The sequence below is a fragment of the Rhododendron vialii genome, chromosome 10a (assembly GCF_030253575.1).
Source record: "Rhododendron vialii isolate Sample 1 chromosome 10a, ASM3025357v1".
In the NCBI taxonomy this organism is placed as follows: Eukaryota; Viridiplantae; Streptophyta; class Magnoliopsida; order Ericales; family Ericaceae; genus Rhododendron; species Rhododendron vialii.
This window is the reverse complement of record NC_080566.1, coordinates 30,459,150-30,531,238: the sequence shown is the minus strand read 5'-3', so window position 1 is coordinate 30,531,238 and position 72,089 is coordinate 30,459,150. Positions and strand designations below refer to the sequence as shown.

General features: G+C 39.8%; 2 protein-coding genes across 2 annotated transcripts; one reads left to right on the top strand and one right to left on the bottom strand.

Annotated features, from left to right (window-relative positions):
• Positions 1-21,315: 21,315 nt before the first annotated feature.
• On the top strand, positions 21,316-22,008 carry LOC131303274 (uncharacterized). The gene is made up of 2 exons (XM_058330068.1): positions 21,316-21,647; positions 21,733-22,008. The coding sequence occupies exons 1-2, from the start codon at positions 21,336-21,338 to the stop codon at positions 21,817-21,819; spliced, it is 399 nt and encodes a 132-aa protein (XP_058186051.1). The 5' UTR covers positions 21,316-21,335; the 3' UTR covers positions 21,820-22,008.
• Positions 22,009-28,651: 6,643 nt separating this feature from the next.
• On the bottom strand, positions 28,652-31,573 carry LOC131303273 (protein ALP1-like). Its single transcript, XM_058330067.1, has 4 exons — positions 31,334-31,573; positions 29,667-30,189; positions 29,340-29,565; positions 28,652-29,254 (listed from the first exon to the last, which is right to left on the bottom strand). The coding sequence occupies exons 2-4, from the start codon at positions 30,186-30,188 to the stop codon at positions 28,773-28,775; spliced, it is 1,230 nt and encodes a 409-aa protein (XP_058186050.1). The 5' UTR covers position 30,189; positions 31,334-31,573; the 3' UTR covers positions 28,652-28,772.
• Between the last annotated feature and the right edge of the window lie 40,516 nt (positions 31,574-72,089).

Here is a 72,089-nt window from a genome sequence, read left to right as displayed (position 1 = left end):
ATGACGGTCTGGTATATTTACATGGACTGGAGAGTAGTTGTATGCTAAGAAAATACAATTCCACATTGTTTCGGTATGGAATAAGTGATAACATATATAATGCTAGAGCATCTTCATCTAATAATTTAAGCTTTGGTGTTGGATATAAACTATTATAAAGTTTCAACAATAAGAGACAAATATGTATAAGAGATAACTTATTCACGAAACTCCGTGAGTAAATTATTACGGAGCTCAATTTCGGTCGTTCAAAAGTGTATTGGACGATTCAGATTAAAAATACTAACCTATTACTGCTAACAGATAATCTAATCCTAGTTATTATAGTTTGTTTTTACTTCGAACCGTTTAAAACACTTTTGGACAGTCGAGATTGAGCGTTTCCGTGAATAACTCATTCATGACTCCTCTGTAAATCAGTTATTCTATAAATAGATTCATATTCCTATGACTAAAACTTTAACTAGTAGACAAATTTTATTCTTCCGTAAGAATTGATAGAATGAAAACGCGCGAAAAAGTAAAAGAGGCCCAATTCCAAAACACCTTTTTAAAAAATAAGTATTTATTTCACATTTTCAAACTCAAAAATAATGTAAATGAAAAATAAATTTTCAATTTTTTTTGCACCGTATAAAGATCTCAATGAGATCTATCAAAAAATATCCATATTGATATGAAAATTATTTACGTAAGCACATAATTTTTAAGCTTAAAATTACTTTTTAAAAAAATAATTACTTATTTCCCTTTAGGTAACGGGCTGATTGGGAAACTCGGAGGAGAAGACCATCACTATCCCCACTGGTTTGTGGCACGAAATTGATAGATGTTTGAAAATGCAAAGAATTAAAGAAATGTCTTGACTGGTAAAAGTCTTGAACCGATGAAATCGATTACGAGGCTTCTTGTCTACATCCAGATTAATGGAGCGAAGCTTCATTTGGCAACCTCTTAGGGCAGGTCGTACGAGAAAAATTTCTTGTGAATCGTTTAGTCCTAGTCAGGGACGGAACCATAATTCCGTAAATGCGGGGGTCGAACTATGAACAAGATTTTTAAACTTCAAGGTTCGGAAATCTAATAGTAGTTTGTTTGGTTTAGGTTTTGAGTGAGATGTTTTAGGTAGTAAAAGCGGAGAGAGATAGAAAGAGGAGTAATTGAAGGAAAAACTTATAAGAGACCATGACGCAGAGAGAGAAATTGGGTTTTGGGGGCCAAAACGAACACATTTTTAAAGGATTTAGGAGTTCTTAACCAAAAAAAAATTACTAATTTATATTAAAATTAAGAAAAAAACAAACCGAAACAACGCGAGGTCATGGCCCCCACACCTAGAGCCATCTCTAGTCCCAGCATGGATGGTATTCCCTTGATACAATTTCATAGACATTTATATTGAGATAAATAGGTTAAATGGGTTTGTGATCCAGTATTGTAACTCTATTGTTTTTTCGCAATATATATGTGCTCTAAAATTATACCAAACGATATTTGATCAACGTAGTTTTTGACGTGATTAATGAATCTAAAAAGTGTACGATTTCGATCATCGAAGTGGCTCAGAGTGGGCTCAAAAGTGGGCCAACAAGACAGTCTAGTACATTTACATGGACCATAGAGAAGCCGTATGCTAAGAAAATACAATTCCACATTGTTTCGGAATGGAATAAGTGATAGTAACATATGTCAAGACATCTTCACCTAATAATTTAAGCTTTCGGGTTGGATATAAATTATTATAAAGTTTCAACAATAAGAGATGAATATGCATAAATAGATTCATACTCCTACGACTAAACTTCAATTAATTAGACAAATTTTATTATCCGCAAGAATTGAAAGAATGATAACGCGCGAAAAAGTAAAAGGCAATGACTAGGAAAGTCCAAGGAGGAGACCATCTCTATCACCACTGGTTAATTTGTGGTACGAAATTGATGTGAGAAAATGCAAAGAAGTGTCTTGACTGGTAAAAGTCTTGACCCAATGAAATCGATCATGAGGCTTCTTGTCTACATTCAGGATTAATGGAGCGAAGCTTCATCTGGCAACCTCTTAGGATCGGGCCGCATGAGAGAAATTCTTACGAATTATTTAGTCCCAACCAGGAATGGAACCAGAATTCTGTAAATGCGGAGGCCGAACTACGAACAAGATTTTCAAACTTCAAAGTTCGGAAATCTAATAGTAGTTTGTTTGGTTTAGGTTTTGAGTGAGGTGTTTTATGTAGAAAAAGTGGAGAGAGATAGAAAGAGGAGTAAGATAAATAATTGAAAGAAAAACTTATGAGAGACCATGACTCAGAGAGAGAAATTGGGTTTTGGTGCCCAAAAGGAACACATTTTTAAAGGATTTAGGTGTTCTTAAAAAAAAAAAAACTAATACTATTTATATTAAAATTAAAAACAAAAAAAAACCAAACCGAAACAACGCGGGGGTCATGGCCCCCATACGCCCACACCTAGAGCCATCTCTGGTCTCAGAGTGGATGGTATTCCTTTGATCACACATTCACATGGGAGATCAGAAGATCAAGAATGTTAGAAGTGCGTGTAAGCTAGCCCGAACACCCTTGCTTGTTGAAAAAAAAGAAAGAAAGAGGAAGCTTCGATAAGTATAATCATGGCCAACATTATAGTGGTGGCTCGTGAATTATATATACTAATACTATAACATGTAATTGAAGACTGACTTGTGCATTCATATGATTAGTTGCTTTTTTGTTTTCTGGCAATGTTTTGTCTTTTTTAACACGAAAGGGTAAAAGAGTAATTCCATTTACCACCTCGTGGCATTGTTTAGTCGTACTTTCTTATAAAAATCTAAAGATTGAGGATAGATTCAGTTTTTCGTTATGGAGTTCATGGGTTCCTTTTTTTTCTTCCTCTGAAGCTCTATCTATCGAGCATTTTACTAGCCTACTGTGCCGATTTCATGTTTTGTTTTTTTACAACTAATAATTACATTTCGTCATTGCAGATCACAAAAATTACATATTGTGACGCAATTAGGAAGATATTTTCACTATAGTATTGTTTGATAAAACTGAAACTAAAAGCTGAAAAAAAGATGTACTGAAAGTTGAATGCTGAATTTTTTAAATTGAAAAATTGTTTGATAATGATATTAAGCACTGAATTAAAAAATTATGAATAAATTTTAGTTCCATTAGTTATAGTGTTTCTTGTAGGGAGGTATTTCCAAACAAGCTCAATTAGTATCCAAACACGTGATACGTGGGACCATGGGATAAGTGAAGACAGATCACTCCGCCAATGAGAATGGTGGTCGGCAATAAAGATAGGTGACATGAGAAGTCACTAGAGGAAACAATCTGTTCGGCAATGAGATGGCCGAACAGAGGAAGAACACATGAGAATGCTACCTTAAGAGATAAGGCGGTGGGGATATTTGATAAGCAACCAAGATTGTATAATCTTGGTGATTAAAGTCCTCTAATTCGTAGCGTTTGAGTCTTTAAGTTATCGTTTTTATTTAATATTGCACGTAAGGTTGTTTTTGTTAGTTTCAGGTAAAACGTGGAAGCACCCAAGTATCCAAGGCTGCATGGCGGCTCTCCACCAAGTCCCGACGGTTGTTTAATTGAGTGGCGAAAGGTGCTCGGGTCGTTGGAAGGCCGTTCGGACTAACTGCAAACCAAAAACAGAAATCTGGAGACCCAGTACCGGTACTAGGAGCCAGTACCGGTACCCACTTGCCAGAGTTGTGATTTATCAGCCATTTGAAGACCCAGTACCGGTATTGGGAGTTGGCCAGTACCGGTACTGCTTGGGAAATTACTACATTTTTGTTCTCATTTTTCAACTTTCCTTTTATGGAATACTTGCTAATTTTGGCAAGTTTTTGGAGATATTTTGTGATATGTTTGGAGAGAGAAACCCTTGTGTTTATAAGCCATCCTCTCCTTCATAATTTCAAACACCTTTTATGCTTTAGTCTTATATTTCCTAGAGAAGAAACTCCATTGTTGCTTTTCAAGCTTTTAAGTTGATTTCCTTCAAGAACACATGTAAGTTTCAGTTGTTTATTAAATTCCCAAGTATTAAAGTTGTAGCTACGGTTTGGATCCTTAGTAATATCAAGTCAGTTTTCGTTTTTATCGATTAAATCTAATGTCTCAATTTTCTAGCATGTTTTCATCTTTCTAGTATGGTTGAGTAGTCACTTAGGCTTGGTCATGGGGTGATATCCTTCTCATGGCTTAGTTGTTTTAATGGTTTTTCTATGACTTGATCATGATTTTAGTAAGGAAATGGCTTAATCTCTAATTTTCGGCCAAACCAAAGGGCTAATACCTTCTTTGATTGTGTGTTGCCCGAAGTTTTAACCTTCGGTTTGCACACGGGGCTTGGGGTTTTTAACGCTCCCGGCATTTGAGTTAAATGTCTTCTAAACGAGATTAAGTCATTTTCGAGCTAATACCATGATGCTCGGCTTTTAACGTTGAGTGCTTCGGGTTAAGATTGTCTACGTCTTGGCTTGGAGTAGTTAGAAAGAAACGGTTAAATCGGCTAAGTCATCGGGCATTTTTAGCCCCTAGACCTTGCCGCTTGTTTTAGCTAAGTTCAAACCTCTTTTCTAGTCTTTTTACAATAGTTTTCCACTTTCTAAACAAAACTGACAGTTGGCCATCTTAAACGCCGAAAACCTTACATAAAGCCTACAATCCGAACAAGCTAAATTCGATCTCCCTGTGGTACGATCTCGGACTTACCGAGTTATTCTACAAACGACGAGAGGCCTTACGCTTCAGGCTAAACATCCAAGAGTATCTATCTTTAAGTCGTAAACAATATTCCAGAAAGTTCCAGTACAATTGTACTCTAAAAAGGATTAGGATCCCGTGAATAAAGGATCTATGTGAATCTCCTAATGAAGGAAAGGTGATCGGCCCACCATGTAAACGAGTCCTAAAAGGACTAAGGAATAAATCGGTAAGGGAACGGGAATTCGGATTATCCTGAGTTTTGTATACGAGATAGGAAACCTAGGTAACAAGGACGCTTGGCCAGTAAGCAAACGCATATCTATAAATACAAGGTAAACCTAGAGGCAAAGGGTACGCAATACGTTGCAATCACATTATTTTCCTACTGATAATTAGGGCTTTCTCCGATACGTGACACTAATTTAGGCATCGGAGGGCCTGTGCTGACGAGAGGCATAGGTGCGCTTACCCCTATCTGTTTTGCAGATGAGAGTTTTGGCAAGAAGCTAGGGTTCCGGCTAAACGGCACGAGTAGTTGTTGCATTCAAAGTGCTATTATAAGTACCATCAGTTTTTGTTCACCTACAATTGGCATCGTCTGTGGAAAACGAAAGAGTTCCCTTTGAAAAACGACCATGGTGGGAGAAGACCCAACGACACCACTCAACCGAAAGAACTTGCTGGATGGAGGGGTAGATAAATTCCCGCCATGTGCTCCGAGAAAGCCCAAAGTAGGACACGGGAGGAAGACAACAAGCAAGGGGAACCCTCTGACCATCCCCGATAGTTCTAAGAATAAAGAAGGAAGGACGGCTACGGGGTCCACACAGAGGGAAAAATCTCGCCGTGGGGAGGAGTTTGTTGCACACTCAAAAAGTGTGCACAACGATGATGATATCCTCTATAAAAAGAGACAAAAAATCGAGGAGTTCGCTCATTTGATCAAGAGACGAGAATGCGAAATTCGAGAGATAAAGCAGATCCGAGAAAATCCCGAAGATTCTGGACTTTCACGAAGAACCCGAAGATTCTAGACTTTCACGAAGAAACTCTAAAGAAGATAGAGTACTGGTAGAATACAAGATGGCTCATTCACGAAGAAGAAGGAGCGCAGAAGTAGAAGTCATACTCCAAAGTAGAAAAGAGCTTCTTCGCGAAAACGGAGAAGCAGAAGTAGAAGCCGTACTCTAGACCAGCGAAGGGCTTCTTCATAAAAAAAGAAGGAGCAGGAGCCAGAGCCCCACCCTCGAGGAAGGGAGGGACTAGGAAGCACCAAAGGGATAAGTATGATAAACCTGACTCCGATTGGGAGAAGAACGGAGCTCACAATACCAGAAGATGAGAGGACGAGACCGTGATTGCACCATAAGTAGCATGGAATGCCCTCAGCAACATAGTTGCCTCTCTCTTCGCAAGAAGTTTGGAGGAAGCAAGGTTGCCGAGTAGGGTGAAACACGGTGCGTTCGTTCTATATGAAACAATTGTGGATCCCGTAGCTCACGTCCAACATTATCAGCAAGCTATGTTCATGCACGATGGGGACAATGCCATCATATGCAAGATGTTCCCATCGAGTCTGGGGAAGGTAGCTTTGTCTTGGTTCCATAAGCTGGGCCGCGCTCCATACGACGATGGAGGTAATTAGCCGAAGAATTCACTGCTTGATTCCTGACGAGCAGAAGAGCACCAAAAACCTTTGAGAGCCTCTCCGCAATGAAGCAGAGAGAGAATGAGCCAATCAGGGACTACGCAAAGTAGTACTGGAAGACTTTCAACGAGATTGAAAGTTACAGTAAGGAGTATGCAATAGCAACGTTCAAATCCGGATTGCCTGTTCGGGGAGAGTTGCGACGGTCATTAAATATGAGTCCGGTGGACAAGTTAGCAAAATTGATGGAGTGAATCGAACAACATGCCAGAATGGAGGATGATATACTCCGAGATGATGGAAAAGTTGTAGCCGAATAGGCAAAAGGGCCCGCGAGGAAGGCGGATAAACCAAAGCCCAAGACCTACAGGGAGAGGAAAGAATACGGACAAACTAAGAAAGAGCCGTACAAGGAGAGGCAAAGCTCCTGACCCCAAGTCTTTCTTTTCAGTAACCACGATTTGGAAAGAACCAATATATAGAGTTCTTTATCAAATAAGAATCGCCCCTACTTCAAGTGGCCCCCAAGATTGGAGGGAGACAAGGATGCTAAGCGAGCTATGAGTTAGCACTGTAGCTACCATAAAGATTGGGGTCACGTGAAAGAAGATTGTGAAATGTTCAAAAGGCACCTTGAGTATCTGATGGCACAAGAATACCTTAAAGAGTTCATCTAGGGAGGAACCAAAGAGAATGAGAGGACAATGGAGTTGGATTACGAACAAAATCCAAAAGGTGTAATCTATATGATACATGTATTGGCCACACCTTATACGAGAAATGAGGTGAGACTGCTCCAGAGGCAAGTCAAGCACGACCAACATGTTATGCATCTAGGAAAGAAAAAAGGACGTGAAGGCGAAGTATGGGGCGAGGGCATAGTCTTCACGGATGAGGACCTATGAGGAGTTCAGGTGCCGCACAATGACGCTTTGGTCATAACCCTACGAATTGAGGAGTATGACATTGAGAGAATCTTGGTGGACTCGAAAAGTTGCACAGAGGTGCTGTACTACAAAGCATTCAAGAAGTTGGGACTGACTCAGGCATATCTGGTACAATCAATAACCCCTCTGGTCGGGTTTAGTGCAAGAGCAGTGTGGCCGCTAGGAAAAGTAACACTACCGGTTCGGGTAGGGTCAGTTGTACTACGAACCGATTTTTTGGTAATGGACATACCATCCTCTTATAATGCGATTATATGGAGGACATAGTTGCACAAGATGAGGGTAGTGTCTTCCATTTACCACCAGATGGTTAAGTTCACAAGGTCCAATGGGATTGAAAAGATTAGAAGCAACCAGAAGGTGGCGCAACAGTGTTTGATTTTCATAATCAAGAAGGGCCCTTGGGTCTAAGCTGTGGAGGTTCTAGATCAGCAGACCATCAAAGATGTCAGAGGAAACCCAGCCGAGAACATGGTTGAAGGTTTAAAAAAAGTATAGATCAACGAGACTGATCCAATTAGGTATTTTCTGATTGGCAAAACACTGGAAAAGGATGAGGAAGTCGAGCTGGTAGGGTTTTTGAAGGAGCACGTAGATGTGTTCGCATGGGTACGCAAGGAAATGCTCGGGGTGAACGCAAACGTGATTTGTCACCACTTGAATGTGGATCCCCAACATAAACCCGTAATTCAGAAAAAGAGAAGATCGGTCGTACAGCACGCGGACGCTGTCATCGAGAAGGTCAATCGTTTACTAGAGGCTAAGGCTATATGCAAAGTTTATTACTTGGAGTAGTTGTCCAACATAGTAGTTTTGAAAAAGATGAATGAAAAGTGGCGTGTTTGCGTAGACTTCACGGACTTGAACAAGGCATGTCCTAAAGACAGTTTCTCTCTCCTAAGAATAGATCAATTGGTTGATGCGACTGCAGGGTATGAAAGGATGAGCTTCTTTGACGCATATCGAGGATATCATCAGATTGCTATGTTTGGCCCCGACCAGAAGAAGACCTCGTTTATCACGCCAAGAGGGCTATACTACAGCGTTATGCCCTTTGGACTCAGGAATGCCGAAGCAACGTATCAGAGGAGGTATACATAGATGATATGGTGGTGAAAGCAAAAGGAAGTAAAGCCACATCACCAACTTGAAAGAAGCTTTCGAGATACTGCAAAACTACAAATTAAAACTCAACGCCTAGAAGTGCACGTTTAAGGTCAGTTTTGGGAAATTCCTAGGTCACCTTGTGACAATAAGAGGGATAGAGGTGAACCCTGATCAAATAGTAGCCTTGCAGAGGTCGCGGAGTCCCAGGACGACGAAGGAGGTCCAAAGGCTAACTGGGATGGCAGCAGCTCTCGATAGGTTCATCAGCCGGTCAAGTGATAAGTGCAGACCCTTTTTTCAGTTGCTAAAAAAGAGGGAAGGATATGAGTGGGGAGCAGAATGTGAGTAGCCATTCCAAGACCTAAAGGAGTACTTGGCTACGGCGCCGCTTCTGTCAACTCCAGAGCCAGGTGAGTCTTTGATTTTGTACTTTGCGATTTTTGAACATGCAGTGAGTGCAGTGTTGCTAAGGAATAAGTGATCCGAACAAATCCCTGTGTACTACGTAAGCAAAACGTTGTTGGATGCAGAAACGAGATATCTGCCCCTCGAGAAGCTAGTTTTGGCTTTGAAGACAACGACAAGAAAACTGTCGCACAACTTCCAAAGCTACAGGATAGTGGTTTACACAGAGTTTCTATTGAGGTCACTGCTACGAAAGGCAAATTTCTCGAGACGAGTATCGACATGGTCGATGGAATTCAATGAATATGACATTGACTATTAGCCGCACACCACGATCAAAAGGCAAGTGTTGGCGGACTTTGTTGCAGAGTTCACCTTGGCTATAGCTCCCCTGCCTCCTACGAGAAATGAACAGGCATAAAGATTCTCTCCAGGGAAAATGAATCACCAGCCGAGCAAGACCCTCTGTAATGGAAATTGTTTGTGGATGGTTCAGCGTGTAATACTTAATCGAAGATTGGAGTTGTGCTCTTCCCTCCCAAAGGGGTAATGCTGGAGCTATCTATTTCACTGGGCTTCAGTGCATCAAACAATGTGGCAGAGTATGAAGCATTCTTGGCAGGCCTAAGGAGTGCAAAGACTTTGAAAGTGAAGAGGATAAGGGTATATTATGATTCACAGCTTGTGGTGAATCAACTGTCCGGGGAATACGAAGCCCGGAATGAAAAGATGACAGCTTACGTGTAGGCTGCCAAGGACCTGCTTGATACTTTCGAGAAGGTTTATGTTGAGCAGATAAGTTCTGGGCAGAATGCCCATACAGACTTGCAGGCTTGGTTGGCTGCAGCTGTTCCAACCGAGTTCAAGAGACAGGTGGCGGTAGACTACCTAAGTGAGCCTAGCATTGGAAGAAGTGTAGAGTTGGTCTTGGATGTGAACCAATGATCAAGTTGGATGGATCCAATTGTGGAGTTCCTACGAGATGCGACACTCCCCCATGACAAAAAGGAGGCTCATAAGATAAAGACAAAATCAGCACAATTTTGGCTATCCCCTGAGGGGAAGTTGTTCAGAAAGTCCTTTACGGGTCCTTATTTGCTTTGTGTGCATCCTGAGATGGTGCATAAATTCCTCCACGAGATTCACGAGGGAACATGTGGAAGTCATTCCGGGGGAAGATCTATAGCCCACCGAGCAATAACCCAAGGTTATTGGTGGCCGCACATGCAAGAAGATGCAAAAGTGTATGTGAAAATTTGCAAAAAGTGTTAGAAGTTTTCACCTATGATCCGAACACCAACCGAAGACCTAGTGCCATTAACAAGCCCTTGGCCATTTGCGCAGTGGGGATTAGACATCGTGGGTCCACTCCACAAGGCAACTAGGAACCGAAAATTCCTGTTGGTTGCAACGAACTATTTCACGAAATAGATTGAGGCAGAGCCATTGACCAAAATTACGGAACCTATGGTGGAAAGATTTGTCTAGAAAAGTATTATCACAAGGTTTGGGGTCCCCTATTCATTGATCACTGATAACGAGGCACAGTTCCAAAAAAAATTCAAAGCTTTTTGTTTCCAATATGGGATAAGAAACTATTATTCTACCCTAGCCTACCTTCAGAGTAATGAGCAAGCAGAAGTATCTAACAAGACTATTCTTAACGTGATCAAGAAGAGGTTAGACAAGAAGAAGGGCAAGTGGCCCGACGAGTTACCACTGGTCCTATGAGCGCACCAAACAATGACTAGGAGGTCTACGGGAGAGACCCCTTATTCATTAGCATATGGGACAAAGGTTGTTATACCACTTGAGGTTGGTTTGTCGACAAATAGAACCACTTTGGTTGAAAGTGGGGGCAATGACAGGGCTCTGGAGATTGAGTTGGATTTTGTCGAGAAACGAAGAGAGCGGGCCTTGGTACATTTGGCCTCTTATTAGGAGCAGCTCATGAAGAACTACAATAAACATGTTCATTCACGAGAGTTTAGTGTTGGAGACCTGGTGCTACGAAAGGTGCTCGGCAGCACCAATGAGACGAATGAGGGTAAGTTGGGGGCCAATTGGGAAGGCCGGTATCAAGTAACTAAGACTGTGGGCATAGGGGCTTATCGGTTGGCGGACTTGGACGGGAACCCGATGCCAAGGCCTCGGAATGTCCACAATTTGAGGAAGTTCGTTGTTTAAAAGACTTCAATTTATCCTCTTTCTATTTTAGGATGCATACCGTGATTGTGTGGGAGTTATGAATATAATTCCCTTATTTTTTTTTATATATTTTGTAGTTGCAAGGGGTACGTGTAACGCCCCCTTGAGTTCCGAATTATGAATACAATTCTGCTTTGGCAATGGACTATGAATTTTTCAAAATTTTTGTTTTTTTTTTTCTCCACGGTTCTTTGTGTAAGTACGAATACGGAGCTAGAAACTCGTGTGCTCTTTCTCCCTTCGTATTGGAAAGCAGAGAATAGGCACATATACCCTGGCGCGTATGAACAAACGCAAATTTGTAAAGTATGAGAAACTTATGTGCATATGAATACATACACGAACTCTCTAAGTCCGAAACACTTAGGGGCGTATGAGTAAACGCAAGCATACGAAACACTTAGATACACAGTGCATATGAATACATGTACAGTTTTTACTAAGTATGAAACACTTAATTTTACTAAAAGTCACCATGTATTTGTGTTGACGATGGGGGTGGAATGTGGAGTGATGATGGAAGTGGTGGTGGTGGTGGTGGTTGTGATGGCGACAGAGTGATTGTGGTGGAGTAATGGTGGTAGTACTAGTGATGGTGGTGGTAGTGTAGTGATGATGGTGGAGCTAGCGGCGGGAGCAAAGTGTTTGTGGTAGTGATAGTGGTGGCGGTGGTGGCGATGGAGTGGTTACGATGGTGGTAGTGGCAGTCGTAGCAGCGGCGATGGCTAAGTGTTTGTGGTGGAGGTGGAGTACTGGTGTTGGTAGTGGGGCAGTAGTGGTGTAGTGATGGTAGTGGTGCACTGATAATGGTAATGGTGGCAGTAGTGGCGACGATAGTGGTGGCAGCGGAGTGTTTATGGTAACGGTGCTTCGTCGGAGATGGAGGGTTGGTTTAATGGTGGCTATTTGTTTTGGCGGCGGTAGTGCTTTTGGTTTCGGGTTGAGGGCGTTTAGGTTAGGGTTAAGGTTTGTTTTATTGTTATTTTTTTTATTTAGTTTTGCAGGTGTGGTTTGCTAGTAGTTTGGTGGGGCGGCACTCTGGTGTAGTGCATCTGGTAGCAGTTGGGGTGGTTTTGGTGGCAACAGGTAATGGCGATGGTGGGGCTTAGGAGTTGTGGTAATTGGACTAGTGGTGTTTTGCTGGTGAAGGGTGGTGTTGGTGGTTGTGGGTGGGTCGTGGTGGGGCGGCCTGTTGTGAGGTGGTCGGGCCGTTCTTCGAGGTAGCAACAGAGGCTTGTTTCCCTAGCTTCGGGGACGGTGGTGGTAGCAGCCCGTCTCACTCTAGGTGGCAGCGTTTGGTGGTGGGTAGGGTTTCTATTTAGGCTGGCCCATATTGTATATGGGTTGGTCTTCGGCTAGGCCTATGTTGTCTATGGGTTATGCCTTTTAGTTTTTGGGTTAGGGTTTCGGTGCTTTGGGCTTTATTGTTGTATTTGGGTTTTGGATTTTTTGCGGGCTTTATTGTTATATTTATATCTATTTAGACCCCTTTGGTAATCTAGGCTTGGCCCTTTGGGTACTCTGTTGGTTTTTTGCCAACTTGAGTTTTGCTTTGTAATCCTTTTTTCTTATCAATAAAATTTTGCTTCTCTATTCAAAAAAAAGGAGTGTTAGTTGTAATGGTAGTGGTGGTGGTGGTAGTAGTGATGGTAGCGGTGGCAATGATAGTGGTGGTCGTATGAAGGACTCATAAATTCAGTCAAAACTACTTAATTTTTATCAACAGTTTGGCCTACATTTTAAGATGCACTTAATCTTTCAATAATGTAAAATATAGTTGTTAAACCTACTTAATCACTTATTACTTAATTCATTCAGTTTTAAGTGTTGCATTTGGTTTATCAAACAACCCCTATATCCACCTAAAATGGTACAATTGAAAATCGAACACACAAAAACGAGAGAACCTAATATATGTGTGATTCGGATTTGAGCATACATTCACGATGGAAAATAAGAAATAAATTTTTCTACGTGCATAATAAGATTAACAATACTTAGGGTATGTTTGATTCGATGAAATGGAATTGACAATGAAATGGAATTGAGGTTGGGATGGAATTGGAGGAAATGAGATTGAAATATCCATTCTCATTCTTAAGTTTGGTGTGGCAATAACTAATCTTGGAGTGACACTAATAATTTTGGTGTGGCAATGAAATGAAATAGCAATTGCTTTGTTTTTTTTGTGAAATGACAATTCATTTATTAAGGTGAATAGTAATCCTATTTGAAATGATCATTCCATCATTTAATAGTGAACCAAATATGGGAATAAGTATATTATTGGCATGACCATTTCATTCCAACTTTGATTCCATCAAACCAAACATACCCTTAGGCTCAATGTGGAGGTCAGTGAGTCGACACGTGAACTACCTCTGGGTGACAAATGGCAGTACTTCAATATGGTGGAGAAACGTGTCACAATTGGGTGTCATGACAAATGAACCCTGTGACTGTCAAAGGTCGCGATACGAACAAATTTGTTTCGGATAAAGGAGTACGTTTACAGGAAGAGACGCGAAGCTCAACAAAGGACTGGCACCATCCCTGCCCCCGCCCTGACAAGGCCTATTATGCACATATGAAATATATACATTGGCTTAGACACTGAGATGCATGTCTGGTCCAGTCAAATGAGAGGACCCGAGGGCCTCTCAAGATAAATATATTTCAAGAACATATCAAATAACATTCAATCAATATGATTTTCGACAAGTTTGATTTTCTCGACATGGTCTAAAAATTAGTTGGATTTTGATTATCAAAGTGAACCCAAAGACGAGCTGAACAAGACCGTCTCTAATCCCACCCGGGGAGGATCCAATTTCTTAAGTAATTGTGAACTAAAGCAAAACACATAGCACCTCACATTCTATGTGTGCATTGATATTCAAACAAATGAACTCTCCAACCAACTAGGACTAACTCAGTTGGCTAAGACTATTTTGCATTTCACTAGAAGGTCGGGAGTTCGAGTCATACCAGCTGCATGCGTGTGGATGATTTTTTCCTATGTAGTTGTTGGAATTATTTCCCCCCCTAATGGGATTTATATTGGGGATATGATTTTGGCACTCCACTTTTAGCCAGTGGCACTCTACTTTTTATTTTGTAATCTAACACGATCAAAACACAAACTGGAGTGTCAGTGGCTAAAAGTTGAGTGCCAAAATCAATTTTGCTTTATAGTATTGGATTGGGTTGGATTTATAGTGATTGTAGTCCATTTGATGGACTTATATTTACCTTGTTGAGTTGTTGAGGTTGGTTATTTTGTAAACGAGACACACTTAATATAATGTCTCGTGATTTATACTTTGTAAGTCATGAATACATAATATAATAATATCTCTTGGGTCAATCAAAAAAAAGAGTCCTGTTACACACACAACAATCTGTGTACAGATTGTGCATAGATTTCGTTGTGGGTCCACCACGGGTCCTACACAAATCATCCGAGCCGTTCATTAAATGTAAAACATTTTTTCAAGGGTCCCCGTAAAAAATAAGCTCAATCCAATACCTATAGGTACTTCATCCAACCATCTAACTTTTCATTCAGATTTCCGAATAATGAAAAGTTATATGATTGGATTGAGCACCTATAGGTATCGGATTGAGATTATTTTTTACGGGAACCCTTGAAAAAATGTTTTACATTTAATAAACGGCTCGGATGATTTGTGTGGGATCCGTGATGGGTCCCATAATAAAATCTGTGTACAATCTGTGCACAAATTATATGTATGTGTAGACTTTCTGAAAAAAAAAAAAAAAAAACAGAAGAAAAACAATCAACTCCTCGGCTACCTGAAAAGGCGCAAGTTTTCTGTCAAGAAGGTTCTACTGGATCGAAATCCCACTGAACAATGTGATTGATGAATGACTTGACTTGTACACCTCGAAACAAAAGAATGGCTTGACTTGTAGACCAACTTCTTCTATTCGAACAATCTATCTATTCTAATATATAAAGAAATAACACTTTTTTGGTGTTTTCCTTTAATCATGTAATTTTTTTTTTCAAAAATGTCCTTAAAAAAAATCAACACAATACAAAACAGTTATCTATAAGGATATATTAGATATTTTAACACAAAAAAAAAAAAATCCAAAAACAGTTACTGAATTTCACCTTTAGTCTTTGTTTGCAATTGTCATTGCCTTTTATTATTTTACATTAATACTCATCATTCTTGCTGTTACATACATAGACAATCTCTTTGAATAACTATTTTTGCTTTGTCTGTCACAGAAGGATTTAATTAACAGATTAAAATTAGCAAAACAAAAGAAAAAAATCTAACCAGGGTGTGTTTTTTTATTTTTTACTGCTTTTGCTTTATCTATTCTAAAATATAATCGAAAAGTATCACTTTGGTGTCTCCTTCTCCCTTTTTTTTCCCACCTTCTCCCTTTTTAAAAAAAAATAATAATAATAAGTACTGGATTAGGCAGAATATTTGATACTCTGGAGTGCAAATTTTGATTATTAGGTTGATTGTTGCAAATTTAAAAAGAAAAAGCGACCAAGATGACGGAGGTTTACATAGTTGTCGTGAAAATTGGTGAAGAGGTGAGGCAAGATAAAATAGGCTGATGTGCTTAGGGTTTGGGGACTGGTTTGGGTGGGCCGGCCCAGGTTTGGGTCGGGATTGGGTGTTCCGGGCTTTTCGTTGTTTATTTTGGATTTGGGTGGGGCTTTATTGATATTTTCATTGTGGACCCTGTAGACCCTCGGGTGTTTTCGGGCTTTTGCCCTTGTAATGTTCATCCAACTTTCTTGTTGGATTCCCTTCCCTATTCCCCGTTTTTTAATAAATTTCATCTTTGCCGATCAAAAAAGAAGAAGATAAAATAGGCTGACTTGCACATATTTATCATGCTAATTTACTATATGCATGTTAACTTCATATGGGTTTGTATGAGTTGGGTTCTGTTTGTGGGTACCAAATACACTTAATTTACTTTCTAAATATTTCTTTATTTTTTTTGGAAGGACATAACATACTAGAGGCCGGGCACACGCGATGTGTGTGCAAGTTGAAATTTTTTGTCAAAATATGCACAATACCTTCCTGTTTTTTGGTTGATCGAATTTTCACAAATTTTTATCAAAATTCAACTTGCACAAGCGTCGCGTGTGCCTTGGCTTCTAGTATTAATTAAAGGATTGACAACAAACCTTAAGTCAATTCCATGATTCGAAAGGTTTTTGAGAGCTTAACGGTTTCCTCCAAAAAGTTTATTTATAGTTTAAGGACTTCAATGATTGTTTCCGCTAAATGAATTTTTAGTTAAGGTATGAGATGAAAATTCATGTTCCCTCCCCCCCCAATCGATAGCCTTTGTTATTATTGATTACTGCAATGTAGAAACATCAGAGATAGCCTCTCTACATACCCAGTTCGAAAAATTGTCTTCTCAAGTCGTCGATAACTTCAAAGAAAAGGCATATTTGGTTATAGTCTTAACCACCCTATTACATTCATGAGGAACAAAAATAAACGAAACAGAATTAAAAAAACTAAGTAAACGCATTATGTCTGTGATAATCACCGGCCGCCAAACTGGCACTTGAAGTTTTCACCTCTTGAAGCATTTGGACAACATTCTTTGCATGTTTAGTTCGTTTAGATAGAGAAAATAGAGAAAACTGGCCCTCTACCCTTCTTCTTTTTTTTTTTTGGGTACCAGTCGGCATTTTGATGCATTTTTAACCTATTAAATCATGTGCAAAGATTTTTATATTGCAAGATTTTTTTGTACCAGTCGGCATTTTGACACAATAGCTGTAAATGCACCGGGACAGTGGTATTTATTTGGACTTCAATCACCACATATATCATATGGGCTGTCTAATGTGGCAGATAGGTGGGTTTTATGTTTATTTTTCAGATTTGGTTTCGGATTTTTTTTGTGGTTTTAAACAGAAATGATCCTCATCATATAATCCAAACTTATTTACTTCTTCTATGTTTTTCTCAAAATCTTTTGACCATATATTTTGCTTATTTGGGACTTAATTAATATTTGTTTTTAATTGTCTCAGATTTTTTTTTTTTTACATATCGTACTTAAAGAAAACTTCCTCAAAATAATAAGCGAAATATATTAGCAGCTGACAATTTTGACTACGTACTCTCTTTCGGACAATCTTCAAACTTTTGGCATATTTGTTCGACAATCTTCAAACATTTGAAGTGTCACTGATGGGGGCAGTTGACATATTTGTTCGACAATTAAACTCCAACTTTTGACATTTATCCGTTTTAGTAGCGCAGTTATTGACATCACACACTATAATTAATAATATTGACTTTCGCTAAAAAAAAAAAAAAAAAGCTTTGACCCTATTGACGTTGTACCAGTGGGGACTGGGAACTCTTCTAACTTTTGCCATCGTCAGGTATGGTACTCTCTTCTCTATTTTTGATATAGGTCTTGCTGGGCTGACAATAAACACACTAAGAGACAAGAAAAATACGTATTTCTGTGCACTTTTTACATATTTTAATACACATTCACACACCTACTATCGTCAGCTCATTGGGCTGATTTTAGAATTTTCCTTTTGATAATCTAGGGTATCTCGGATATGTCTTACACATATATCAATTAATTTTGAGGGATCAATTTAATCGTCCACTAGTGGGAGGCTAACTAGGACCGGAGCAAAATCCCGTGTGGACGGGCCCTATAAGAGTAGATAGTACTTATAAAGTTTCGAACTTGAAACAAATGATGGAGCACTGAAGCAAACCTCTAAGCCTCACAACCAATCCCGTGGGGTCTCATTTCGTCCTTTTTTGTTCGTGTCTTTATAAAAGCTGTGCATTATTTAAAAAGAAAATTGTATTTTTTTTGAACATTTTTAAATTTTTTTATACATCAATTGAAAAGATATAATTGAGCTCTTTTAATTGGTGCACAAAACTTCAAAAGATGAACCACAAGAGTATACTCTTCTTTTTCCAAAAAAAATAGACTTGTTATAAAAAAGGGTCAAACATGTAGGGGATTAATAAGTGAAGCAATCATACAGACACCACTTTAAAACACAACAGTGTTTAGAGTTGTTGGATGCACCTGGATTCAAATACATCCAACAGTTCTGGACACATGTTTTAAAATTGTGTTCCTAGAATTAGAGATTTGTAACAATATAGGTGTTTTCCTTCCGACACTCACTCACGAAATAGTATTTTCTCCTAAACTCTCAAAAGTATTTTGAAGTATGCTTATGAATATATTTCAAAAAAACTATGAGCAGAGACAATTCGCAGAGAACCACGCAAAGACAAATGCGTTTGGCCCCATTTCGGGTCCCAAAATAATCTAGAAAAATATCCATAAATTTTTGAATATTATTTTATGGGGCCCTGTAAAAAATCAGCTTCAGTGGATATCGGTAAGTATTACTTTTTGATACGTAAGGGCGAACTGAGCAGTTTCGCCCCTACGAATCAAAAAATAATACTTACCGATATCTATTGGAGCTGATTTTTTACAGGGCCCCATAAAATAATATTCAAAAATTTATGAATATTTTTTTAGATTTTTTTGGGACCCAAAATGGGGCCAAACGTGTTTGTATCTGCGTGGTTCTCTGCAAATTGTCTCTGTTTGCAGAGCTCTTCAAGATACTGATCAAAAGTGTTCTGAATTTTCAAAAGGGGCAGAACGTAGTGAACATGGACGCCTATTTATAGGTCTTGAGGGATATGAAGGATAGCTATGGTTGTTTGACATCTTTTTGTCATTCAAAAAACTCATCGTCTCCAACTGATGCGTCAACTCTTTTCACATCGGTAGTCTATTTGGGTAGTAACTTGGGTTTAAATATTTTGGGTATTGGAGTTGGGCTCCAACAAGTCAGTTGGACTAGTAGTCAGTCTACACACGTGGTGTTAAAACGTCACTTTCATTTCATGTCAAAATTAATTTGTGAAGTTTCATATGAATTAATTGCCAATAAGAATTTGTCCTTTTTTGACGGTTTGATTTGAAAAATACACGGAGCCCGTTAATGGCATTGGATTTGACATCAAGGTTGGTTATGCGGTTCATTTTGATTACAGGAAACCATATACTATTGGGATAATATATATATATATATATATATAGTCATTTTCAAATGAAAAAGTTTTTATTTTAATTAAAATATTGATCTTTCTATTTCTTCCATTTTTCATTCGAATTTCGATGATCTAAGCCGCTCAATGTGTTCAGAACGTGATTTTAAGAGTAATCGCAAGGAATCAACAAAAAAAATGACCGGGAAGAGTTTCATCCGAACAGTTTTTATTTGAATCATTTGATAAAAAACAAACAAAAACTGCTCGGATGAAGCCTTTTCAGTCATTATTTTTTACCGATTTTTCGTAAGTACCCTTAAAATCACGTCATGAACACATTGAACGGCTTGGATCATCGAAATTCTATTAGAAATGGGAGATCCTTATTTTATTAAGTTAAGATGGTCCTTAAGAAAAGAAAAAATATATATATATATATATAGTTTCACCCATTTTGCACATTCAAATACATTTCTGTGTGGAAAATGGTATGGAACTAGAATGATTAATCCTTGTGTCCAATTAGTATAAGTCAATTCCCTTCACCGGATTTGACATATCAACTGTACCTTGGCATGAGAGATGAGAATTGTGGATTCTTCCACCAACTTCAACTATCGCCTAATATGAATCCTATCGAGTCGTTATTGTTGTAATCTGAACCGTTTATATTGTAAGATTCGCATAGTAGTATTTCTATGCAAAACATCAACTTGATTAGACATTGATAGGTGTATCAAATTTTGAACTTCCGTTTATAAAAAGAACGGTCTGATTCTGTATATATAATTATAAAGATAAACCGTCCATTTTACAAAACGGAATTCAATTTTTGATATACCTATCGATATTGATGCCCAATCAAGTTTATTTTTGTGTGGATACACTACTATGTGGGACCTACAAGGTGGACGGTTCGGATCAACAATAAACACATGGTATGACTCAAAAAGGCGGTGGTGGAAAACCCCAGTTTTCCACCACCGACGAAAAGAACTTAATCTCGAGTGAGTTATGGCTTAGGACAGGATTATTAATCCCGTGGGCGCCCTAGTATGAAAATTTTCGTACATGCAGAGAATTTAGGAAGGATCAAACCCATAAGTGTTAGGCTTTGAATACAAGTCAACCATCCCTTGTGTTAGAAAAACTATAGAAGTTCAAAGTAAAGGACATAGTATACAGGGCTCGATTGGATGCGGTATTAGGTTTGGAGGTATTATATAAGAAGGGGGGATTAGATAGTAGGGGGTATTGGTTAATAAGGGATGGCCCGCATTAATGTGATATTTATGGAGGGGGGATTAAATAGTGATTGGTTTGGATGGAGTATTAGAAAGGGGGGATAAAATAGTACGTGGTTTGGATATAGGATAAAAAGGGGGTATTAGGAAGGGTGGATAATGTAAAAAGCTGTCAAATGACTTTTTTACCCTTGTGCAGTCTCATACTTAATTATGTATTACGTTATATGTATAATTACAAATATAATTAATCTTTCAAACTTTAATCCATAATATATATTTTTACTAAAAAATGTAATAATTTAATAATATTATAAAATAAAAAGTCAGTTTTAATTTGATAAAAATCGTTTTTTGCAAATAAAAATTCTGTTTATTTTTTTTGTTGCAAAAATACATTGTTTGGTAGTTGAAAAAGTGTGCAACAATTTTGTTAGGTGAATTTGCATGTGGCCAACATATTTTTTTGGTGAAAATGTGCCTAACTAATATAATAAGAATTATATAAAATAAATAAAATATTTACATTTCGTTTTTAAGTGCTTTATTATATTTATGAGAAATATTTTTATACTTGACGAAATTTTAAAATGTTAAAATACGTACCAATTATTTGGATAAAATAAAATAAGTTTTCTATAAAATGTTTGAACTGGTTATTTGTTGAAAATGTTGAATAAAAATAGTTAATAATGTTTAAAGTACGAAATTTTTTCTTTTTTTTAAAATGTGTAATAGAACCGAAATTTTATGCATTTTTTAAAAAACCAAAATTTATAAAAATGAATGGGGAGTAGATGGTGGTTGGAAACATGTGGGTGTTAGTTGAATTCATGTGAGTAGTAGGTTCAACAAATTAATTATATCAAAGTTTCTATAAATAGCACTCATTTTCCATATCTCATCTCACATCTCATATTCATTTCCTAATTTCGTAAATTTATTTTGTTCATCATTTCAATGGCACGCCGGGCTTGGAGCGAGGAGGAGGAGGATGCATTGTTAACAAACCTTACGAGCCTTGTAGATCAGGGGGTTTGGCGAACCGACAACGGAGGGTTTCGCCCTTCCTACTTGGGAGTTCTTAAAAATGAGATGCGAGTTTCTTTCCCTCAAGCAGGTATAAACGAAATTCATATTGAAGGAAGGATCAAGAAATGGAAGAGTGATTATCGTATTCTAGACGCTATGCTTAGGCGTCCTGGGTTCGGGTGGAATCCAAATGAAAACAAGCTAGTGGTGGCAAATGAAATTTGGAATGAATTTGTCCAAGTAAGTACTTTTCAATGTTTTTTCAATTTTGTATAAAGTATTGGTCTGTAAATTTTGTTAATGTTTTCCTAACTTTTATATGTAGGATCAACGACATCTGAGACATTTACGGGACAGGCAATTTCCCCATTTTAATCGATGGGCCTATTGCTTTGTTTCCGAGGAGAACTAGAAGTTCGAAGTTTAAGGCGGCCATTGGAAGAATAAATTGAAGTTATGATAATAAATGTGTTGACGAATAAATCAATGGGCTTCCTAATATGTTTTATGTATGGATGTGAGAGGGTGTACTTCTGTTGGGGCTCTGTATTGTACTATTGTTTTGAAGTGAAATTTTGAACCATCAAATAATTTATATCTTTCATACGTTAGTTATGAGAACAAAATATCCAAAAAACAATATGCCAACGTGATTGATGAAATAAAACATACAACTTACGAAATTTTTACAACTTATACAGTGTTCCCAACCTAATTTGTCCAAATTCTTGAAATAAAACTTACAACTTTACTCCGAATTGAACAGATGTGCCAATAAAATACAACTTACGAAACCTAACAAAAATATTACAACAAAGTATGTTGTTAGACTAGGTTGGTATTGAACTTCCAAAGCACTTGTGGATGTCGAAGCACCGTCATTTGATTGATGTTTGGTTCGGGCCAACTCCATGTCTTGAATTAGCCGGTATCTTTCCTCATGAAAATGCTAACAATGCTTCTTCCGCTTCATCTTGTACCTTTTCTTCAAGTTTCCCGCGTATCCATTGACTTGTAGTTCCGCGGTCGTCCAACTTGTATATATACCCGGTTTACGGCCAATGAAAACCACCCAAAACTTATCTTTGTCTTGACTTCTCATTGCAAATCTAGTTGGATACAACAATAACTATATTTATTGTCAAACAATATGTAGAGTATGCTTACAAATAAATATGGCTCAGATATATTCGACCGGCATTGTGCACTACTTGGCTACAAATTATGTTGCCGAACGGTGATTGAACTGTTGGCCCTCATAACTTGTCTCGCCAAGATAAGTGACTCACCTCAAATTGTCTCGTTTTATATCATCATGGCCAACATATAAGTTACAAATTGACAACAAAACAGCCTAAAAACAGCATCTGGTATTGAAAAATACATTGTTTGAGTTCACAAACTGCAGGTTTTCATGCACTGTCCAAAAACTACAGTGTCCCAAAAATGCTACTGCAGGAACCACAACTGGAACACAGGCAGCCACATGCTGCAGCAGCAAGAGTTTGGACACAGCAAACAACCACAAAAAACTGTAGAAACAGCCAGCAGTCAAAGGCTCGTTTAGATGCTTCACTGTGAATAGGTGGGTCAGAAAAGTTTCGTCATAGCCATATGTTAAAAACCAGCCCACGAAAACAATGCAGAACAGAAACCTGAAAACTGGATTGGCATGCTCAACACTTAAACACAACATCCCACACTCCATACTGGCCAGCATTACCTATGCCAAAGCATGACAATACACAGGCCCCACATTCACACACCAGCAGTCTCAAAATCAGTCTAAAAAACAGCTGACATACCAAAAATAACAGTCTCAAATACCAAAACAGAAACTGAACAGAAACTCAACTACAGAATACAGTACCCAGACACACCATACAGAAACATAACTGGAGAACCAGATCCTATGAAGCACGGATACTCCAAAACTAGTCACGTACGAGTATCGGATACGCGAGGGATACGGATACACGTCTGATAAGCACCCGAGAATGTAATGTAGGGTGCGCTAGTATCTAGTTTTAGTCAAATTTAATTACTTTTTAGTTATTATTAACGTGTTTGCTCGTATAGTGCTTTGGTTATGTTTTGTAGATAAATCGCCAAATAAAGGAATCTTTGAGGCCTAAGGCATGTCAAGGTGGAAACAGCCCGAGCAGAAGTTGTTTCGCCCGAGCAGAAGTTGTTTCGCCCGAGCAGAAGTTGTTTCGCCCGAGCAGAAGTTGTTTCGCCTGAGCAGAACCAGAGATGCCCAAGGCAGAAGCTGATTCGCCCGAGCAAAACAAGACTCGCCCGAGCAAAACAATACAGCCAAGGCAGAGGCAGGCAGCCAAGCGCCGAGTTAATGACCTCGGCATCGATGGGGTGCTTATCAGCGCCCGATACGGCCCGATACGTATCGGATACGGCAAATAAGTATCCTGCATTTAAATTAAATATTTTTTATTTCGGATACGTTTCGGATACGCGAGGGATACGTGGGGGATACGGCAGGATACGTTTAGGATACGGCGGGGGTTAAAATGAAATTTTTAAAAGAATCATAGAATGTTCAATGTTCCGTATCGTGTCGTATCCGTATCCCGTATCCATGCTTCATAGACCAGATCAGAACCTCAACAGAACATTCAGCTCCTGAAGTGGACAGATCAGAAATCGTAGTGGGCTCAGAAAATTAGTACGAAACGCACGAGGGTACGCATGGCTGCAACCAAAGTTGCCCCGCCAAGGCACTACCTTCATTTATATTGTAATTTTTCATCATTGCCCTATTCAGAACCACTTAGAATATAGAACAGCTAATTCGACACAGCAGATACAGCTTGCTTAAAACTGGACAGAGCAGAAAATTGAACACACACACACACACACACTCTTTGCCGCACACATTGCACCTGACACAAACACACACTACACCCCCTCCAAACTGCAGTACCAGAACTTAACCAAACTGCAGAAGCAAAACAGAACAAAACTTCAGAACTACACCAGTACATATATAATGTCAACTGCAGAAACCATTCAACTCCTCAAGTGGACAAATCAGAAATCGTAGTAGGCTCAGGAAGCATGAGACCATAGCCTTCTCTTATGTCATTTGGCTCAGAACTTATTCATCATAGCCATTTAGTTTACAACCTCATGCCAAAACTGCAAACAGAAACAGTCTAGCAAACAGAAACAAAACCCTTGCCAAAACTGTAACCTTTAGGGCCTGTTTGGAAGCAGAATTGTGAAGGGGGATTATGATATCCCCCCTCCTACATGACTAAGTAACCTGCAAAAACAGCCCACAAACTGCCCATTGAACTAGCAACACAGTTGCCCACAGAACTGAAATCAACTGCACAGAAAAGTGGAAGGAACAGGTCACAAAACAACTTTTCATCATAACCACCAACAGAAATTAACATAAAACCACAGCAAACACGTATTGGACACGGGGACACGGCGGGGACACGCCCAAATACGTATTGGACATGCGATGTGGCGTATCCAATAATAATTATTTGTTTTTATAGGGGACACGTGGGGGACACGTTGAGGACACTGCAATTTGGACACACAATTGGACACAGCTGAAAACTGGGGTGATAGGGCTCAGATCATGTATTTTTATTCACAAGGGTATGCATGGCTGCAACAAAAAGTTGCCCCGCCAAAGCACTACATTCATTTACATTCTAATTTTGTCATCATTGCCCTATTAGGGGTACCAAAACTGCACAAAATTGCTTCCCACAGTTGAGAACAGAAAGAATATGGCCAAAACATAACCTGCTATAAAACAGAACCTCCCACACAGACAGAGACCAAACTGAACCATTGCAATTGCCACACACAGAGACCATAAATGCACCTGCTACACATAAATGCACCTGCTACACACACACACAATCCCCCTGCACCTGCTACACACACACACACACACATTGCACCTGCTACACACACACACAACATCCCCTCCCATACTGCATAACCTGAACTTAACAATACAGCAGAACCGGAACCAGAACCAGAACCAGAACCAAAACAGAACATAACTAAACTAAACCAGAACAGAACATAATGTGAAGTGCAGAAACCTTTCAACTCGTCAAGTGGACAGATCAGAAATCGTAATGGGCTCAGTAAATTATTACGAAACGCAAGAGGGTACGCATGGCTGCAACCAAAAGTTGCCCCGCCATGCCACAACCTTCAGTTATATTGTCATTTTTTCATCATTGCCCTATTAAGAACCACTTACAATAGAAGAACAAACTGGAAGACAACACAGATACAGCTTGCTTAAAACTGGACAGAGCAGAAAACTGGACACACACACACTCTCTCTCTGCACATGCTACACACACACACACATTGCACCTGCTACACACACACACACACACACACACAACACCCCCTCCCATACTGCAGAACCTCAACATAAGAAATAGCTGCACCAGAACAGAACAAAACTGCAGTATCCAAAAACTACAAAACTGCATGCCATTCTGATGACAGGAAAGAGCAGTACTAATGTCCAGCCTTCAAAACTGCAGAATTAAGCTATAACAATCCATATACAACAAGCAACAAACCAGAAAGTGCAGAACATTAAACTGCAGAACATCAAACTGCTGTAAACAGAAAACAGCCCAGATTCAATTGTGATATCCCCCTTCTAGTCCGTGGGCCTGGCTATATGGCGTCGTTTGGGAAGTCAGTAACAGGTGGCTCAGCAAAATTTCGTCATAGCCATTTACTTATCAGGATTGATTCAGAGGCACATAGAAGTATCATCATAGGCCAAATGACCCAGTTCTATGCCATTACAAACACCACTGCAGAAACCAAAAGAAACTGAACAGAACATAGACACCAAACACGTATTGGACATGGGGACATGCCCAAATACGTATTCGACACGCTACGTGGTATTTTAATTCATAATAATTATTTATTTATAGGGGACACATGGGGGACACGCCGAGGACACTGCATTTTGGAGACAGCATTGGACAAAGCTGAAAACTGGACTGGTAGGGCTCAGATCATGTATTTTTATTCACAAGGGTATGCATGACTGCAACAAAAAGTTGCCCCGCCAAGGCACTACATTAATTTAAATTCTAATTTTGTCATCATTGCCCTATTAGGGGTACCAAAACTGCACAAAATTGCTTCCCACAGTTGAGAACAGAAACAATATGGCCAAAACTGAACCTGCTACAGAACAGAAACCAACAGCTAAACACTGAACAGAACCATCACATTTTCGTACACCTCATGTTCTATGCAATTACAATAAGCACTATAGAAACCAACAGTTCAAAATTCCTTCATTGCCATTTACTTAACTGCATTGATTCATGCACTGCATTGGAGTTATGACAGGGCTCAGATCATATATTTGTTATCACAAGGGTAGTCATGGCTGCAACATTTGTTACCCCGCCAATGTTTCTACGTTAATCACAACTAATGTATTTTGTCATCATTGCCCTATTAATGGATTGATTCATCATTGCCATGGATCATCAGTTTAGGTAGGATTTTTATGACAGTTGAACTGCACCTAATCACACAGACACACACACTCTGCACATGCTCCACAAAGCTACCAGTAAGTGGACAGAGGCTCAGAAAAATTTCATCATAGCCTTCAATGGGCTCCGACAATATAATTCCATCATTAGGGAACTCAATGGCTGCAACTACCGTTACCCCGCCACGGTATCTACCTTAAATAAGAATTAATCGCTTCATCATTGCCCTAGTAAGACTCACTTTAGTTGCAAACAACCTGTCATGCAAACAAACTTCATATTACAATCCCCAAATATTAACAAAATGTATGCATCAAATGTACAAAATTGCCAAGTTTAAGATCAAAGTGCATTAGTTCATATATATACTTCATAATACATTCCCAAATATTAGCAAAAACTATGCATCCACATGTACCATATTACATTACAAAAGGCAGCAAATGTTCATTAGGGATTAACAAAAGGCTTCCTAATTATGCCACTACAAAAAAAGTGGGTAAAGTACCATTCTTGCTTATAATGGTACTTTAGCCACTTCAAAAAGGCATTCATTCCTCAATGCCACTAGATGGGACCATACACTTCACCGGCAAGGATGGCCTCCACAAAAGCTTGCCTCTCCTCGGGCTTAGTCCCATAGAAGTCATCCACCCTCTCTTCCGCTTGCACGATTACTGCACTTAGCTTGAACTTCTCTGTCAAGGTGATATCAAGCTTCGATAACTCATCTTTCACCATCGTGCGTCGGGCGGATAACTCTTTGTCATAGCCAAACGAATTGGCCATCTTCTCCATATAGGTACTACTTGACTTGAAGAAATTGTCCATGCTCGCATGGATGGACAACTCTGCATCACCCATTCTTGTCCTCTTTCTCTTGTTTGGGACTCCAGCATTGGCCGCCGGCATTGACCCATGGGGAGTGGACGTGGGGAGTGACGAATGAGGTGTGGGAGTTACGGGAGTTGTAGGAGTTACGGGAGTTGTAGGAGTATTGGGGAGATGTTGATCGTAGTTATCGAATAGGGCATCGTAAAAGTCAGTAGAGTTGTGTGGCTCCACACTTTCATTGGGAATATCCGGCCGCGCCATTTCGTCATAATCTTCGGCGGCTGCCCCCGTAGCCCTATCCTTGCCAAATATGGTTTGCCAATCTTCAAAGTACGGGAAAGACTTCCCATACAAGCCTTGGGCCTTTTTAGGATAGGCCTACACAACCATTTAAAAATTTACTACGAATTCTCATGCCTTAATATTCAATTTAAAGCATTGGAATTCAAGATGGGGACTTACCTTTTCATACGCATCCCATACAACTTGGTCCACGTCGATGCGTTTGTTGACCGCATCCCACCCGTAACCACTTAGGTTTGTAATGTCTACAATTCTAGCCCATACGCATTTCCAATACCTCACCTTAGAGTCAATGTGGGGGTTTGCTTTAAGGTTGCAACCCGGGAGCACTTTCTCTAACTCCTTCTCCAAATGGGTGAAGTAACCCGTTTTGAAGCCATTATCGGCCTTCCACTTCTGTGCTGCTTCATTGAGCATGCACTTCATTAGTGCATCCTCCTCCCTTTTCCTCCAAGTCCTACGTTTTTGCTTTGTAGGCCTTTCCACTTCCACTACTTCCACATCGTTAGTAGCCATAGCTACAAATGCATTTAAAAGTGGCCAACAATTGTAATAGTACGACCTTAAACATTACGTTATGAAAAATACCGGCAAATTCAATAGTACGTTACAAGTTGTTCACAAATATAAGTTTCGAACAAGTTCGAATTATTAGAATTACAATGTTGTACACCACAAAACGAAAATATAATCAAGGAAGGATGCCCTCCACTTGTCCCCCACCATTGGCTAACCAATGGTTATACATGGCCGCCGCTAGAGCATCCCTCCCCGCAGTCCACTCATTGGAACTCTCAACGTTAACAATGTTATCATCAACAGGGACATCGTTCACATGTGCTTGTTCCCACGCAGTGTACTCGTGTTCAATGGGATCGTTCGGCATCTCTCTCTTAATTAGGTTATGAAGCAGACAACATGCTGACACGATACGACATTGAGTCCTTATAGGGTAATACGAGGGAGATCTCAAAATTGCAAACCGCATCTTGAGAACCCCGAAGCTTCTCTCAATGACATTCCTAGCGGCAGAATGTTTCATGTTGAAGAACTCCTCTTTGCTTATTGGCATGTGACCTTGCCTCCAAATGTTAATGTGATATCGCTGTCCACGGTATGGTGCTAAAAAACCGTTGCCATTGGTGTAGCCGGCATCAACAAGGTAATATTGTCCTGTAACGAATGGAAGACAACACATTGATGGGTGGATAACTTTAATGGAGTCAAAGTAAACTACAACTTAGGATATGAAACATACCACGGGGAACTCTAAGACCGTGGGGTCTTTCCATGGCATTTCCAAGGATTCTAGAGTCTGTGGCCGATCCTTCCCAACCAGACAATACATAGACAAATTTAAGGTCCCGGGTACAAACACCTAAGACATTAGTAGCAATATCACCCTTCCTCGACCTATATCGTGGCCTATCCGCGGCCGGGGGATTTACTGGCACGTACGTCCCATCCAAGGCCCCAAGACAATTCTAACAAAAGTGGACAAGAGTATTAACGTAAGTGAATATGTGGAAGTAAAAGAGGAAAGCTTGACAATGGATGACATATGAACAATTCAAAAGGACTATACCTGAAACCAATTCCACCTATTGTCTTCGTAGTTAGCAGGTACAGGGTTGGGCGTCTCTAGGAGCATTCGGTGAAGGCGCAAGACAGCTTGGAGTACAGCATTGAAATGCCTACTTATTGTCTCAGTAGACCTATAGAATTCAAATTTTGTACGCCTCTGCTTCGTATGGTGACCGAGGACCCACAAGAATATTGCTACCCTCTCCTCGAGACATACGTTGCGTGAGTCGGTTAACCCAACACCTCGGACTAAACAACACAATCTCATAAAAGTTTGTCTATTCACCCTCAACTGTTCATGGCAGTCCGCGTCACTACCCCTTACAAGCCTATTGATGTTGTTTACGTGCGTCTGGTAAAAGTCTGGATTTGGAGACAACTCCGGACGACGAGGGCGAAACGTGGACGTGATGAACAAGTACAAACGAAAAACACCAATGACAGCGTTCATAAAGGCCTGTAATGCCATCAATCCCTCTTGCTCTTCTCTTTTCCTTTTTTGTTTCCTATTTAATCTTGCCATTCTACAAAAACCTTACAAGATTTAGGGTTTTTTATGAAAACCTAATCTTTAAATCTTAACTAACAATGATGAACCCTAACTATTCATAAAAAATCAAATCCATATCATTAGGGTTTGGGTTTTTAGGTAAGGTTTCATATTATTCACCAATAATGAACACAATTCAATGGATATATACACATATACAAATTCCAAACTCATACTCATCTACTTACTTTGTTTTAATTTAAACTTCATACTCATCATATGTTTTATCGTACCTATTTACCATTATCCTACACCAGACCTCTTTTGCCATATTTTAGATGACATAAAAATCATCAAACTGTGTTCTCCAACCCAACTTTATGGGTTACGACATATTATTCACCAACAAAACAATCCACAACAACAAATCCATGGATTTTCGTCCATAGAACCCACAAAACCACAAAACCAAAACGAACACTTAATCAATTAAGAGATTGGTGGGTATTTATAATATTGTAGTGTTGTGCAATTCATTCCATATAAGAAAAATATACAGCAATAATTTTTATATATCCTTGTGGTGGGAGAACATGCATCGAAGGAGCTACACACCTATCATAATTTATTATTTTCCTTTCTTGCCTTTGTCTAGAAGAAGGAATCAATATAATGTGAAGCCACGACTTTGAAATACCCAAATTCGCCATATTCTTTTTTTCAGTCATATTTAAGAATAGTCAGAAAGTGTTGGTGGATTTACTAATTTCTCTTTCATAATATATATTGTAATTCCACAAAATCCGTCGGACACAAATATAAATGTTCATATACAATCCAGAGCCATTTGACTTGTGCGAGTCCAACGTAAATCGTTTAAGATACATACATAAATCGAATACTTCAATCTGGGCATATTTATAGCCGTATATATCATTTTTAACTTTTCAATACTTTTTAACATGTCTATAAACAAGCAAATGTAAAAACAAATTTATGAACACACAATATCACGCCCATAGCTTCGGACCATCCTACATCGGACAGCTTCGAACAGTTCAAACCCACATAACCCACAAACCAAATCGAACCCAAACTCTGCCGGAATAAAAAATGGCCACCAAATCGAACCTAAAAAACAACAGAACCAGTTCAAAATAGAAGACTCCTGTTCATACCTGAGTGAATCCAACTGAAATCGACCAAAGCACCAAATCGCCACAAAACTCTTCCAGCCTTTCTTCTCGTTCCAACAACCACAGACCAAGAAGAGTAGAGACAGAGAAATGGTACCTGGAGTCCACACCCACAAAACCCACAGATCAAATCGAACAAATACACTGCTGGAATGATAAATCAACACAAAATCGAACACAGAAATGCACAAAAACAGTAACAAATCGAAGAATGTTGTTCATACCTGGAGTGAATCGAACTAAATCGACCAAAAGCACCAAATCGCCAGAAACCTCTTCGAGGCCTTTTCTTTTTTCGAACAAGAAGAGACCGACAAGAGTGCGGCAGAAATGATGCGTGGGGATGGGTAAGGGGGATTAGAAGGGGTAAGATGGTCCGAATGATGGGGGGATTAGGGCGGATTCGAGATGGCTTGCTCAAACCCTAGCTATCTCCAAGCCCCCCTCAGGCTGTATTGGGAGGGATTACCGAAGGACTGTGTAAAGATATCCACCCTGGTATTCAGTTTCCCAAACCACGCCATAAACGTGGCCCCACGTATTAGGAGGGGGGATATCATAATCCCCCTTCACAATTCTGCTTCCAAACAGGCCGACATATTGATATATTGTGGTGGTTTGGTTGCACTTTATCAGACAAATAATTAAATTTTCTTCTTTATCACTTCTTTCCACGGACAGGATTAATAGTGTCATTTTTATTTTATTTTATAACATTTTCTTTTGTTGATGATGGGACTACAACAAACAAACAAAGAAAAAGCGTTTTCTTCTTTTCATATCAATTTATCAAGATGTTCGAATTATTTTATGCGTACATTAACAAATCTCCGAGGGACCAATCACAAATAAAAAGTGTTCTAAAATTCATTTAGTTTAAATTCCTGAATCCCGAGATTAATTAGCTTGACAGCTAGATCTTGATCACCTTTTCACTCTACCTTGCACGTACATCCCCTCTAGTAGAACTATGTTCTGGCCTTGTAATTGGACGTGGAATCAATCCACACAGATGAGACACAATTTTCAACTTTATTAAGTCTCTCTTATAACCACGAGAACCATTGAACTTAACCCTTTGCAAAATGAATGTGGGCAATAAAACTCACCAACTCTAAAGAAGAGTCATTGATTGAAATTCACAAAAGGCAAAATAATTCACAGATAAACATTTTCACACGAAGAAATTATCCAGAGTGATGACATGATTGGAAAGTTATTAACATAATTAACCAACTAGTGGAAAATTCCAAGGGGTAGGTCGAGTAGCTGTTAGTAATTTAATTTAATTAACGGGTATCTGTAATCTTAACGTAGGGAGATTAATAAGTATTTAATATCATGGAGCTCGTAATATAATTGAGATAAGGACGGGAGTGCAATTATAATTCTGTAGTTTGGTGAATTATAATTAGTGAAATAAGAAATAGAATCTTAGTGGATTAGGTTTTCTTATTTACACTGGGAGCCCAGACTTATTACTCTTTAGGTTCCTATCGTAACCCTATATATACACGTTATGTTCTCTAGGTCAGTTGGAGGTTTTTCCATTATTCAGTAAATAGAGGCAGGCTTAGAGAAAGCAAACAGATCACGAAAGAATCCACACTTGGTTCGTGTTCTAGACGTGGAGGGAAAACGATAGAAGATCGTAAGGTACGGTCGAGCAATATTCGTGATTTATAGCAAGGCGTGCTATAACAAGTTCAACCAGCGTTCGTGTCGCAGGGAGTTGAGGTAAAACCCTAATTCCGCTTTATAGGGTTTAACAATTTTTTGTTGTCTAATCTGTACGTGTCATTAGTGGGTCTTGGGGATTCGGTTTCTCAACAGTGGTATCAGAGCATGCTGTAATCACGCGTATGGATTAAACAGGCCATGTTGTCCATAGGTTATAGAGAGTAGAACGTAGAACTGTGCTAACTATTGTTTTGCAACGTTCTTACCCAGCTATTACGGTCACATGATTTTTGTTGATTTTATGTGATTGGATCCCACGATAATTTTTTCGTGGTTATTGTTATTTATTGGGTACCACGATTATTTTTCGTGGTTGTAATAATTAACGTAGCATGTGTTATTTATTGGGTGCCATGATTATTTTTCGTGGTTGTAATAATTAACGTAGCATGTGAACTCCAATGGGGGCATAAGATCAATATTTGTATGTTTCTTCGATTGTAATAGCATTCGACAGTTATTCAGAGATCGAAGATGGTAGATACAAAAGATACAAGTTGTTTGGCTCGCAACAGATTTTTTTCAAATTCGTAGGGTCTGATTGCAGGGCTATTTCGACCCAGTAAACATTGGAATTAGAAAATTCGTTCTTCACGAAAATTGTAGAGAATTGAATTTCGAATCCAACCCAATTTGAATCACTTCAATTGGAGGTCAGATGAAGAAGATATGGCCAAAATACTGAAGGCTGTGTAGTTTACGCAGAAATATGTTAAATCCGAAATTTCTTGCCTAAGCACGGTTGGATTTTGGTTTCCTTAATTGATTCAAACTATCTAAGTCTTCTACACAAGTATAGCCGAAGGATTTCAAGTTTGGAAGGACTCCTTATTGCTTAAGGATTTCATATTTGAAAGGATTTCTTGTTGCTCAAGGATTGCATCTTTGACCATAATAGTTGGGATGCATATTTTATTATGTTTCCTTATTTATATTTATGCATGTTTCCATGAGTGTTTGCTTATGTGATAGTTTACCATATTGGGACATGATAATATATGGCCTTTAACCTAGATAACGTTTTTTACAAACTCAAAAAATTTTGACAACCCTCACAATTTTTTTTTTAAATAACTAAGTGGGAGAGGGAGTTTATTTTTATAAATCCCACAGTCTCCATTACTAGTATGTAGATGATGTAATTAATTTTGTGTGATGGTTTTAGAACCTTCCCCCCATCGGGCAAAATTAATTATGGCCTCATCGGTACAGACTTTCTTAAAGGATAGGTCTATGATAATTGTTGTGTGAATTACTTCACCATCTGAGGTAATTCATAACGGAACAATGGGTCATGGGGCTAGGTAATGGTATACACTTAGCTATAAATAATAGTATCCTCATCATCTGAGTCACTATTATTATTTATAGGACCGAAGCTATATTGACTATTTAATTTTGTTTGGCACGGTATAGTGTTTGGATAGTAAAATTGAAAGGTTGTGCCTATCTACACGAATGATAAAGAGTAGAGACTTCCCATCGAGGCATGCTCTTCACGGTGTGTAGGGTTGCCAATGTTTTTCTTTTAACATGTGGTAGAGGGAACCAATATTAAAATGAAATTCAAAATTTTTATTGCCCTTCATAATTGATTGTTATGTTATTTGATTCTCAGATTCAAAAATGGGCTCTTTCAATCCATTTGCCATTATTCTCAAAAAAAAATAAACTTACTGGACCAAACTATGTTGACTGGAAAAGAAACTTGAATATTGTGTTAACTGCTAAGGGCCGCAAATGTGTGCTATCTATGGCGTGCCCTCTTATACCTAAAGAAAATGCCACAGAACAGGAAGCAAAGTCTCATAAAGATTGGGTTAAGGCTAATGAGATGGCGCGGTGTTATATTTTCGCTTCTATGTTGAATATATTGCAACATCAGCATCAAGCTATGGAAACTGCTTCTGATATGATGCTGAACCTCAAAGAAATGTTTGGGGATCAGAATCGGACAGCAAGGCTAGTTGCTATGAAAGAATTAGTGAGCATCATCCATGTTGAAGGGACCCCGATTAGGGATCATGTTATGAAGATGATAGCTCTTCTTAATGAACTAGAGATCCTTGGAGCTGAAATTGATAGGAAAACCTAGATCGATTTCGTTCTTAACTCATCGCAGTCTGAGAGTTTTAAGCAGTTTCGCCTGACTTATTCTATGAACAAAATGCATTTATCTTTGGCAGAACTTCTTAAGGAACTCTAAGCAGCTGAGGGTCTTTTGGTTAGGAAGAAACCACCATCAGTGTTAGTGGCAGAGAAGGCTTCTACTTTTAAGCCGAAAGGCAAGAAGAAGCAAAACAAGTCTCAGAAAAAGATTGTGGAGGCAATTCATGCGCCTTAAGGTGGAGTGAAAAAGCCTGCGGGTAAGTGTTTTCACTGCAAGCAAAAAGGACACTGGAAGAAGGAATGTCCAGCTTTTCTCAATAAAGTGAACAAACAAGGTAAATCTTTTTCACTAGTTGTTGAATCATGTCTAGCGGTGTTATCTACCAGTACCTGGTGGGTAGATACGGGAGCCACTAATCATGTTTGCAATTCAATGCAAGGGTTCCAGGAAACCAAAAGACTCAGTGATAGGGAGATTTATCTACATATGGGTGCTACGAGAGTGGTAGCAGTTGCAGTAGGAAATGTTTTTTTAAATTTTAGTAGCAATAGGAGTTTAATTTTGAGAGATTGTCTTTATGTTCCTACTATTAGAAGAAACTTGGCTTCAGTTTCTAAGTTAATAAGGATGGATATTTAGTTTATTTTAGTGTCTCTGTGATTATTAAGTTAAATAAACATTTTATCTGTTCTGGTTCATTGGTGGATGATCTCTACATTATTAATCCTATATTTCCTACAGTGCAACTGCATGAATTGAATAACACTAATGATTTACCATGTAAGAGAAAAAAGCCTTCTAAATTGAACCAAACGTATCTTTGGCGCTTACGTCTTAGTCATATTAATCTGAATAGGATTTCTAGACTGGTTAGAGATGGACCTTTAGGTTCATTAGAAGTTAAGGAACTTCCAGTCTGTGAATCCTGTTTGAAAGGTAAGATGACCAAAAGGCCTTTTTCAGCAAAAGGATATAGAGTCAAAGAGCCGTTGGAATTAGTTCACTATGGTTTATGTGGGCCTATGAATGTCCAAGTTGGAGGTAGTTTTGAGTACTTTGTCACTTTTATTGACGATTACTCAAGGCATGGATACATTTATTTGATGCACCGTAAGTCCGAATGCTTTGAGAAATTCAGGGAGTATAGGGCGGAAACGGAAAAGCGTTTGGGTAAATGTCTCAAGACACTACGATCTGATCGTGGTGATGAATTCCTTTTAGGAGAGTTTAGGGACTATTTGTCAGCTGAAGGGATTCCATCCCAGTTGTCAGCTCCAGGTATGCCACAACAAAATGGTATAGCAGAGAGGAGGAATAAGACTCTTATGGATATGGTAAGATCAATGATAAGTTATTCAGATTTACCAATTTCGTTTTAGGGACATGCACTAGAAACAGCAGCGTATATTCTTAACTTGGTACCATCTAAGTCAGTACCATCTGCACCCACAGAACTATGGACTGGGCGCAAACCTAGTCTACAGTATGTTCAGGTTTGGGGTAGTCCAGCACATGTGCTGAATGGGAACACAGATAAATTAGAATCGAGAATAGAAGTTTGCTTGTTTGTAGGGTACCCTAGAGGAATGAGAGGTGGTTTGTTTTATAGTCCTATGGATAAGAAGGTCATTGTTAGCACTAATAATCGGCTCTTAGAAGAGTGGTCTATATGATAGACCACAAACCCAGAAGTAAAATTGTTCTAGAGGAATTGAGAGGAGAGAAACCAGCACAAACTTCTTTACCACCAATAGTGTAGGAGAAAATGCCACAAGAGACATTTGTAGAGGCACCTATTGACACACCGGTACCTCGTCGGAGTGGGAGGGTTACTGTTCCACCCAGTCGGTATACGTTGTTGGGAGAGTCTTTTGAAATGATTCCTGATGATCAACATGCTGAACCCTATAACTACAATAAGGCACTTCAAGATAAAGATGTGGAACTTTGGCAAAAGGCTATGAAATCAGGGATGGAGTCTATGTACTCTAATCAGGTCTGGGATCTTGTAGAACCACCTGAAGGGATTAAACCCATTGGATGCAAGTGGATCTATAAGAAGAAGAAAGGGGCGGATGGGAAGGTGCATACCTTCAAAGCTAGGCTTGTCGCGAAAAGGTATACTCAGAAAGAAGGGGTCGACTATGAGGAAACTTTTTCGCTAGTAGCCATACTTAAGTCCATCCGGATTCTCTTATCCATTGCGGCTCATCTTGATTACGAGATTTGACAAATGGATGTAAAGACCGCGTTCTTTAATAGAAATCTGGATGAGTGTATCTATATGGTGCAACCTGATGGATTCATAGCAAAAGGTCAACAGCACATTTGTGCAAGCTCAAGAAGTCTATTTATGGGCTTAAGCAAGCATCTAGATCTTGGAATATTCGTTTTGATCAAGCAATCAAGTCTTTTGGTTTTGATCAATGTCTGGATGAGTCATGTGTGTATAAGAAGCGCAACGGAAAAGTTGTGGTGTTTCTAGTACTATATGTCGATGATATCCTCCTCATCGGAAACGATGTGGGAGTGCTATCTTCAGTGAAAGTGTGGTTATCTGGCTAATTCGAAATGAAGGACTTGAGAGAAGCTGGTCACATCCTAGGGATTAAACTTATACGAGATCGCAAGAATAGGATGTTGGGCTTATCACAAGCTACTTATATCGATGTCATTCTAGCCCGTTTTAGCATGCAAAATTCCAAGAAAGGGTTTCTCCCTTTTAGACATGGAATCAACCTATCCAAGGATCAGTGTCCGAAAACACCTGAAGAGGTGAAGAAAATGAAGGCAGTTCCTTATGCCTCGGCAGTAGGAAGCCTTATATATGCTATGTTGTGTACTAGACCTGATATTTGCTTTGCCGTTGGCATGGTTAGTAGATTTCAGTCTAATCCAGGGCAAGAACATTGGACTGCAGTGAAACATATACTCAAGTATCTGAAAAGAACTAGAGATCATATGTTGGTATTCCAGTCAGATAGTCTGGTACCTCATGGGTACACAGACTCAGATTTTATGTTAGATAGGGATTCCAGAAAGTCTACCTCAGGATATGTGTTTACCTTGAGAGGTGGAGCCATAAGTTGGAGGAGTATCAAACAATCTTGCATTGCTGATTCTACCATGGAGGCAGAGTATGTGGCAGCTTCTGAAGCAGCCAATGAGGCTGTTTGGCTTAGAAACTTTTTATTGGATCTGGAAGTGGTCCCTTCAGTACAATTAGCCATTACAGTCTATTGTGACAATAGCGGTGCAGTTGCTAATTTGAAGGAGCCAAGGACTCGCAAGAAGGGCAAACACATTGAGCGTAAGTATCATCTGATTCGAGAGATCGTACAGAGAGGTGATGTTGCTGTGACCAAGATTGCATAGACGAATAACCTGGCAAATCCTTTTACAAAGAGTTTACCAGCTAAGACTTTTGATAGTCACGTAGAGGGAATAAGAGTGAGATGCATGGTAGTATGGTTTTGAGTCTTAGTGGGAGTTTGTTAGGAAATTATGTAAAAGTTATGTTTTTATATGATGGATTAATATTTAATTATTAATGAATTTTATCCATTTTTGATGAGAATCTTTTATGGGCAATATTTGCATGATATTTTTGTATGTTGTGCGTGTGTGTCTTTTATTCTACATAGTAGATAATTCAGTGTGTAGAGTACGGCTTACACACAGAAGATTGGATCATCGGTTCTTGTGAAATATAAGTCATGGTTCATAGTCTTAGATGGAATTTGACACACCATCGGTGGGATTGTAGCACAATATTTTAGTAGGTCTATCTTGACTACAGGGAACGGTCTAGTTCTAACTCATTATGCTAGTACACTTTGTGTGTATTGAACGGGACCGTATTGAGGTAATTGTCTTTATACTAACTTTATAAAACAATTGGAACCTCATAATTATTATGAATGCTTATGCTCTTAATCCAAAAATAATTATTAGAGGTGTATATTTGTAGGGGGATGAAAACAATTGGTACTTCGAATCAACTGGATCGCAACGGCTTATTCGTGCCTCTTCACCGGAACCCTAACTCGTCGTCTGAACCCTAATCTGCAAAATAGACAGGGGGTGAGTGCACCTTTGCCTCTCGTGGCAAAGGCCCTCCGATGCTTTTGTTAGTATCACGTACTTGAAAACTCAATCCTAATTATCAGTAGGAAAGTAATAATAATGCAATGTATTGCGTACCTTTTGCCTCTAGGTTTACCTCATATTTATAGATTTGCGTATGCTTGCTGGCCAAGCATCCGTGTTGCCATAGGGTTCCTAACTCATATAGGAAACCCAGGATATCAAGGAGTCTCGTTTCCTTTATTAGTTTATGGAAAAGAGTCTTTTTGGGATTCTTTTCCATTATGAGCCGATCATCCCATACTTGTTGGGTATCTTTCTCAGATCCTATATTCTTGAGATCTTATTCCTTTACGGAACATGAATATTCTGGAATCTTCCAGAGCATTCCCTCTGCTCCTACTCTCGATTGGAGCTCCATCTTTGTTCGGCCGTCTCATGGCCGAACAGACGGCTTGGACCAGTTACTTCACATGTAACTGGTCCTTGAGCCCGTACAACCTTCCTGGACCATTGACTTCTCATGTCACTGGTCCATATTGCCGAACACTTGTTTAGCATGATGACTGTCCTGTCTATATTCAAACTATGGTCCTACGTACCATTTATTCGGATATCGATTGCATTGCTTTCAACCCGTGATCACTCGTATCATGTGCTAGGTTCTTTACAACATCCGTTCGGCTGTATCATAACCGAATAGTCTGCTTGGACCAACTACTTCACATGTAACGTGGTCCAATGTAATCAGAATGTCTCTAACTGCCGAACAGTCTATTTATAGCCATGACTTCTCATATCACTGTTCACCGAACTGCCCGGCGGTAAGTCTAGTCGTATTTACCACGTGTTCCTAAACATTACGTGTTCGGTAACTAAATGTACCTGCTCGGGAATACCTCCCTACAATATTTAATGTTGTTGACTTTGATTCATTAAAGAGTGAGATTTTTATACGGTCAATAGTCTCGGTGAGTTATGTAGCAACATTATGCATATGATAACTATTAATTATTGATGGAATTTACGTCCCAGTAGGGATTGATGATACCCCTTGAGTAAACTTATAAGTTTCGATTATGTCAAACCCTGCAGGTGGATATTTGTATCCGACATATTGAATAAGTTAAGCGGATAGTCTCAAGTTAAGATGTTGATTAAGTGAGAGATTGTTAGTAATTTAATTTAATCAACGAGTATCTGTAATCTTAACGTGGGGAGATTAATAAGTATTTAATATCATGGAGCTCGTAATATAATTGAGATAAGGACGGGAGTGCAATTATAATTCTGTAGTGGGGTGAATTATAATTTGTGAAATAAGAAATAGAATCCTGGTGGATTAGGTTTTCTTATTTACACTAGGAGCCCAGACTTATTACTCCTTAGGTCCCTATCGTAGCCCTATATATACACGTTATGCTCTCTAGGTTAGTTGGAGGTTTTTCCATTATTCAGTAAACAGAGGCAGGCTTAGAGAGAGAAAACAGATCACGAAAGGGTCCACACTTGGTTCGTGTTCTAGACGTGGAGGGAATACGATAGAAGATCGTAAGGTACGGTCGAGCAATATTCGTGGTTTATAGCAAGGCGTGCTATAACAAGTTCAACCAGCGTTTGTGTCGCATGGAGTTGAGGTAGAACCCTAATTCTGCTTTATAGGCTTTTACAATTTTTTGTTGTCTAATCTGTACGCGTCATTACTGAGTCTTGGGAATTCGATTTCCCAACAGTAGCAACATGGCATACGTGTTGGTTAAGGAACTAGTTTGTGGATGTTAAGAAATAGAATCCTGATTTCAAGATTGATAGTAAGAGGGAGGTTTGGCTGAGCTATTACGAGGTTCTTTTGAATTTTTGAAACTTGGACACTTTCAGAAACATTGGCAAAAAGTGGGGTGATTTCATTATTTTAGATGAAGCAATTTCAAACGGGTCTTCTTTTGTAGTTGGAAAGGTGAAAATTCTTACCGGTATCTTTTAGTAATTTATTCTAATTAATGGGTATCTGTAATGTTAATGTGGGGAGATAAATAAGTATTTAATATCATGGAGCTCGTAATATAATTGAGATAAAGACGGAAATGCAATTATAATTCTGTAGTGGGGTGAATTATAATTAGTGAAATAAGAAATTGAATCCTGATGGGATTAGAATTTCTTATTTATACTGGAAGCCCGGACTTATTACTCCTTAGGTCCCTATCGTAACCCTAGATATACACGTTATGCTCTCTAGGTCAGTTAGAGGTTCTCTATTATTCACGAAATAAAGACAAGTTTAGGGAGAGCAAACAGATCACGAAAGAGTCCACACTCGGTTCGTGTTCTAGACATGCAGGGAATATAATAGAATATCGTAAGGTGCAGTCGAGCAGTATTCGTGGCTTATAGCAAGGCATGCTATAACAAGTTCAACTAACGTTTGTGTTGCAGGGAGTTGAGGTGAAACCCTAATTTCACTTTGTAGGGTTTTGTATTTTTGTTGTTGTTTAATCTGTACACATTATTACTGGGTTCTGGGAATTATTTTCCCAACAGTGGTATTAGAGCAGACTGTAATCACGTTTATGCATTAAACAGGCCATGTTGTTCGTAGGTTATAGAGGGTAGAATGTAGAACTGTACTAACCCTTGTTTTGTAACGTTCTTACCCATCTATTATGGTCTCATAATTTTTGATTGATCTAGTGTGATTGGATCCCACGATATTTTATTCGTGGTTATTGTAATTTATTGGGTACCATGACTGTTTTTCGTGATTGTAATAATTAACGTAGCATGTGTTATTTATTTGGTTCCATGATTATTTTTTCGTGGTTGTAATAATTAATGTAGCATGTGAACTCCAATGGAGAAATAAGATTGATGTATGTATGTTTCTTCGATCGTAAAGTATTCAATGGTTATTCGAAGATCGAAGATGGTAGATACAGAAGATACACATTGTTTGGCTCGCAACAGATTTCTTCTAGATTTGTAGGGTCTAATTACAGGGCTATTTCGACCCAGTAAACGTTGAAATTTGAAAATCTATTCTTCATGGAAGTTGTAGATAATTGAATTTCGAATCCAACCCAATTTGAATTACTTCAATTGGAGGTCGGATGAGGAAGATATGACCAAAACACATAAGGTTGTGCAGTTTATGCAGGAATATATCAAATCCGATTTTTTCTGTTTAAGCACGGTTGGATTTTGGTTTTCTTGATTGATTCAAAGTATCTAAGTCTTTCACATAAGTATTGCTGAAGGATTTCAAGTTTGGAAGGATTGCTTAAGGATTTCAAGTTTAGAAGGATTTCTTATTGCTCAAAGATTGCATCTTTGACCATAATAGCTAGATTCTTTTATCTTGTGTTTTCTTATTATTTGTATTTTTATATTGTTTGCATATGTGATAGTTTATCATATTGAGACAATATGGTAATATTTGGCCTTTAACCTAGATCACATTTTTTGTAAACTCAAAAATTTGATAATCCTCACAAATTTTTTAAATAACAAAGTGGGAGAGGGAATTTAATTTGAATAAATCCCTTGGTCTCCATTGCTAGTTCATAGGTGATATAATTAATTTTGTGTGATGGTTTTAGAACCTTCCTCTCTATTGGACAAAATTCATTGTGGCATCATCAGTGCAAACTTCCTAAATGGATAGCTTTAAAATATTTGTTGGGTGGGTCACTTATCCATCTAAGGTTGTTCATAACGGAACAATGAGTTTAAAAGCTAGGTGATGGTATACACTTAGCTATAATTAATAATATCCTCTCTATCTGAGTCACTGCTATTATTTATAGGACCGAATCAATATTGGCTATTTAATTTTGCTTGACATGGTCTAGTGTCTAGATAGTAAAATTTAAAGGTTGTGCCTATAGAGACGAATGATGAAGAGTAGATGACCTTCCCATTGAGGCTTGTGTAGGATTGTTGTTTCTTCACAAACAGTGTCAAAACCAAATCGGCTTGTGTTGCGGGCGTGCCAGGACAGGTTCGCTGTCCGAGTTGTTTTTAAGGCATTCGTGCCTCAAAACCTGACTTCTTTCGAGGGATTGTGCTTGGCCTAAAGGGTAAGGCCTCGTGATGGTTCGTTGGTTGCCTTTGCGAGCTAAGGACGTAAAATTTTCTAATCGTTGCTAGAACAATGGAAAGAAAGATAAAGCGAAGCTAAACTTAGATCAAACGAATTCCATTAACAGTTTAACGAAGCTTGGGTACAAGAAAGTGATAAAAACTTAAACTACTTTGAAGTGAATACAAGTAATGCTTGAAATGAATGAAAATGTAGGTGCATAAGCTGTGAGCTCTTGAGGTCGTGGACCTTTGCCAAGGCCTTCAAAACTATGATTTATAGGCATGAGCCTCAGGCCTTCCGTTGCTTCAAATGCTTCAATGCATGGCTGCCGCGTGGCCCTCTTGTGCTGCTTCAAAATGCTTTAATGAAAGGCTTTTCTTTTTGACCAAAACGTGCCTTTTACTCCAACAGAAATGGCCAAGGCCTGAAAATCCTTCTTGCTTGCATAAAATTCTGCAAAAGGGCAAAGGGAATTTCAGCTCTTCCAGAATCTAGCCCTTTTGAGCTGTTTCAACACTCAAGCTACTGTCTGATTGAACATCTTCTAGGACCACCAAAGTTGAAGACCGAACCTCTTTCAGGCCTTCCCACCATTATACTAGACCTTGTATCTCTTGTGGGCCCTCCAAATCCTCTAAGTCTGATTCCTTATGGAAGAAGAATCAAGAAACAAAGAATCCACCAGACCTGGGTGAGCTGCTTGTGAGTAGCTTGCTTAGGTCTACATGAGTCATTGACCAGTAGCTCCAAGGGTTGCATGTACGCCACCTGTCCCTGGCCTTGCTTCATGCTGAAGGATGGTGGCCACTCAAGCCTTGAGCTGCTTGTAAGCAGCTTGTCCAGATTTGTCATGCAAGAACATTATAGGCTTTTGAGTTGTTTGTGAGTAGCTTTGAGGCCTTTTCTAGCCAATTAACAAGCCATAAGTAACATTTAAGGAAGTAGGCCCATCTATCAATTGGGTCTGAACTTAAGTTGAATCACGGGCCTCCATTTTCTTTGTAAGCCTCGTGAGCCCAATTTTAGAGAGAAAATTTGGGTTTTAACTAATTTGGACCTATTTAGAAAGCCTTATTATTCCTTAAGAAATTGGCCTAGGCTTGGATAAGGTGTTCGGGCTCAATGGGTCAACCCAAAATCTCGGCCAGTCCTGGGCTTGAGTTTATGGAAGTGATATTTTGAGCCTTAATTTGTCCCAACTCTTTTGCAAACTCGATTGCCCTTTTCGCATTAAAAACGGGCCCATTTTGGTAAGTGGTCGATTTATAAGGCCTTCCAAAGCTTGATACCAATGTTCAAGGCCTCCTTTCAACCAACAAATTGATTTCTGGATTTTGGCCAAAAATGGGTGTAAACAATTGTCAATGTTTTTCTTTTAACATATGGTTGAAGGAACCAATATTAAAATGAAATTCAAAGTTTTTATTGCCCTTCATAATTGATGTTATGTGATTTTCAGATTCAAAAATGAGTTTTTTTTCAATCCACTTGGCATTATTCTCAAAGAAAAAGAAAACTTACTGGACTGTATTATATTGATTGGAAAAGGAACCTGGATATTGTGTTAACTGTTAAGGGGTACAAATTTGTGTTGTCTGAAGTGTGTCCTCCAAGACCTGATGAGAATGCCATAGATCAGGAAGCAAAATTTTATAAAAATTGGTGAGTATTAGCCATGTTGAAGGGACCTTGATTATGGATCATGTTCTGAAGATGATAACTCTTCTTAATGAACTAGAGATCCTTAGAGCTGAAACTGATGGGGAAACCCAGATCGATTTCTTTCTTAACTCACTGCAGTCTGAGAGTTTAAGTAATTTCGCATGAACTATTATATGAACGAAATGCATTTATCTTTGGCGAAACTTTTTAAAGAACTCTAAGCAACTGAGGGGCTTTTGGTTGTGAAGAAACCATCATCAGTGATAGTGGCGGAGAAGGCTTCTACTTATAAGCTGAAAGGCAAGAAGAAGCAGAACAAGTCTCAGAAAAAAGGTTGTGGTTGTTCAAGCACCTCAAGGTGGAATGAAAAAGCCTACAGGCAAGTGTATTCACTTTAAGCAGAAAGAACACTAGAAGTAGGAATATCTATTCTATCTCAATAAAGTGAACAATCAGGATAATTTTTTTTTCACTAGTTGTTGAATAACGTTTAGTGGTGTTAGCTACTTGTACCTGGTGTGTAGATACGAGAGCCACTAATCATGTATGCAATTTGTTGCATGGGTTTCAGGAAACTAGAAGACTCAGTGATAGAGAAATTTATCTACATACGGGAAATGCTACGAGAGTGGCATAAATTGCAGTAGGAAATGTCCTTTTAAATTTTAGTACTGATAGGAGTTTAATTTTGAGAGATTGTTTTATGTTCCCTCTATTAGAAAAAATTTGGTTTCAATTTCTAAGTTGATCAATGATGGATATTTGGTGGATGATCTCTACATTATTAATCATGTATTTTCTACAATGCAACTGCATGAATTGAATAATACTAATAATTTGCCAGGTAAGAGAAAGGAGCCTTCTTAATTGAACCGAACGTATTTTTGGCACTTACTCCTTGGTCATATTAATTTGAATAAAATTTTAGACTAGTTAGAGATGGACCTTTAGGTTCATTAGAAGTTAAGAAACTTCTAGTCTGTGAATCCTGTTAAGAAGGTAAGATGACCAAGAAGCCTTTTTCAGCTAAAGGATATATGACCAAAGAGCCATTGGAATTAGTTCACTCTAATTTGTGTGGGCCTATGAATGTCCGAGCTAGAGGTGGTTTTGATTACTTTGTCACTTATTGCTAATTACTCAATGTGGGCACGCTGCCCCAAAATCTAGCTTGTGAAATTGGGTGCGGCCCTTTTTGTTGTTGGAAGAGCGCGGCGAAACGCTTCGATTCAGAGTCGCCACTTGGGTTTTAGTGGTGAGAGCACCCAAGGAACCGAACTCGAAAAACGTTTGCCACGTTTGTTTGATTTTGAAAAAGGTTTGTAGACTGGTCCGTCGTCACCTTCGATATCTGAGGTTCGGGAGCCAGGTTACGAGAAGGGAAGGGTTTTATGGCACCCCCTCTCGCCCAATCCGGAGATCGGTCTCTACTCGGGCATTTTGTAAAAACGTTTGCATTTTTCTCTCATTTGATCATCTTTTAGCCAGTTAGGGCGGGGGAACAGTTAACGGGGGCTAAAACTATAACAAGTTGTGATTTATGTGGCAAAATGTTTATGGATGACTTGATTACAATGCTAAATATAGATTGAGAAAAAGCACTGAGCAAACTGGACAAATTGCAGTATGCTGCCCCGCAGGGGCATGAGCAAATTCTACCAGCATGCACTGGTCGAACCACTGCATGTTGGTTAGACTTGCGCACGCCATAGAAAGACTGGCGTACTCCACTTATCTGGTTTCACAATCTTTGTTTGCAACCCTCTGGGCTCTGGAAGAGGACCAGCGCACACCCAGGACAAACCATGCAGTTTAATAGAACATAGCATATATATTTACAGACAAGAGAGACGGCTTCAAGCCAAGAAAAGTAGCATAATACCCCAAAAACAGTGTGGGGATATAAAAGGGGCCAAGATTAAACTAAGATGCAAGGGCCAATCACTGGATCCAAGTTTTAACTACCGTACGCCAGTCATGGACTGCCGTACGCACGTTTGACCCTAATCCAGGGCTTGGCTTTTGCATCATCGGGGCTCTGGAACATGACCAGAAGGATCCCAGAGGCCTTTTGAATAGACAAAGAGTAGGCAATAACTACCACATCTAAACAGTTCTAAATATACAGAAAGCAGTAAACCGGTTATTTAGCATGCTAAGGTGATCGACTGAAATGAGAGATAACAGAAATGAGGATCCATGATCCCCACGCCAGTAGTGCTCGTACTGCCATGACTGGCGTACGGCATATATATACTGGCGTGCGCCAAGGTCCATCTCATACGTTTGTCGTATTTTACCAGTTTGAGGCCAGGACTAGTATTACTTACTAGCCTGGGCCTTACTGGTTCCCCTCAGGGGCCAAAAATAGAAAAGGACACAAAGGTGGTATACCTTTTTGTTTGAGGATTGAAGGTGGTATTGAACTTAAAGCTTGGAGATGGAAGCTTAGATGGTGACTGGATATCAGTAGGGTGTGTGGAAGTGGGTTGTTTTCCTTTCTCTTTCAATGGAAGAAAAGAGATGGAGAGCAAGAAATAGGGAAGAAGAGAGCTTTTTCTTCTTAATGAGGCTAACCCCTTGCAAATGAATGCAAGGGGGGTATTTATAGGGGAGAGAGACTGAGACCAGTCTGGTGCTAGGGCCTGTTTGGCTGGCTTGGGTCAAGAAGAGAGCCTTCCCATGCATTAAATGCATGGGACTAGTTGATGGGGGGTGTAGGAGAGAGGGGGAGCGGGCCTGGCCGATATAATCATCAGGGGCTACTGTGGCCGACGTCAGGGTGGCACAAAAGTCTCGTCCATGTGGCTGAATAAAGTTGATTTGACTGGGTTTGACTGGCGTGCGCCACACATTGATTGACGTGCGCCACTTTTAACTGGGTCAACGGTCGATGACTGACACGTGGCAGATAACTGGCGTATGCCTCCAAGGCACTGGCGTAGGCCAGTCGGGTTTTGTTAGGGCTGTTTGGCCCTGGTTTGAAGGGTTTGAAATGGGTTCGAAAGGGGTTTGGGACGCTCAAAGCTCAAACACACCCTCGTCCTTAGACTGTTTTCGACCAAAATCATCATTGGGGAAATAAAAGATCGACAAATAACGTTATCTGGACAGTCCAGAATGGGGTGTCTACAGAAGCCCCCCTTTGACGGCACTTGAAGCACCATTGACTGGAGACAAGTAACGTCAAAGGTTTTCTAGACACCCTCTTCGAGGCTATTCAGAATACATGAACTTTAAAGGACCTATTTGATTTGAAGTTGGGGCGGATAGACCGCTGCTTTGTTGTCTTTGACGGGCGAATTACGCAAAGTGGACTCTCCTGGGGAATGATCCTTTTTGCAACAGCATCGACTCTGTTGGGGAAAGCAGACTGTGGGACAGGTGGACCATCGTTGATTCGAAATTAGACGGATAGATCGTTGTTGATTTGAAATTGGACGAGTGGATCGTCGTTGATTTGAAACTGGACGAGCGGATCGTCGTTGATTTGAAACTGGACGAGTGGATCGTCGTTGATTTGAAATTGGACGGGCAAACCGTTGTTGATTTGAAATTAGACGGGCGAATCGCCGTTGATTTGAAATTGGACGGGCAAACCGTCGTTGATTTGGTAAGGGACGGGCAAACCGTCGTTGAGGGGATCAAGCTATCCTTGGCACGAATAGTTCCAACAATCACGGGTAGGTCGCGTCAGGGAGGTTAAATTCCATCTGTTGGGAATCAGAGCCAATCTCCTTATCAAGGACCATCCGAGACAGAGCAATAGGACTGCTGGAAAATGTGCTCTAAGCTGGACTGAAGTAAAGGTAGTCATTCAGAATGGACGGACCATCGTTGAACATGGATGATGGATCATCGTTGAGGATGACTCGGGAACCATCGTTGATTTGAGACGGCGGGTCATCACTGAAGGACGACTCGTTGAACCATCGTTGATTTGAGACGGTGGGTCATCACTGAAGGACGACTCGTTGAACCATCGTTGATTTGAGACGGTCGGTCGTCACTGAAGGACGACTCGTTAACCATCGTTGATTTGAGACGGTGGGTCATCACTGAAGGACGACTCGTTGAACCATCGTTGATTTGAGACGGTGGGTCATCACTGAAGGACGACTCGTTAAACCATCGTTGATTTGAGACGGTGGGTCATCACTGAAGGACGACTCGTTGAACCATCGTTGATTTGAGACGGTGGGTCATCACTGAAGGACGACTCGTTGAACCATCGTTGATTTGAGACGGTGGGTCATCACTGAAGGACGACTCGTTGAACCATCGTTGATTTGAGACGGTGGGTCATCACTGAAGGACGACTCGTTGAACCATCGTTGATTGATTGAAAAGACGATATTCTGATCATTGTTGATTGATTGAAAAGACGATAGGACGACATGGCTGATCGTCGTTGATTTGATTGAGAAGGACGACTTGATTGAGAAGGACGACATGGCTGATCGTCGTTGATTTGATTGAGAGGGACGACATGGCTGATCGTCGTTGATTTGATTTGAGAAGGACGACATGGCTGATTGTTGTTGATGGATTGAAAGGGACGACACGGCTGATCATCGTTGATTTGATTTGAGAAGGACGACATGGCTGATTGTCGTTGATTTGATTTGAGAAGGACGACACGGCTGATCGTCGTTGATTTGATTTGAGAAGGACGACATGGCTGATCGTCGTTGATTTGATTTGAGAAGGACGACAAGGCTGATCGTCGTTGATTTGATTTGAGAAGGACGACACGGCTGATCGTCGTTGATTTGATTTGAGAAGGAACGACATGGCTGATCGTCGTTGATTTGATTTGAAAAAGAACGACATGGCTGATCATTGTTGATGGATTGAAAGGGACGACACGGCTGATCGTCGTTGATTTGATTTGAGAAGGACGACACGGCTGATCGTCGTTGATTTGATTTGAGAAGGACGACACGGCTGATCGTCGTTGATTTGATTTGAGAAGGACGACAGGGCTGATCGTCGTTGATTTGATTTGAGAAGGACGACATGGCTGATCGTCGTTGATTTGATTTGAGAAGGACGACACGGCTGATCGTCGTTGATTTGATTTGAGAAGGAACGACATGGCTGATCGTCGTTGATTTGATTTGAGAAGGAACGACATGGCTGATCGTCGTTGATTTGATTTGAGAAAGAACGACATGGCTGATCGTCGTTGATTTGATTGAGACGGGTAGCACAAGCCATTGTTGCTTTGAATTTGTATTCTGATTGCCAAAGTGTGCTCCAGGTGCTAGTGGAGCGTGACAGTGAGGCTGTGTGCTTGACATTTGTCATGGAGAAATAGATAAGGAGAACAACATGTGGCACCCCCCCTTACAATTTGCACTTTCCCAGAGCAGCGGCTTCGGCTCCAGTTCCAGTAGTGACTAGATCCCACGTATGAACCCCCAAAATCCTGATTACTTGCTGCTTTCGATACTGGACAGGCATGCTTTGACACTGGATAGATTTTCCCTATTTTCAACAGTTGATATACAATATGCAATGATATATACTAAATTGCATGCACAAATTGAAAATGCAGACGCAAGCTAAGGGCGGCTCCTAAGAGAATGATGGCCTAGGATGGCCACATAAACAAGAGTTACACAAAGCGGTACTATCACCTTATCCACAGCTCAAAGATACGAGAGCAATAGAAAACCAGCGGCTAGAGGTGCGCAGTTGAAAGAAAGGCCCATAGAAAGGGTGGCTCGCACCAAAGAGTCTTCAGAGGTTCAGAGAGAGTAGTCTGAGAGATTGAGAGAGAGTGTGAGAGAAAGAGAGCCTGTCAGTGAAAGCCTCCTCAGAAGAGGTGGATGGGATAGGAGCCCCAAATACTTCAAGGAGACTAAGAGTGACGACAACGACGAGAACGAGGCTGAGCTCTACCACTGAGGACTACCACTGAGCCTCTTTACTTCACTGTCCTTTGCTTCTGAGATGTGCTTCTAGATAGATAGACGTTGAGCGGGCCAGCATGCCTCAGTTGACATTTAGGAGTGGCATTGGGTCGACGTACCCCTTTTCTTTGATGCTGGGGCGGATGAGCCCCATAGATAAGCTTTGTTTGGCCTTGAGCCGACATGCCCTCGCTGCTCACAAGATTCCACTGCTTGTGGACCACAGATGGTAGGGTAGCAATGTAAATTGCATTTTTTAGTTTATTTGACTTTCTTTTGAGAATGTCAAAAAGAATGCATAAACCAATCGCTAATATCTAATTTGCATTGACAAATGAGCTGAGTCGACACACAAATATAGGCACATATGTACAGACTTCGCCTAGCTCGAACGGAAAGGGAGAAGAGCCCCGGATATGTCACGGACTCCTAGACATATGGAAAACAATAAAATTTTGGGCATTAATGTGCCAAAATTCACAATATCCCTTAGACAGGTGAAACTGACACTTGCATAAGGTCAAACAAATGTACATTGACCTGCACAAATCGGTAAAATTAGGAAAAGCATCCCGATATGACAATGGATTGAAAAACTTGAAAAGTGTCGCAAAGATGGACAAAGACGCAAATGATGACTCATATAGGCCCGGACTGAAACCGACACCCCTGTGCAGTCACATTAGGACCATATGACTTGCACAGCATGACAGGACTTAGTAAAAGCCCCTTGAACGAGATTTGAGGTGCTTTGAATTTGAAATGTGCCCCCGAGGGTCTAAAAATCTCTGTTAGGCGTGATGGCTGCCTACTGCTGTCTGCTGCAGGGAATGAAGAAGCACGCGCATGCTTAAGATCAACGCGCATCGCTTTTGTACAAGTGCGTGTGAGCCTCAAACTAACGCGCGAGATTGCAAAGCTACTGCAGCCGCTTAAAATAGACGTTGCTGAACTTAGAATAAACCGTGAGCCGTTAGGCCTCATAAGCATTTCGTTCTGTTTTTTATGCTTCAAAATATTTTAAGGCTTTTGCTCAGCTTTAAAATTGAAATAGCAGCTTGCAATAAACTTGAAAGACGAATGGCTTCCCCCTTCTGATTCTCCAATGAATCGATGGACTTCAGCCTACCAGTCAGCACTTCAGCTTGTCTTGTTCTCGACCTTTCTTGACTCTTGATGTGCACCAAAACGTCAATCATGGATCCAATTGATAAAATATGACCGAGCCTCGAAGAGAGACTGCCTACGTATCCCTTTCTGGGAATCAGGTCAAAACGTAGTTCAGGCAAAGGTTCACTCGTGTGTTCTACCTCTCCTTTTATGCTCTAACTTTTGCCTAGTACCGCCCTTTCAGGTTTTCGGTCTAGCGAGCTTTCGACTTTTTGCCAACTTTTGCCTAGACCGCCTTCATAGGTTTTCGATCTAGCAGGCTGCTCTAACTTTTGCTTGGAACTGCCCACCCTTGGGGTTTTCAGTCCAACGAGCTTCTCTCAGGAAAAAGCAACACTTGTGTTGATCCATGTTGACCAAGGTATTGATGTGCTGCCGTCGAGGTCGATGATCTTTGATTGTAGCCCCAGATAGAACGGCTTTGATAGTGAAAGGGTCCTGACTGCTATAATTGGAAATGCCTCGCTCCAGGCCACTTTTGCACCCTTGTAATGTGCGCTTGATGGAACGCTGTTGTTACTGTTTTGCGTATGGTACGAGGCCTGGAGCCTTCTGAGCTACTGCTTTCTGGCTTGGCATCCGGTAGCAGGGAATTTGATATTTCTTTATCCCATGATCAACGCCAGGCGTGTCTTTGTGAGACCATGCCAAGGTATTGTTGAATTCTTTGAACAAGTCTGAACGGGCGCAATACTCTTATGGGGATAGCGTTGAACCAATTTGAACCATCCGGGGGTCTGCCCCATCTTTCAAGTTTATTTGAAATTATTATTTCTTTTAGAGGCTGAGCATGCCTTTCGTCTTCCCTTTCGGCGAGGGGACACATTTCCTTGGGGATGATCCCATCGAAATCTATCCCTTCGTCGTCGAGGTCGACACGGTTTATTCAAAAGCCAGCAAAGTACTTAAAAGCAGGATAATGCATATCATAAGAACCCTCGGGGTTTCCAAGCACAACAAAAAGACTCAAATTGAGAATAAAAGCTACGACACGGAGGGCCAAGAGGCACAAACTCCGACTCGGAGCTAGACTTAGACGACTTGACAGACACTGCGTCAGACTCAGACTCGAAAGTGTCCATGCAAAAGAGACGCGATTTGAAAATGCAACTTTTATAGTTACCCTTGACTTCTTCGCAGAGAGGTGGGAGCTAGAGGACAACAGGCTCAAGCAACAGCACTTCGGCTTCTTCAGCTTCTCCATCCAAACCCACTTGAGAGAACTCCTTGAACAACAGCCCCAAATTCTCATGATTGAAGGATTTCAGCGAGTTCGTTTTCTCCTTTGAATGATTAAGCTCCCTCTTGAATTCCTTCTTTGTAGGCTCCTCATCACTGTCAACCAAGGTGTCAGTAGTGAGGACATCGACTGCACCTATGGCCATCAGGTTAACCTCAAGTTTGGATGGGAGAGACAAAATTTGTTCGGCTTGATTTTCTGGGTTAATGAAAAGGGTTGGGTTGAATATGGTGGAGCTAGGTTTGATTTGAGTGGAGCTTGAGTTGATTCGAGTAGAGTTGATGGATATCCGGCTAACACATGGGTTGGAACGGTGTTGGGGTATGAAGTTGGATATGACATTGGGCTTTGATGAGAGTGGAGCTTGAATGGTGCCATTATCAATGAGATTTTGAATTTTATGTCGAAGGCGGAAGCAGGCATCGGTGAGATGGCCAGGTATTTGGTGGAAAGCACAATAGGCATTTGGATTGTAAGATGCCGGGAATGTTCGAGGTGAAGGAGTTGGAAGGAGTGGCTTGAGGAAGCCAGCTTCGAGGAGCTTCTCATAAACCGAGGACAAAGGTGTGGAGAAGCGGGAGAAGGTCCTTGGTGGGTTCCGACGACCAGATTGAGGAACATGATGCACTCTTTTGCCTTTGGGATTGATTTCTTTGCCGCGCATGTCCTCCTTTTTAGCGTTGGCTTTGAACAGGGATCTAGCATCTTCCTTCGGGTGAGTTCTGGCTTCATGAAACTCAGCCAGGTCTTTGAACACGTCTTTCGAGCACAGCTTGGTTCCAACCGCAGGAGTGTGGCGGGCCTGAAGAGGTTCTTTGACTAGCCCCAGATCCGTCTTTGAAATGACAGAGGTAAAAAGGTCAACCAGTCCCTGGACCATAGCCATTTGTTTGTCCATTTTCTGGTTCATTTCTTGAACAGCCCTCTTCAGCTCAGTCAGCTCTGTTTGTGCTGCCATTTTGGATTAATGGTTGAGGAGGGTGATATGGCTTTGGAAGTGACAGTGAAACGCCCCTGGCAGACGCTCTCGAGTAGGCTTGGCTCTTTCTTTCAGTGAAATGGCCTAGAGCTCTTGACAGCAAAGTAAATGAGAACTCAGTGGCGTTCCTGCAGCAAGCTTTTTGAAAGAATTTGAAGGAATGCAAAGCGCATGTCATCGTCGTCGGTGTCCTCCTAGACTCTATGACTAAAGAGTGTCTATCTTATGACATTTGGACGTTGCCATGAATCCTCGGATATTCTTTTCAAGGGTGTATCCTTGATTGAATCAACTGTCACTAAGAGATGCCAAAACAGCCTAAGCCTTTGACTTTTCCCTTCTCGAAGTTTCAACTTCGGAGTTTTCTGTTTGAAACCTCGATCGGGCGTTAGACAAGGACTTAGAAAGTCTTGATTTCCCAAAGTCTCGTTGATCCAAGGACTTTGAAAATTGAAAACATGCACCATCGAGATGCATGACTCGTCATCGGGCCAAGGCAACGCCGAATGGGCGCAAGACTGACTCGACAAAAGATATCCTAAAAGCCACCCTAGCATGCTCCTACGCAAAAACGGTCATGAATGTATGTACAAGCATGCGATATGGAAAGCGGTAACACATAGACAGGATATGGGGTTAGAAGCAAGTAATCCTACCCTGCGGGTTCCTGTCTTAGGTTGAAAGGTTCTAGTGCTTTGTAAACGCTGTAGAGGTCGGTTTTGGCTTAAAGGGGTTCCTTTGACTAGAGCCGCGATATACCTCCCATTGCAACGCGTGGAGCAAAGCAATGGTCGAACGGTAGTACGACTCATCATCGTCCAAGGTTGTTGGGCATTCGAGGACCCCGGGCTCCAGTAAACTATGCCGGTTACCCAAAACACCTCAACGGGGTTGACCAACCATCGATGCGAACGGAGAATGCCGAAGAATGATTCAATGAGAGAGAAATGCAATGCTTTTGAAAACAAATGCCTTTTGAAGCTTGGCTCACTTTTGGTTAATTGATATTTGGAGAAAACTACACAAGAGAACAGTAGTAAAAGCCCCAGTTCGGATTGGTCGGATGCTGAGATCCTGTTACGTTACCATTCCGTTCTTCAGCAGCGCGAAGCGTACTGTTTTGACAAGCTTTTGAGAATTGTTCAATTATGTATTAATCGCTACATATCAACCAACGCAATTGTTCCCCAGCAGAGTCGCCACTGTGGGCACGCTGCCCCAAAATCTAGCTTGTGAAATTGGGTGCGGCCCTTTTTGTTGTTGGAAGAGCGCGGCGAAACGCTTCGATTCAGAGTCGCCACTCGGGTTTTAGCGGTGAGAGCACCCAAGGAACCGAACTCGAAAAACGTTTGCCACGTTTGTTTGATTTTGAAAAAGGCTTGTAGACTGGTCCGCCGTCACCTTCGATATCTGAGGTTCGGGAGCCAGGTTACGAGAAGGGAAGGGTTTTATGGCACCCCCTCTCGCCCAATCCGGAGATCGGTCTCTACTCGGGCATTTTGTAAAAACGTTTGCATTTTTCTCTCATTTGATCATCTTTTAGCCAGTTAGGGCGGGGGAACAGTTAACGGGGGCTAAAACTATAACAAGTTGTGATTTATGTGGCAAAATGTTTATGGATGACTTGATTACAATGCGAAATATAGATTGAGAACAAGCACTGAGCAAACTGGACAAATTGCAGTACACTGCCCCGCAGGGGCATGAGCAAATTCTACCAGCATGCACTGGTCGAACCACTGCATGTTGGTTAGACTTGCGCACGCCACAGAAAGATTGGCGTACTCCACTTATCTGGTTTCATAGTCTTTGTTTGCAACCCTCTGGGCTCTGGAAGAGGACCAGCGCACACGCAGGACAAACCATGCAGTTTAATAGAACATAACATATATATTTACAGACAAGAGAGACGGCTTCAAGCCAAGAAAAGTAGCATAATACCCCAAAAACAGTGTGGGGATATAAAAGGGGCCAAGATTAAACTAAGATGCAAGGGCCAATCACTGGATCCAAGTTTTAACTGCCGTACGCCAATCATGGACTGCCGTACGCACGTTTGACCCTAATCCAGGGCTTGGCTTTTGCATCATCGGGGCTCTGGAAGATGACCAGAAGGATCCCAGAGGCCTTTTGAATAGACAAAGAGTAGGCAATAACTACCACATCTAAACAGTTCTAAATATACAGAAAGCAGTAAACCGGTTATTTAACATGCTAAGGTGATCGACTGAAATGAGAGATAACAGAAATGAGGATCCATGATCCCCACGCCAGTAGTGCTCGTACTGCCATGACTGGCGTACGGCATATATATACTGGCGTGCGCCAAGGTCCATCTCATACGTTTATCGTATTTTACCAGTTTGAGGCCAGGACTAGTATTACTTACTAGCCTGGGCCATACTGGTTCCCCTCAGGGGCCAAAAACAGAAAGGGACACAAAGGTGGTATACCTTTTTGTTTGAGGATTGAAGGTGGTATTGAACTTAAAGCTTGGAGATGGAAGCTTAGATGGTGACTGGATATCAGTAGGGTGTGTGGAAGTGGGTTGTTTTCCTTTCTCTTTCAATGGAAGAAAAGAGATGGAGAGCAAGAAAGAGGGAAGAAGAGAGTTTTTTTCTTCTTAATGAGGCTAACCCCTTGCAAATGAATGCAAGGAGGGTATTTATAGGGGAGAGAGACTGAGACCAGTCTGGTGCTAGGGCCTGTTTGGCTGGCTTGGGTCAAGAAGAGAGCCTTCCCATGCATTAAATGCATGGGACTAGTTGATGGGAGGTGTAGGAGAGAGGGGGAGCGGGCCTGGCTGATATAATCATCAGGGGCTACTGTGGCCGACGTCAGGGTGGCAAAAAAGTCTCGTCCATGTGGCTGAATAAAGTTGATTTGACTGGGTTTGACTGGCGTGCGCCACACATTGATTGGCGTGCGCCACTTTTAACTGGGTCAACGGTCGATGACTGACACGTGGCAGATAACTGGCGTATGCCTCCAAGGCACTGGCGTAGGCCAGTCGGGTTTTGCTGGGGCTGTTTGGCCCTGGTTTGAAGGGTTTGAAATGGGTTTGGGACGCTCAAAGCTCAAACACACCCTCGTGCTTAGACTGTTTTCGACCAAAATCATCATTGGGGAAATAAAAGATCGACAAATAACGTTATCTGGACAGTCCAGAATGGGGTGTCTACACTCAAGGCATGGATACATTTATTTGATGTACCGTAAATCCGAATGCTTTGAGAAATTTAGGGAGTATAGGGCGAAAACGGAAAAGCGTTTGAGTAAATGTCTCAAGACACTATAATTTGATCGTGGTGGCGAATACCTCTTAGGAGAGTTTAGGGACTACCTGTCAGTTGAAGGGATTACTTCCCAGCTATCAAATCCAAGTATGCCACAACAAAATGGTGTAGCAGAGAGAATAGGGATGGCATTCGGGTCAAACGGGGCGGATATTGGGTATTCTGTACCCGATACCCGAAACCGAAGTACCACCCATATCCGCCCCGATAACCGAACGGGGAGGGAATTGGGTAACCATAATCGAACCAAATGGATATCGGGTAATAACCGAACCGAACGGATAACCGAAATAAAGCAAAAATTCTGATCCTTTAATTTTAATCAAGCAAAAAAACTGATCCTGCCAAGTTTAAGTTAAAGAAAGAAACTGATCAAGCAAAAAAACTGATCCTGGATCAGATTTCATTCCCACCCCTATGAGGAATCAGTATCCAAATTTTATGATACTAAAGCTAAAATGTAATGCTAACAAATACCACAAATAGAATAAGTTTTGCTAGCTGGATTTGTACAAGAAGGAATGAAAAGCTGAAGCATGCATGATAAGCATCAGAAAATCTCTGGCTCTCTCACATGATCATATTCATCGGCAGCAGGCTCCATGCTACCATTTTATACCCCATGGAAATAGATACAATTCCAGTGACTCCAGTCATCAGTGGACAATTTTATGCCCCAACATTCTCAATAGACAATAGCTACCAACATTCACAACAAAACACTTACCACATGCTGCCAATCAGTCCACAAAACAACTACAAAGCAAAGTAAAAATAATACAAAGTTCAGTCAGTCCAGTGACTCCAGTCACCACATGCACACCAATCAGTCTAGCCAACCACATCACAAATTTTGAAATAATACAAAGTTCCATTTGCAGAATTAAGAGATGGAAAAACAAAACAATAGAATCAATTCTGATTTCCATCTTGAAATGCTAACTTCCATTTGCTGAGTTCATATTTGTTAAATTGAAGGGCAGAAAAAGTGAATTAATATCAACAAAAAAAAGTTAAATTAATATGAGTAATATGTAATGTTAAAACCACGAGAGACGTAAGACAAATGTCAATTACCTCACGAGTTACGCATGAATCCCCCGTTTCCGCATCATCTAATATTGTGGCGTACCCTGATGTTGATTCACCTAACAAATATAAAGCAAAAAAATTCATAAGTACTAGTTTGAGTTTACTAAAGTAGAAAAATGCAAGATTCTAAGTTCATTACCTTTCATTTCGGTAGCCCATAACTAACTTTGAGCACACATCAAGGCTTCCATCGTATTGGGATGAAGTCTACTGCGATGTGGACTCACCAACCTACCACTCGTGCTAAATGCTGACTCAGAAGCAACTGTCGATACCGGAATAGTTAACAGATCCCTAGCCATGGCTTGCAAAATTGGATACTTGGGTTGATGTGATTTCCACCAATTCAAGACATCAAATCCTGCAGATTTTGGCAAGACAGCTTCCGACAAATAATGATCCAACTCCAATTTTGCAGTATCGATTGTCCTACTTCTCTTCGACTCCCCAAGCATGTAGACATCATACTTCGATAGTGACTCTTCATCAATGAAACTTGATTGGAAAGAAGAGTCACCAATATCCTCCATCATTGAACTAGGATATTGATACTCCTTAAGCAATTTATAACAAAGTGCTCGAACTTTCTCAACCTCTTCCTTATAAGTTGTTGGAAATAATAATTTAAAGTAGAACTCAAACACATTGATCTTATACCTAGGATCCAACATAGCAGAAACCCCCACAACACCATTTACCACAGACCAATACTTGTCAAATTTTTCCACCATTCTTTTGGCCATTTCCCTAATCACCTGATTCTCAGAACGGAGCCAATCTCTCAATTCAAGTCTAATCTCACATATATTTAGAAAGCATTAATTAGTAGTGTGGTATTTAGTTCCAGAAAACAACTCTGTCACCTTAATTTTTTTTTTTAGCTTTTGACAAACATCTCTAGCAAACCCCCACTCACGTTCACTTGGTAAGGAATTATATTGAGCATCCCATTTGCTTAAGTGAATGAACACATCGTTATAAAGTAGGGCTGTTTGAAGAATCAAGAATGTTAAATTCCACCTAGTCGCACAATCAAGTCCTAACTTCTTAGTACTAGTCACATTCAATTGGCGGACTGTTTTTTCAAATTTTTCCTCTATTTTTTGTGATGTTGTCCAATATGCTATGCTGTCCCGAATTTTCTCAATACCCACCTTGATAACATCCAACCCATCTTTAACAATAAGATTAAGAATATGCGCACAACAACGCATATGAAACAAATCCCCACCCAACATGAGCGACATATTATCAAGTTTGTCCCACAAACGATCAATCATGGCATCATTGGTAGAGCAATTGTCAACCGTTATACTTGAAATCTTCCTATCAATGTTCTAATCCATCAAACAATTCAACAATTGATCACATAAAACTTCTTTTGCATGTGGACATGGCACATATATGAACCTAACATGCAATATTGATATTTAGTTAAAAATGAAAAAATGAAGATTTACATTGCAGAAGGGAATAAATATCGATATAAGTTAGAAATACCTCAAAATGCGACTTTGCAAAGTCCAAGAATCATCAATAAAGTGCGCTGTGACAGCCATGAAGCCTTTCTTTTGATTACTCGAAGTCCACATGTCCGTTGTGATAGTTAATATACTTGCATTACTCACCACCAAACTCATTGTCTTCCCCATCTGGTACTCATAAATCTTAAATATTTCAGCTTTTATTGTGTTCCTACACGGCACCTTAAATAAAGGTTGAAGAGCATTTGAATAACTCCTAAATCCAACATGGTCCACAATTGAAAGGGGATACTCATGCATGATTATGGCACTTGTAAGTTCTTTCCGTGCCGTCTCATGATCAAAACTATATGAAGTTAGTAGCGGAGGACGGTCTTTGTTCATAAAATTGTTTGTTAGAACTTGTTGCCTCATGTTATCCTTCTTTTGGTGTTTCCATAAATAGTGTTCTTTCAAATGCGAAGTTTCATTCCTTGTTTCTCTAGAAATTTTTGCTCCACAATACTTGCAAATTGCCTTGTAAACCCCGATAATTTTCACCCTATTATAGTGAGCCCTATAAGGACTCCTTAACCTTTTTCCACCATCATCATCATCGAATTTTTCTGATACAACTTCGACTTCATTAGTAGGATTGTCACTTGGATGAGTAGGATTGTCACTTGCATGGTTATCAAGAGGGGATGATGATAGTATGGGGCTACCACTTGGTTGTGATGGTCCAGAACCATCAACCAGATTTGATGACTGAGCACTCGAACCGATAGGCGATTCAAACATAATTAATCTAGTCCTAAGAAAACACCAGCAGATTCAGACATGATTCAAGCTACAATTACAGATTTAAGCTACAATTATAGTTCAAGCTACAATTAGATCGCAAGCGTGCTCCCAATCAAATCACAAGCTACAATACCAAAAGACTACAATCAAGCTAGTTAAGCAGACTGGAGGGGCTATGCCGCTGCCTCGTTCTCAACATAATTTCGTGGGATTATGCCATCGCCACGTTATATAACTAAAAGCAATAAAAGACAATTGATGCTCAATCTAGCTTCGTTACACCTCAAGTCGAATTGGTGGCTCGGTTAGAGGTATCCGCTAAATTGAGCTCAACTGATCCACAAACAAACAAACATACAACAAATTTTAACAACTACCAACTGACCCACATGCAACAAATTTTAACAACTAACAACTGACCCTAATCAAACAAACAACTCAGCCTAATCGAACCCCCACTCACTTGACTTGAATCGATAAAAATTCTGATATATAACAATTGACCCATATGCATTAAATTTTAGTCCAGTCAACTCATCCACTGGTACACTAGTCTATGAACAAAATCAAACACTTGGCCAACATGCAGCAAATTCAAGCACATAGATCTGAAGCAGATTATACTTTCGAGCACATGAGAGAGAGAGAGAGAGAGAGAGAGAGAGAGAGAGAGAGAGAGAGAGAGAGAGAGAGAGAGAGAGAGAGAGAGATAAACCAACGATAACAGTCGACCGAGTCAACTGGGCTTTGAAAAGTGGCGACTGTGGACTGCCGAACTGCTGCAACTGATTTCCTGAAAAAATTGAGAGATGAGAGACAAGATCGAGATCGAGATCGAGAGAGAGAGAGAAAGAGAGAGAGAGAGAGAGAGAGAGAGAGAGAGAGAGAGAGAGATATCTCACGATTGAGTCAATTGATCATCGTAGCTTGTAAAAATAACCTGTAAAAATAGAGTTACAGAGACATGAGATCGTGCAATAGAGATTGGAGAGTCCAGATTGAGAGAGATACTGAGAGAGAGAGAGAGAGAGAGAGAGAGAGAGAGATCTCACGGAGTAGTCGTTGCTCTGGAGCTGTGGAGTGGAGTCTGGTCTGGAGAAGTCCGAGAGGACTGAGGAGTGGCTGAGTGATCAGAGAGTCCAGATTGAGAGAGAGACTAAGAGAGAGAGAAAGAGAGATATATCGCTGCTTTGGAGCTCTTGAGGAGTGGAGGGGACTGGGGAGTCGATCGGATCAGCTCTAGGAGAGTGGGGGTAGCCGAGTGAAATGATTATGAATGAAAACCCTAAGTGAATGGGAAGTGTGTGTGTATATATATATATACAAGGGTATTTTGGTAAATACTCTGTTTCGATTCGGGGAACAGTTCGGTTATTTGCTCCACCATAACCGAACCAAACCTGTTCGGTTATCTTCCGACCTCCACCATATCCTCACCAACGGGGAATTTTTCGGTTATGGTTCGGGAAAAAAAAGCGGTTACGGTTTGGGTACCCATCGGTTCGGTCGAGATTGCCATTCCTAAGAGAGAAGGAATATGACTCTTATAGATATGGTCAGATCAATGATGAGTTATTCAGATTTAGCAATTTCGTTTTAGGGACATGCACTAGAACAATACATTCTTAACTTGGTACCATCTAAGTCAGTACCATCTACACCCTCAGAACTATGGACTGGGCGCAAACCTAGTCTGCAGCATGTTCGAGTTTGGTGTAGTCCAGCACATGTGCTGAAAAGGAACGCAGATAAATTGGAATCAATGATAGAAGTTTGTTTATTTTTGGGGTACTCTAGAGGAACGAAAGGTGGTCTATTTTATAGTCTTACAGATAAGAAGGTATTTGTTAGCAATAATAACCGGTTCTTAGCAGATGACTATGTGATAGACCACAAGCCCAGAAGTAAAATGTTCTAGAGGAATTGAGAGGAGAGAGATCGGCACAAACTTCTTTACCACCAATAGTGCAGGAGGAAACACCACATGAGACATCTATGGAGGCACCTATTGACACACCGGTACCTCGTTGTAGTGGGAGGGTTATTATTCCATCCAGTCGGTATACATTGTTGGGAGAGTTTTTTGAAATGATCCCTGATGATCAATATGCCAAACCTTATAACTATAATGAGGCACTTTAAGATAAAGATGTGAAACTTTAGCAAAAGGCTATGAAATCAGAGATGGAGTTTATATACTCTAATCAGGTCTGGGATCTTGTAGAACCACCCGAAGGGATTAAACCCTTTGGATGCAAGTGGATCTACAAGAAGAAGAGAGGGGCGGACGGGAAGGTGCATACCTTCAAAGGTACGCTTGTTGCGAAAGAGTAGACTCAGAAAGAAAAGATCAATTATGAGGAAACTTTTTCGCCAGTAGCCATGCTTAAGTCCATCCGGATTCTCTTATCCATTGCGGCTCATCTCGATTATGAGATTTGGCAAATGGAAGTTAAGACTGCGTTCCTTAATGAAAATCTAGATGAGTGTATCTATATGATGCAACTAGATGGATTCATAGCAAAAGGTCAAAAGCACATGTTGTGCAAGCTTAAGAAGTCTATTTATGAGCTTAAATAGACATCTAGATCTTGGAACATCTGTTTTGATCAAGCAATCAAATTTTTTGGTTTTGATCAATGTCCGGATGAGTCATGTGTGTACAAGAAGCGCAACGGAAAAATGGTGGTGTTTCTAGTGCTATATGTCGATAATATCCTACTCACCAGAAACGATGTGGGAGTGTTGTCTTCAGTGAAAGTATGGTTATCCGTCCAATTCGAAATGAACTTGGGAGAAGCCGGTCACATCCTTGGGATTAAGCTTATGCAAGATCGCAAGAATAGAATGTTGGGCTTATCACAAGCTACTTATAAACGATGAGATTCTTGCCCGTTGTAGCATGCAATAATCCAAGAAAGGGTTCTCCCTTTTAGACATGGAATCAACCTATTCAAGGATCAGTGTCCTAAGACACCTGAGGAGATGGAGAAGATGAAGGCAGTTCCTTATGCCTCGGTAGTAGGAAGCCTCATTATGCTATGTTGTGTGCTAGACCTGCTATTTGCTTTGCAGTTGGCATGGTTGGCAGATTTCAGTCTAATCCAAGGCAAGAACATTAGACTGCAGTGAAACATATACTTAAGTATCTGAAAAGAACTAGAGATCATATGTTGGTGTTCCAGTCAGATAATCTAGTACCTCATGGGTACATGGACTCAGACTTTATGACAGATAAGGATTCTAGAAAGTCTACATCGGGATATGTGTTTACCATCGAAGGTGGAGCCATTAGTTGGAGAAGTATCAAGCAATCTTGCATTGTTGATTCTACCATGGAGGCCAAGTATGTGGTAGCTCCTGAAGTAGCCAAGGAAGCTGTTTGGCTCAAAGACTTTTTACGCTCACATAGTGGGAATGAGAGTGAGATTGTTAGAAAATTATGCTAAAAATCATGCTTTTGTGTAATGGATTAATATTTGATTGTTATTTATTAATCAATTTTTTCTTTTTTTGATGAGAATCTTTTATAGGCAATGTTTGCATGATATTATTGTATGTTGTGCATGTGTCTTTTATTTTACAAAGTAAATGATCTGGTGTGTAGAGTTCGACTTATACATAGAAGATCAGATTATCGGTTCTTGTGAAATATAAGATACGGTTCACAGTCTTAGATGAAACTGGACACACCATCGGTAGGACTGTAGTACAATGTTTAGTAGGCCTGTCTAGACTACAGGAAACAGTCTAATTTCAACTCATTGTGCTAGTACACTTTGTGTGTATTGAACAAGACTGCATTGAGGTAATTGTCTTTGTACTAACTTTATAAAACAATTGGAACCTCATGGTTATTATGAATGCTTATACTCTTAATTCAAAGATAATTATTAGAGATATATATTTAATGTTGTTGACTTTGTAATGTAGGACAAGATTTGAGGATTTTTATATTTTATTTCTATTGCGTTACAATGAGATTTTTACTAGGAATATTTTCGTTTAGGTTAGAATTATTAACTTTTCGTATTCGGTTTGATTTTAATTTCTACCATTATTAGGATTCTTGGTCTACAAAAATTAGAATATTATTTAATTAAATAGAAAATATATTTTCTTTAATGCCGATTGTTTTGACATTATTTAAGATTTCTTTTTCAGTAGGATTTCTAGGGTTAGCATCTTATAAAAAGGATTGTAACATATTCAACTTTTAAGCGTTTTATCCAAAATATTCAAAGATTCTCTCTTTCTTTCTTGTGCGCAAGATTTGCTCGTTGCGACGAGTTGTTTATCTTGTTTGGACTAGTACGCTAACTAGTCTCTCGTGAATTCCGCTGCGTCAAGTGTTATCAAAGCCACGCTTTTCCTGGTTCGATGGCACCAAACACGGTTGAAGACACACCCATTGACGTTGGTCATGTGGAAGAATTTAATAGAACTCACACTAAGGGATTTGCCCATGGTCAATCTGTTAAACACAAAGTTGATAAAAACAGCGTTGAGGGATTTGCCCGCAATCAACCTATTAATCAAAACGTCTCCAAAAGATATTCTTAATATCAAATAACCCTGGTTTACATGGTGGGGGCCACCTCTAGAATCTAGTACAAGCACAATGATTGTGCTATACAAAACTAAGTGTCACACTATAACCACTAGGAGGAGGTTGCTGGGCTAATACAACAAGGACAACGAGGAGAAAGTTGTTGGGCCAATGCAACAAGGACAACGAGGACGTGCATCCAGTGTTGTTAAAATCGTATGCTACGTGATACGTATTGTATGTAAATCTATACGTATCAGTCGTCGTATCGTCTTTGAACAGAAATCGAATGCTACACTTAGAGTATCGTACGAGTCGATACGTATCAGGATACGAGGTAGTATCGTACGATTTTCGAACACAATAAAAAGGTACCTTATTAAACCCCCGAGTCAACTTTAATCCCATACGGATCATACCCTAACTCTTTTACCCACCGAGATACACCATGGACGACTCCTAAGCCCTAGTTGACTCCACTATCCGACAAGTCTCTGACGCAATCAACGGTGAAAGGACTCCTCTCTCCGACTGCTACTCTCCGATCTCTGAAAGCTTTACTTTTTTCGTTGACTGAGAGGTATGGTTTTGGTCCGATCTCTGAAATCTTTACTCTTTTCATTGACTGAGAGGTATGGTTTTGGTCCGATCTTTGAAACTCTGCTCCTTTCACAAATCTGGTCAACTTTGAGACTTGAGAGGTTCAGTGCTCTGTTTTTGTTGCTTTCTATGTCTATTGTATAGTAGTGTGTGTCTACTGTATAATATATATATATATATATATATATATATATATATATATACATACATACATACACACAAATGTTCAAGTCCACTCCTCTTACGGTCCACACCGTCCGGACCTACCCTTTCCCGATCGATTTGCGATGATCTGAGCCGCTTAATGTGTTCAAAACGTGATTTTAAGGGTACCCGCGAGAAATCAACTAAAAAAATAATCGGGAAGGGCTTGATCCGAGCAGTTTTTTACTGAATCGTTCAATAAAAAACTGTTCAGATCAAGCCCTTTCCGATCATTTTTTTGGTGATTTCTCGCGGGTACTTTTAAAATCACGTTTTGATCACATTGAGCGGCTCGGATCATCGAAAATCAATCGGGAAATGAGATATCCGGACGGTCTGGACCGTAAGGCGTTCGGACCTAAAAATAACTCATATATATATATATATATATATATATATATATATATATATATATATATATATATATATATGTAGTAGCAGCAGACAGCAGTACACTATGAAATGTAAGATAAAGCCCACTGAGTGGGGTTTTATGTTTGACACTTTGTCTTCATTATTCATATTACTACCAGTCTACCACCAACCATTTTTTCTCAGTTTTCAAAGCCCTTTCTTGATATCAATGACCAATGATCTTTTGGTACACCTTAAAATAAGTAAAGCATGTCCCTTTCTTATTCCACTAAGTGACAACAAAAACAGAGCACTGTATTTGTTTTTTTTTTTTTTTGATCATCACAGCCCACAGAGCACTGTATTTTATTATCCAAATATCCCATAACTTTCTTTTACAGTTTTAAATATTTTTTTATGCAATCTTTTGTATTGTTTTGTAGTGTTATGGCTCCACCAAAAAGAAAAGTAAGAATGTGGTAGATCCCACATGGAACCACTGTGTACGTGCTACTGAGCTAACAGATCTTGAAGCTGTTGATAACACTAGACTAAAACTAGTGTGCAATTATTGTGGTAAGATATTGTCCGGTGGTGTGAGTAGAATGAAGCACCACTTAGCTCGTACACATCATATTGCAAAACCTTGTGAAAAAGTTCCAGAAGATGTTACAAAGATGTTTCTAAAAATATTGAGAGAGTTGAAACAAAGAAATTGCATTGAGCAAGATGATGTGGATTGCTTTGATGAGGTGAAAAATGTGATATCTAATAGAGGAAGTATGGATCAATATGTGAGCAAAACAAAGACGAAACAAGTCACTTTGCCTTCTATGTTGAAGGATCAAACAAAACCATGTGCTGACATATGTAGAATGATATATGCAGAGGCTTTGCCCTTTAGCTTGGTAAAGAGTTCATGGTTTCACACCGCCGTACAATCAATCGAGGAATATGGCAAGGGCTTGAAACCTCCTTCACATCATGAGGTTAGAGTCACATTCTTGAAGAAAGAGGTTGATAATGTGCATTCAACTTTAGACAAGTACAAAAGTGCGTGTAAGAAAACAGGTTGTTCTTTGATGTCGGATGGATGGCAAGATGGGTGTGGACGTTCTATCACTAATTTTCTTGTTAATAGTCCAAAGGGAACCATTTTCCTAAAATCATTGGATACCTCCTCAATTATCAAGAATGGTGTTGCTTTGTTTGAGTTGCTTGATACTTTTGTTGAGGAAATTGGTAAAGAAAATATAATACAAGTAGTCACCGATAGTGCATCCGTTTTTGTCCTTGCCGGTGAGTTGCTAATGGACAAGAGGAAAAAACTCATTTGGTCTCCATGTGCGGCTCATTGCATTGATTTGATGCTTAAAGATATTAGTAGGCTATCGGTGCATCATGACACAATCACCAAAGCAAAGACACTCACCGTTTATATCTACCAACATACTTGGATGCTTAATCTGATAAGGAAGCATACAAAGAATCATAACTTAGCAAGGCCCACCATGACAAGGTTTGCCACCGCTTACCTTACTTTGAAAAGTATATTGACTCAAAGAAATGGGCTTAGAACCATGTGTACTTCTTCAGCTTGGTGTAAAATTTCTTATGCCAAGACTCGTAATGGGTTAGATGTCCAACAAATAGTGTTGGATTCAAAGTTTTGGAATGCAATTAGGTATTGCTTGAAGGGTGTACTTCCCTTGGTTAAAATCCTAAGACTAATTGATGGTGATGCAAAACCCGCCATGGGTTATATTTATGAAGCAATGGATAGGGCAAAGGAACAAATTGAGAATTTTTTTAACAAAGTGAAAAGAAGATATGCTGCGATTTGGAAGATTGTTGATGAGCGTTGGGCATTGCAACTTCATCGACCTCTTCATGCGGCGGCTTATTTTCTTAATTCTAGGTAACATTTAATCTGTCAATAATGAAATCATTTCTTCTTGTGACTTTCTATCATGAATGTTAGTTTCAATGTTCATTTTAGGTTTCGTTATGATGCTTCCTTTGAGGCGGATGAGGAAGTGAGATTGGGATTGTACACGGTCATAGAAAGGATGTATCCGGGTATCCAAGCAAGATTAAAACTTGATGCCCAAATGGACAAATTCCATAATGCCATTGGTATGTTTGGCATTGATATGGCCGTTATAACTATAGAGAAGAAACAACCCAGTATTAACTCTCATCTTAACAATGTTTGTTAATGTTTCTTTCTTGCACTAATATGGTTTTCTCTTTTTAGGACTATGGTGGGAGAGCTATAGAGGTAGTTGCAAAGAACTCCAAGAGTTAGCCACAAGAGTTCTATCCTTCACATGTAGTGCTACCGGGTGTGAAAGAAATTGGAGTACCTTTTAACACATCCATTCAAAGAAGAGGAACCAGTTAGAAGCACAAAGATTGAATGCATTAGTCTTTGTCGAGTACAATCTTACTTTGGAGTTGAGGCAAAAGAAACGAGAGGAGAATGGTGATGCTTACGATCCTATTTGTCTCTCCGATATGGAATCCGATGACGAATGAATTACCAAAAGAGAAGACCCATACTTACCGCTAGACCCTTCATCGATGGATATGAATGAGTGCTTTGAAGTTAATGAGGGAGAAACTAGTAGAAAAGGACATAGAGGTATATTTCATGGGATGCAATCTTTATCTTCTTTCAAATAATTATATTTATGTACATGTAAATGCAATAGTTAATTGGTTATTGCTTCCATTTTTATAGGACCAAGAAACCTTCAAAATGACAGAAAAGGCAAAAGGAAGTTTGTTGGAGAAGAGAATGAGGTTGAAATTATTGATGATGATGTAGAGGAAGAAGAAGAAGAATATATTGGTGATGATCGATGGGATGGTGCATGCTTGGGGATGACCTTGAAGATGATGATGATCCTTACGACATTGCCGTGAGAGAGGAATAGGAGATTTGAGCAAAAAGACAAACTTGATATGTTTGGTTTACTTGTTACTTTTGACTTTTGAGCTTTTAAGTTAGCATATTAGTACTAAATGGTTATAAACCATGCAATTAAGGTGGATAGAGGATGTAAATCTCTAATACTTGATCTTGTGGTACACCTTACTCTTTTGGAACACTTTAGATGGCCTAAGATGTGTTATTTTGCATCCTAAATGCTTTTCTTTAACATATGTCTTATCAATTTATAGTTTATTGCAATGTATTTATGATTAATTAGTGTAAATTAACTTTTGTTACCATATCTTACGATACTCGATACGTATCCCGATACGATACGAAAAATCACAAAACCGATATACGATACATATCCCGATTTGAAAACCTTGGTTGCATCATAAGGTGGGGAGATTGTGAGAACCCATCCTATGGCTAAGAGTCCCACATCGGGAAATAATTGAGAAATGAAATGGTTTATAAGGAAACGGCCACCAGTTACTATTAACCCGGGGTTAATTTTTTGAGTCACGTGGTTAGGCTAAAGGTTAAGCAGATCAGCTGGAGCGAGGTCATTACATCCAAACCATTTCTCAACTGTAAGGAAGAAAGAGGCAACTCTTTGTGAGAATGTAGGAGGCATATCGTAAGAATGTTGAAATAGAGTTTGGCATACTCCACGCACACTGAGCAATTATGAAAGGGCCAGGGCACTTCTAGAATGAGAAAGATCTATACTACATAGTGAAAACATATGTTATTTTGCAAAACAAGATAATTGAAGATCAACGTGATCACTTTCCCAGTATTGCAACCAATGAACTTCTTTGTGATAGTCCAATTGAAGTCTCGAGAGAGGTAACATCTAACTTGGTTAACTTCTTTAAAAATAACCATGTGATCCAATCAACTAGCACACATCATTTTCTCCGCAACGATCTTATTGAACACCTATGGACCTATATTAGAGAGGAAGAATGAGGTTCAAATAATTCTGATTTAGAAGTCTTGTAATACATTTTCGTGTCGTGGAAATTAGCTAAAGAAAATGTATCAATCGAACCCCATTTCTTTGAAACCCCTTGAAATCACAACTCTCTCCCTCTCTCTCTCACTTTCACTGTCTGTCTCTCTCTTTCTCTCTCTACATGTGGAGACAATACATTTGCCAACATATTTTTCGAAACCTCATGTGGGACCTCCACACAAATTATCAGAGTCGTTCAATGTATTTAAAGCATATTTTAAGTGGTCCTATAGAAAATTAACTCGTTTAGATATCGGTAGGGGATTAATCGGCTCATTTAGTTGATTCCTCTCAAATTTGACAAGATAAAATTGGCTAAGCCGATCAAGCATTTACCAATATCTAAATGAGTTGATTTCTTATATAAACCCTTAAAAACATGTTTTAAATAAATTAAACAACTCCAATTATTTGTGTGGGACTCCGAAAAAATAGTTTAAAATAACTAAATACCGACTGAATTTAAGAAAAAATAATATAAACCAAACACCTAACTTACTGCTTATCACCGAATCAAAACGAGTTGAGATAGATCCCTACATTGCTCAAAGCTCAGCTAGCCAGCCAACCTTCCCAAATCGTGACCAAAGCCTAACCCTATCGCGACGAACAAACTCGAAGGACGAGTATCAACACAATAACGACGAAAACTCAGAGCTTCGACCATGGCAATGGCTTCCCGCATCTTATCTAATTCCAAACAGGTTTACTCATTCACGCACTCTACGTACAAATTACATGTGTGTGTCATGTATTTGCATGTGCTAGTTTCAATTCTGATTCATCGGTTTCGATTCCTACTCGACTGCATAGGATAGTTAATGTAATCTCAACCGTTTAAAAGTGTTTTTAATCGTCTTTTAAGTTTTCTAAAAGTATCTTACTGGTAAGGTAGTATCCTACTTGTACGATGCTTTTTGCAATCTGTAACATTAATCGTCTACATGAACGGCCAAGATTAAACTGCACTGGCTTCCCTGCAGTTGGATGGCTGCATTGCTGAGAAGCCTTATCCATTTCTAATTCACTTCTTGATATGATGAATTGATGATTAGCTAAGGACGGATCGAGGGGCGGATGCACTCGGGCGACCGCTTTTCACATACATATTTATTGATATATAGTTGTTGTTTTTTTCCTCAAAATCTTTTAATTATATATGTTGGTCTGTCCGGACAATCCAATCCTCGCCCAACCAATAGTTAGTGGGATAATATTATTAATTTAGTAATACTTTTTTCTTTTTTTTTACTATTATTTGGCTTTTAATATGGATAGTGATGCACAAAATTGTATGCAGTTTTGAATAAAGATGACCATATCTTCGTAATTGCTTAAGTCGATTGAAAACATAGGTATAGGACAACTTTTTTGGTAGGTTTTTTGCAATTTCTATTGGTAAAAATTGATATCACCTGAACTCGCCCACCC

Bases quoted from the DNA above. Each gene is read 5' to 3' on its own strand.
- LOC131303274 (XM_058330068.1), top strand. From the start codon at position 21,336: ATGGCACGCCGGGCTTGGAGCGAGGAGGAGGAGGATGCATTGTTAACA. The intron at 21,648-21,732 runs GTAAGTACTTTT...TTTTATATGTAG, and splicing joins TTTGGAATGAATTTGTCCAA to GATCAACGACATCTGAGACA.
- LOC131303273 (XM_058330067.1), bottom strand. From the start codon at position 30,188: ATGGCAAGATTAAATAGGAAACAAAAAAGGAAAAGAGAAGAGCAAGAG. The intron at 29,566-29,666 runs GTATAGTCCTTT...CACTTTTGTTAG, and splicing joins ATAGGTGGAATTGGTTTCAG to AATTGTCTTGGGGCCTTGGA. The intron at 29,255-29,339 runs GTATGTTTCATA...CATTCGTTACAG, and splicing joins CGGTCTTAGAGTTCCCCGTG to GACAATATTACCTTGTTGAT.